Here is a 72,089-nt window from a genome sequence, read left to right as displayed (position 1 = left end):
CTCCACACAAATGGCACACAGCCGCGGTGGAACAGAGCAAGGTACCCACACCAGCAGGTAAGGGCGTCAAAGTGCAAATAGAGCACAGCACAAGTAAAAACACATGTTAAAACACGACAGAAGTCAGCAAAATGCAGTAAGATAAAATGACAAAGTGAGGGTAAAAGTTCGTAGCCTCACCAACAACTGGATTTTGTTGGCGTGAAGGCTTTACTTTGGAAGGCGAGGGGAGCCCATTTCGGGCTCCGTCTTCTGGGTCAGGAGCGCACCAAGCCCAACAGACTGGCATCTACTAAAAGTTCCGTCATCCGTGTGGTGTCAAAGTATGCCATGGTGGCTTTCCCCAATAGCGCTTCTTTAATTCTCTGGAATGCATCTTCCTCCTCCTGGCCCCATTTCCAGGTTGCATCTTTCTTCAGCAGAGTGCGCAGTGGTTCTGCTAGCGTGGCCAAGTTTGGTATGAACCTCCCACAGTAGGTGGTCCTCCAGAGGATACTCCTTACTTCTGATGCTGTTGTCTGTGCCGGACCTTTCTTTATGACCTGCAATTTCCTTGGGTCTACTCTAACCCCGTCTTGGCTGAACACATAGCCAAAGAACCCGATGGACCTCTGGAAGAAAGAACACTTGTCTTGGTGAAGGGTGACTCTGTGCTCGTCGAGCCGTTGGTGCGTGACCCGGAGATGGCAATGGTGTTCTTCTATGGTCGCGGAGTGTATCAGGATGTCATCGCTGAAATTTAGCACTCCTTGGAGCCCGGACAGTAGGGTTGCCAAAAGAAAAATGCAAGCCATGTGTTTAAAGAGCCTGCAAAGACCTCTTGACATAAAATTGGGTTATAAACAAAATATTACGTATTAACTTGTAATGAGACTTTTCTGTCTTTGTTCCTTTTAATTTGTCCGTCATGGATCATTCAGGCTGCCCTGGAACACAATTAAAGTGCTTTCTGTTTATATTTGGTGTTCGAAGTATGCACAGATAAGTGCGGAAAATACAGCTTTAGGTGACGGCTTTTTTTTGTACCTTCTGAAACATCAAAATAATCAGCTGGCAGCCCCAATCATAAGACTGGAAGTTTGTTGCAGGATCAGCACATTATTTATTTCTTCCACCCTTGATCCCTGATTAGTGCCATAATAGTAATAGTTTAACTTATATCTGAAACCCTATGCTGCCGTCAGTAATATGCTGAGTTACTTCAAGTGTCTGGGAATGCACCCTGCATTCAAACAACTCACTCCTCATTCTTGCCCTTCACTTCCACGCTCATCCTGCCCTCACAGCAATCACAATATACTCACACTGATCACCATGCACTCGCATCATTCACCCGCTCACCCTGCACTCACAATGATCACTGCACTCACAATGTACTTGCACTGTTCACCCTGTACCTCACCCTGAAGTCACACGAGCACACTACTAACCCTGCAATCATGTGACACTTCACTCACCTGTCCCCCTCACTGCTCAATCTGCAATCTCACTCAAACAAGTCCATCACTAACCATGCATTCATTCTTTCATCCCACTCTGCGCTTACATCCACACCCAAATTCATATGGTCACCTCACCCACCCTGCAGTCACTCCTCTTACCCTGCTTTCACATCGCTCACCGTGCACTCACATGGGCACTCCTGCCACCCACACAGCGCAGATGGTTAATGTGCCTGCTACAAAGAACTTGTACCATGCAGATCACAGAACTGAGTGTGAGTAAACTATGAGTAGCGCTATCAAAAAATTACATTTTTGTTAGAAAGTTGCTATTGAGGGATGTATGACATTACAACGCATGCTTTTACCACGCATGCTGTTACAATGCAGTTTTTACAACCATACCATTATAACGCATAGCGCTTTGGGGTGCTGGATAATGATAATAGTTTAATTTACTATTCCAACTCCAGTCCCTGTGGACACTAGGAAAGGTGTTGGATAGTAAATTAAATCTATTCCCTATCCTAGAGCGTCCCCCAGCGCAATGCGTTGTAATGGTTTTCGTTGTAAAACCTGCGTTGTAATAGCACTGCCTGGTAAAAGTTGCGTTGTAAAGGATGTTTCCCGCTATTGAGAGATGAAGGGCATTGTTGATTAGTGGTAGTGAGGGAATACATGGAGAAGGAGGAAATGGGGTAAGGGTGCCAAAAAAGACTGTTGCACTGTGTGCAACAAGTGCTAGGGCCAGTCCTAGCTGGGAGTGTTAACCCTGTTTCCCCCCCGCCGAATGTTCGGGTCTAGTTGCGCCCCTGGCTGCAGCCATTCTCCATTTCATGCTAGCTGTTTTATTCTGACAGTTTTCTGATGACGTAGCCCTCAACACGTGGCATTCCCGTGTTTTTTATATTCTTCTTCACTGTTACTCAGCTTTTTACTAGGCGACACGTACTAAGAAATTCATGTTTTATTTGATGTGTGGTGACACCACATTAAATTTGATTGAGGAGTGTCTCGTAGGTTGGATCATGTTTGGGAGATAATTTGCTGACCAGCCTTCTGGATTGTTCCCCTCCTTGGTTACATATTTGAGTACGAGATTATGTTTTGGAACATTCTAGGACAGCAGTAACATAAATATAAAAAAAACACATTAAAACAAATCCACATAAAAGTAGAAATACAGACAACAGATGAAATAAAGATTTAAAGTATTATTTTTAATAACTGCCAAAACGTCCATAAGTGGGAGAGGAAATGCAAATCTTTAAGGCAGCAAAGCCTTTTAATATCTACCCTGCTGTCATGCCAAAACAAAGCTACAACTAGTTACCCGCGCAAATTAGTCCCTCCCTGCTACCTGGAAGAAGTGAAAGGGAAAACCCTTCGTTTTATATTAAGAGTTCTGATGCAAATGGAAACGACTCCAGGGAAATGTGTACCGCCCCAGGCATATACAGTATCCCCCCAAGTGAAATACCTCATTGATTTCTCCCCGCATCTGTAAACAAAGCAGCAGTGCAGCTTTCTCTCAAGGTCGGCGCAGTGCTGCAGATCAGCAGGTTTGATTGACTCAGCAGAATTCAGTAGGATCTGTTTGCATTTCTGGATTCAGTGAGAGATGTCACTAGATAAAACCACGTACTCAATTGAATCTACACTAGAGATGGATGGATACATGGGTGGATGGATGGATGAATGGATGTATGGGTGGATGAATGGATGGATGGGTGGATGAATGGATGGATCACAACCTAAGAACAAATATGCAACTAGCGAACTAAGGATTGCGGAGATTCATGTCAAACCAATAGCCTGCAGATGAATGTATGATGTTATGCTAAGAAAAACCATGCGTAGTAAAAGCACCTGCTAAGTAAAAAATGCGCACTAATGGTAAGTCGTAGTAATGACTGCTAAGTAATGGTAGATTACCCTGAAGACAATTAGCATTTGTCTACAGGCTTTTGATCTTGTCTGCCTTTAACCCTGAATCCAACCCAGTGCTACCTGCTGTTGTTACAAAGCTTACTACTGTTACCTGTATCCTCATTGCCACGTTCTACTATTCTAATGTTTAATGTATGTTATAGGCATGCCTTGCTTCTGTGTTTTTCAGTAAAGTACACAAATGCCTTGGGGACAGTGACTTAGATTTCCCGATTAGTCTTTGAATGAAATCAAAAAAGGGAGAAAGAAGGAAAAAGAAAAATATAATATCAACAAAGGAAGAAATAGGGATAAAAAAGAACCCGCAGGGTTAGGTTAAAGGGACAGGAAGTGTTGGCTGGTGGAAGAAAGAGGCATACGGTTGAATCAAAACTAGCCAACCTTATAATTCAGCAACTGTTACATTCGGCATCACATGCAGCGGCTCCTGAGAAAAAACTTTAGCCCACCACTTTTACAAATTAAGGGGTCGATTAGGATGGCGGACTGATTGCCCCCGCCGGGCTGGCGGTAGCCACCGCCGGCCCGGCGGGGGCAATCCGTCCGCCATCCTCACAGAAATGACCCCCGCCACATTAGGATGGCTGGGGGGTCCGCGGCGGACGGGAAGACCGCCCGCCGCTTTTCCGCCGCGGTCGCTTTGCGACCGTGGCAGAAAATGTCTAATATGGTGGCGGTGTCTATCAGACACCGGCAGCCATATTAGGATGTGACTTGTGGAATGCCTTTCCGTGGTGGCAATGCCGCCACAGAAAGGCATACGTCTTTGCTTTGGGGGCCCGTTGCGGGCCCCCATGGTGGAGGGGGGGTGCACTCCTGCGTTTCAAAGTACAACATGGCAGGCACCGCGCGGTGCCTGTCATGTTGTGTTTTGAAACGCACAACATGCATTTTTGGCATTGTGGTGGATGGTGCTTTCAGCAACGCCCGCCGCAATGTTAAAAATGCGGGATGCACCCGCCACTGTGGCGGGTGCATCCTAATTTGAGGCACAGGACCTCCGCCCTTATGGCGGACGGTCCCTGCCCATGACAGGATGGCATCCTAATGACCCCCTAAGTCCTGCTTAGGTATATCTTTGTCCCACAGTCTGTGGATCAGGATGACGGCATACTACTCTGGCTCGTGTTAGTATTGCGAAGGAATAGGACATGAAAGGGAGAGAGGAGGTGATGAACAAATTACTTATCCGTAACCGTGAATTAAAGGGAATACGTTTATTTGATAAGTACGTTCCCAAGCTAGCAACGTGGCACACAGTCCTGCCCGTGGCCACCTCCCCATTAGGTGGTCGTGGAGGCAGGGCATTTAGCATGTGATAGCTGTGCCCATGCCCAGGGTGTGTTCTGAAGACTGCTCGACATCTCTGTCTGTTGTTTTTTTAGTTTGCTTTTCTTGTCAAGGTTCACCTCAATCATGTCCCTTCAGCCTACTCCTTCTCCTCCCAAATTTTCAATACATAGATAATTAAAAGGACAAGTGGGCGCCAAATGTGGTTTCTCCCAGGGCGACCTCTGAGCAAAAGCCAACTCTGCATGGAAGGACAATCTTCGTAAACAGTAGGTCATCATGACTCGACTTCCAAAGGGGTAGTAGATTAAGCCATATGATGTTGTACCTAAAGCCTTTTAATGTTGAAACAATTCTGAGCATAACATGGGCATTAGCGTTGCATTTGTTTTCTGTGAGAAACGTGCCTAACATTGCCCCCGCGCTGTTCACATAGTACAGGGGGCGCAGAATAACCCGGACAATGCGTGGAATGCACAAAGGGCCTCTTGTGACATGAAAGCCGATACTTCATACACAGACTGCAGTTCTGGCGATTAGACATTTATTATGAATACGCAACAGCTGGCGCTCTAAATAACACCCAGTCACAGGCTCTCGCGAGACCTGATTTGCAGATTGCAAGGGAGGAGCAGCAGCTGCTTGGGTCAAGTTCATTATCAACGATTAGTGACGTTTGTTTCGAGAGATCCCCTAGCTTCGGTGGAGTATGCCTCCCCGTGACCATACGCCACGGCAGCTGAGCAGCTACGCCACTCTTTGCCCTGTCCTTAGTGCAAGCAGCACTTTTACTTAGATAAGACATCTCTTTGGTCCATGTCAGAATTTCTATATTAATACAACAAATTGCTCTGAAATGTGAGACATTAATCATAGCAAATGGGCCAGAACGACAATCCTTGAATGATTTCCATCTTTTGACAAAGTACAACGTGTTCATGCACATTAGCTGTAGACCATTCATATAATAAAAACTTTTGACCTTAATTATGGGAGAGTATTTACAGCAGGACGTGCCTCTTGCAGTGAAGAAGCTGGTGGACTCTTCACTCAGATTCCTTTAATCCCACCAGGACTGGAATTGGAAAGAATCTACTGACAGAACAAATTGGGGGCACATTGCTGGCATAAGAAAGTGAACGAAGTCAGGATAATTGAAATCTGACTGTCAACTTCTGCATTTGTTTTTTAAAAGTAGCATATGGGGTTAAAGCATCTGCTGCAGAGCTCTTTGTGTGCCCAAAAAGGTAAGTGGTATAAGAGGGGTGAGATATCTCTGGAATTCAATGCAATTGCTGAAAAATGTGGTTGGGTGGCTGTTGTTTTTCTTTTGAGCACATTTAGGAATTGTTTTCATGTCATGCTTGATAATCGCCCAGGTGCAGTTATCATGTTAAGGGAAGCAGAGCCGGGCGATGTGATGGCATGTGAGTTATCAACGCCAAATTATAATTGTAATAAAGACTAGCTAGCTTAGCCACTGGGATAGTGGGATACTGTGTGCCTGTACAACAACAAAAGGGGGTAATCAGAGAGGACCAGTAATCCATATGGCATCAGGCAGATATGCTGTTGAATGAGTAGAAGGAAATGAAAATGGGTACTGGTGACATAAGCAGAAGTCATTCTATTTCATTTAATTGTATTATGTTTTCAAGGCAGGGATGCTGTCTACTGCTAAACAAATACACCCCATGAAAGAGGAAGGAAGTGGAGTGCCATCAAGGTGGGCCACCTGAGCAGAAACTACTAAGGGCCTGATTTAGATATCGGCAGACAGGTTACTCCATATCCTATCCTCCGAAATGTAAATCCCATTATATCCTTTGGAATTTATATTTTAGTGGATGGGATATCTGTCACCGTTGTGATGGAGTAACCCATCCACCAAGATCTAAATCAAGCCCAAAAACGTTAAAAGCCCTGGATTCTATATTGTGGCTCAGACCACAGACAGACTGGTACCGGGCACATCTGAGGGTGAGAGACAATGAGCTTGATAGGTTGGTGCTCTGAACGTGCAAGAGCGAAATGGCCTGCCTGATGTTACTCTGCGGTCCTCACCCCTCCATGCGTTTTGAATACTTTTCCCAGCGACCCTTGTTCTTTCTAGTTTACACAAGGAGGCATTTTCCTCTTCTAGAAAAACTTTCACTTTCATTATTAGTAGTGAATGACACTTTAGGGTATAAAAGAAACAATGTGGCGAAAGGAGACTTACCCTGCTAGGAGGCTAGGAGAGCAGCATGGCACTAGTTTGGTTGTTCTCAATTTGTTTAATTTTAGCTTGTTTTACATCCCTATCCATTGGTTCCCCCCATCCAAGGGCATGGCCTTGCCTTAACCATGCCTCATCTGCTCTACCCAGTTCTTCCAACCCTGCGCTGTCATCAGAGTCTATGTAGCTGCCCCACCACTGACCCTGTGCTGCTCCACGACCCCCAGTGATCCTACATTATTACTCCACCACCATGCATCCACAGCTACTCCTCACCCTTTACTCACTGCACTATTACACACTTGCCTCCCATCCAAACATTGCTTTTCTCCCATACCACCCCAGACACTACGCTCCTCCATTTGACCTAGCCTTGCTTCATTCCATGGACCCTGTGTTGCTCCAGTCACCTGCCTCCTTATGGCTACCCCCAGAATTTGTGCCATACACTTGACCATGCTCTGCTCTCCCCAATATTGGACCCCACACTCCTCCCACATGCCTTCAGACGACAGGCTTACAGCCATGCTTTCTGCACTCACCTGCCCCCTGTATCGCTGAAGGCAGATCTCTCCTACTCTGATTGTTCATTAAAGATTTGAAAAGGCAACTTTTTTTTTAATATATTAAACCAATATACATATAACTTTGTTTTTTCAAATACAACAACCCTTGATCTCCTCATTAGTTACCTTGTGGGATTCCATATTCTATACCAGGAACAGTTGATTAAAATGTCACATGGAATGCTACTAATCAGTAAGACAATCAAAATAGTCCATCGCATTTTTTGGCTGTTCATCTCCACATATTTTGGAAAACAGGGGACCCCTACAGTATTAGGCTTGCTATATGTAGGGAAACAACACTTTTGAAAAAGTAAGTATATAGCAAACATTCAACTAATGAATGCCATCTCTCTCAAAGAAAAAAGTTATTAAATAGGATAATCACAAACACCTGCGACCTTAAATGTACTATTCTCAATATAATGACACATTTTTGTATTGATATACAAAATATATTTTTTATTTATTAATTTGTTTAGTTAAATAGTTACACCAAACATTCTTATTTCATTAGGTACATTCATTTACAGCTTTAATAACGATTTCAGTGGAAATAAATTCATAATGAACATTTCACAAAAAATAACATAAAGACCATAAACATAATTACAACAAGTCACACTGGACCGGTCAATATTCTATAGTAGTAGGCAAAGCGGTTGGTTTTGACTACGCGCGTTTCGGCATGTTGCCTTCATCAGGTGACCGTCATTCGCACAAAAAACTGGACAGGACAAAAAATAGGAAAAAGGGATACAAGAATATATATACATGTACATGTTATTAAAAAAGGGGGAAGAGAAGGGTCGCATATTGATACGTTACATTTCTATATACAGCTATCAATAAGAGAGATCAGGTCATTGTTTATAAACAATATATACAAAATGTTACACTATTTACACAAATGCAGCTCATTTATAATATCTCTTGTTATACATCAACAAGTGGTTTAAACAGATATCCAAATCTAATACATATCAAGTCGTATATCTACTCATATTCTAACAAACAATTAAAAAAAACGTGAGGTCTATTGGATTTTCTCTCTTGACACCGTGGACAAGGGGCTTAACTCTGATATTCCATGGGAGCAGGCGATCATATAAGCAATAAGATGCTGCTTATATTATAATGACCATTCTGAAATAATATATTATAACTACAATTCGGAAATACTAAGGTTATCTGTATAACGGTACCTTGGTTTAATATAATTATGACACATTGTGAAGGGATCAGCATTATTGAAAAATTGCGCCTCTAAAAGTGGGAGTTATGTATCTCTTTGAATACATTTTAAACAACAGACATATGGTTTGTATTAAAAACATTTTTTGTGTCCAAAATATACTAATATGCATTGAAGATGGACTGATATGTAACTATAAACTATTCAATCTCCCTATCGTTGCGGATTTCCATCGGGGAGTCTGCTTTCTATCTCTATGCAAACATATCGTAGAGCCTGCTTTCTATCTCCACACTAACATATCGCAGAGTGATGACATCATCGAAAAGACGCCCGGAGTTAGCCAGGTGTATGTCGTTAGATGCTGATTAGGCGGGAACTACTCTAATATATATAGTTGTATGAAGTCTCTCCCTCCTCGCTATCGTCGTGTGCATGCCACACGTTGTTTTCCTTGCGAGATTTGACTTCTGTCCGTTTGGGATTTTACGATGGTAAGGCACTTCTCTAACCAGCATGGCGTGCCATTCATTACTGCCCTTAGAACATAGTGGCCGTCACTAGTTCAATCTTTCTTTTTCATGTCTTGTATTCTAGGACTACCATATAACGCGTATCGTCGTGTGCATGCCACACGTTATTTCCTTACGAGATTTGACTTCTGTCCGTTCAGGAGTGTACGAAGGTAAGGGACTTCCCTAACCAGCATGGCGTGCCATTTATTACAGTCCTTTGAACATAATGGCCGTCATTAGTTCAATCTTTCTTTTTCATGTCTCGTATTCTAGGACTACCATATAACGCGTATCATTAAGGTCCTAGAACGCGACCCTGCTGTGTCCATCATAAGCAATCCTCTGGTTTTTAAGGTAGCGTAAACTCTATCTATTGCTTGGGTGCCTTTATTACATGGTAGTTGATACCCTACTGCAATATGACTGTATCATTTTTATACTCTGACAGGAGGTTCGTCGTTTATGAAATATATACATTTGCCAGTATCGTTCCTGTCTCTGATTAAAGAATCAACACGACCCAGTCTCATTTGCTTTAAGGTAAATCACCACGATAGAGAGTTTGATACATTTATCTTAATAACTAGTTAATTCAGTGCCAATATTTAGACTCGCGTCTGTGTTCTCTTATGTAGGCTAATGAAAACTATTCACCATTCAGGACCTTTGATGATGTCGATCGATTGAGTACCGCTATCTGTGATCTTAACCTGTATGATCTGGTCTCTCTATTGAATATGGTAAATATTCATGCTCGTGGGATAAAAACAATATAGTATAATAACAGATTCGTTGATAGGAAACCCCAATCTGAATCTAGCATCAACTTAATGTATCCTATGATAACTCCCCTTTATATAAAAGAAGTGACCTCTTTATAGGTGACCCCATAGATACAGTAGCTGGTAGACTTCAAATAGGTCAAAAATAAATACTAAATGAGCTTTGCTTTTGTCTATTTTGATTACATCCAGGGTCGTTTTAATGGTTTATCAATATAAATAGAAGCCAAACGTCTATACCACAGAAGACACATGAATAACAATTGATTCCTATCAACCTGACATTTCATTTATGTAAGTATACTTAGTCTGTGATTACCCTTCTTATCGAGGCAATAAGATATAGCTGACATAAATTAGATCCAACACTAGACAATATCAAAAATGTTGGTAGACTGTCCCTCTATTCCATCTAAAAATACAGGGTAGAACAGTTCTGACGACATAATCTGAGATGTCCCACCTTATGTCGTTTTGGTTTTATAAAACTTACTAAAACAATCCAGGTTCCTATGTCCATATGAGATACATAGGTCAGGTAGCAGATTATTAGAATATGAGTAGATATACGACTTGATATGTATTAGATTTGGATATCTGTTTAAGCCACTTGTTGATGTATAACAAGAGATATTATAAATGAGCTGCATTTGTGTAAATAGTGTAAAATTTTGTATATATTGTTTATAAACAATGACCTGATCTCTCTTATTGATAGCTGTATATAGAAATGTAACGTATCAATATGCGACCCTTCTCTTCCCCCTTTTTTAATAACATGTACATATATATATATTCTTGTATCCCTTTTTCCTAGTTTTTGTCCTGTCCAGTTTTTTGTGCGAATGACGGTCACCTGATGAAGGCAACATGCCGAAACGCGCGTAGTCAAAACCAACCGCTTTGCCTACTACTATAGAATATTGACCGGTCCAGTGTGACTTGTTGTAATTATGTTTATGGTCTTTATGTTATTTTTTTTGTGAATTGTTCATTATGAATTTATTTCCACTGAAATCGTTATTAAAGCTGTAAATGAATGTACCTAATGAAATAAGAATGTTTGGTGTAACTATTTAACTAAACAAATTCATAAATAAAAAGTATCTTTTGTATATCAATACAAAAATGTGTCATTATATTGAGAATAGTACATTTAAGGTCGCAGGTGTTTGTGATTATCCTATTTAATAACTTTTTTCTTTGAGAGAGATGGCATTCATTAATTGAATGTTTGCTATATACTTACTTTTTCAAAAGTGTTCATCTCCACATTCAATATTTCCTCCATACTCCATGACATCAAGTGATATCTGGTGCTGCCTATTTTGTTCATTTCTCAGCTGGCCCCTTACAGCGAGAATTCAGAACACCCCGTGGTCCAAATGGCCTATTACAGTGGTTGAGCACACTAATAGGGTCCTCATCCTCTGCAACATCCATCACCAGTTTAGGTTTCTTAGAAATCCTACCAAAGGCTGCACTCGTGGCAGGCCCTGCTGGTGCCATGTCTCTCCTTGACTTCCTACTGCTTTGCATGCTAAGCAGGTGATGAGATGCACTTCTGTGGTCTGTGGACTAGTTTGTAACCCTACCACTACTGACTGTCACCAACACTGCATCCCCCTCCTTCTACACTAAAACTTCAGAGCCTGGCTCGGCCACGTTCTACTGATTCCTCCATCCTGACCCGCCTGCGTCACTTTCATATCCTGGCTCCTTTTGTGGCCTTGACTGTGGCTTTAGTTCACTTCCCATCACTGCTCGCCCTTGAATGTAAGCATCACTGGCCACATGATTCATAGCCTGAATAAACACTGCACCGCTGTATACTACAGCACTGGTCACACCCATGGCACAATTGCTGGACTTACCAATTCTGGCAGAAACAACTGTTCCTTGTCACCTCCCACAGGACACTGCTCTTAGTGTGTTCTATTCTTTGCCTGTGCTAGAGGTTACAAAGCCCATCCACTAACAGAAAAGCGCCAAAAAATCAATACAATTACTATCGTTACCCAAGATTGTGATCTTTAGAGGAGGGTAATTGATAAATACTACAAGACCAACATCTGAGTCCAAAGTGTACAATTTAGAATTACTGCTAGCATACTGCATACGTAGGCTTATTATCTGACAATAAACAAAGTAGAAAGATGGCACAATAGTTAGACACAAAAAGGGCAGACATTAAGGATATAACTAGCTCAATGTTGTACATGCATGAAATCCATAACCAATTCAGTTAGTCATCCATATACATCCTTGACCAACTACACAGAAGAATGAAAGGACTTTTTCTGAGGGATAAGACCTCACTACTAATTCATAAAGGGCATTCTATCCCAATACATTCTTGTACCACTTCTATGCAAATAAACAAGTCAGCACTCATAGGCTCTCCTCTCATTAACAAGGCCTTCTTGATATGACTCATCACAAGGACCCAGTCTCACAAGGACCCAGTTCCCATCCTCCACATGCTCTATTTAAAAAAAGAAAGCATCCCACCGTCAACACCAACCTTTAGCACCAAAAAAGGACTACAAATATGGCACACCAACACATTTTCTGACCTCTCATGAAACCACCAACCCCCATGCACTAACCATGGCCAATTACCACCGGCAGCTTCCTCTCAAATTCAGACACAGCTAGCTATAACATGATGTACACATCAAAGGGATCCAGAAAATAGCTTCATGTTAACAATGATTACATACTGAAAATGTAGTCAAAGAAAAATGGTCCAACAAAAGCACATCTGACACTACTTTCCTCTTGCACAAAGCCCTTAGAGGACCTTTCTCTCATTAAACTTTCAGTGGGAATATCTGAAGTGCACTGGTTAGCCATCACCCTAGCACTTTCAGTTTCATGTTGACTGGCTTTGGACCAGACCGTCTCTGCAGGGTCACCCCCAAACCTTTTGAATTCGTTTTTGTGGGCCATATGTCTCTGTGAACTTTAACCACTGCTAACAGGTGCTAAAGTGCTTGTGCTTTTTCCCCTAAAACATTGCTAAATTGGCTTATACCTAGTTAGCATATATAATTTACTTTTAAGTTCCTTATAGAGTGGTATACCATATACCTAGGGCCTGTAAATTAAATGCTACCAGTGGGGATGAAGCACTTATTGTGCTACCCACTTAAGTAGCACTTTAAAACACAGGGGGGCGTAGCCAAGATGGCACCATAGCAGCCCGATCGCGGAGCACTGCCGGGTGAGGCTCTTAAATTGCCATATAGCTGGCTTCACGGGACGGCCTCAAATCTACCAGCAAACCGCGACAAGGGCAGGCTCATGGAGGTATCCTTTGTTGGATGGTCAAGCTACAGCAGAAGCTCCTAATAGATTGTCCTGGCACCAGTGATGTGAGGGAAAATGGCAGCCTGCAGACCAGCCAAGAGCGGAGGGTGGGTCCCGGAGAGGCGGCAGTGCCCATCCAGGGACTGAAGCTGTGATCCCTCCGAGATGCAGGGGGAACGCTAATGAAGAGCGAGAATCCAGGGCCAGTGAGCAATGGTGAGTGAGGGAGGATATTGCTTACAGGGGCTGAAGGACCGTGTGCACCCAAACACGAGGCCCCAGGCTGGTGGCTACAGTAAGCTTCTGCTGTGGTGCTCCAATGGCCTTAGGGGAGACGAGGCCTGGGACGAAGTGTGGTGTGGGCAGGGATCCCTTGTGGCATTGCTGGCCTGTGCGGCTGTAGGTTGCGGCCAATCAGGAGCAAGACCCCTAGGGCAGTGAGAGACAGTGAGCGGAGTAGGGTAGTGCTCTCAGCGTCTTGAAGAGCTGTCTTTGCCCGACCTCGAGGACCTAGGCCTGGGGCTGCAGGAAGCTCACGCCTGAGGTGCTCCAATGGCCCCGGGGTAGAGAAGGCCTGTGCTGCTGAGTGGTGGGGGCAGGGTGCCCCAGTGGCATTACCAACTGATGCAGCTGGAGGTTGCGGCCACCCCAGTGGCCTGTTCAGCATGGCTGCTGTGCTTTTTCTCCTGCCTTAGTGGACAGTGCAAACTGGTGCATAGGGTTGATAGAGTGCCCCAGTGAGAATACTGGCAGGTGTGCCTGGAGGCGGTAGCCGCCATAAAGGAATGGATTGTGTGAGGGTGGTGCTCTATCCGTTGGCTCGACTGGAACTGCGGGCCTCTGGTGCGAGTGGTCTGGGATAGCGGGCGATGCCTCCTTCCGTGCTGAAAGCAGACATAGAGCATTCAGTAATTGTGACCCTGGGTCCTCCTGGTGGTCTGGGATTTTCTAGGATGACCGCCGTCCATTCAAAGAAGGAGGCCTCTATAAAGGACCTCCTACACAATCTAGTACCGAAATGAGTGAGGTGTTGTTGAAAATGGCAATGTATATGCACATAAGCGGCGTTCATTTGTGTTCACTGTACCCCTTGTTGTAAGCAGAATGGATATAGCGAAGCACTGACTGTGTTATCCCGCCAGCATAGACCCATGCACACACGTACACGACAGCCATTTTAGGCACCATGGCCTCTCTGCCCGTTTGTTAAACCCCCGGCACCCCTCCCCGCGCGCACTGCTCATGCATCGGCCATAAAACCCTCTCCCTCTGCGTGACCCTGCTCTAGAAGTAACCCTCCTGCTCGACCCACACCCCCCATTTCCTCCCAAGAACACCCTTCCCCTCAGCTGACGAGCCCCCCCCCCAGCTGCACTCGGCCTTTCGACCCGGTCCCAAGTCCTAAGACCAAGCCTCGTGGATGTACACCCCCCCCCCCTTTTCCTGCCCAGCATAACAAAACCGTGATACACCAACCGAAGTGCCCGATCTTATCGCCTGCCCAACCTTTGATCTGATCATCCCCTCCTGCCCTCGTGTCCTGTAGGAATGTCCGGCTGAGAGATCACAATCTCTTGTTACATTCAGGAGGGAAGGATGACATCTGAGCGACTGGTATGGGAATAGGCCTGATGCTGGAATTCCAAGCATGTTTTCTCCTACTTCAAAGCGTCTTTATTGCAATAAGGAATGTTTGTGCATCTGTAAACATGTGTATAAAAGACGAAGCCTCAGAGAAACTTTTTAGAGCACCTCCTGAAGACACTATGCGAGTGTCCGAAATGACAGGCTCTCCTCATGAGAAATAAAACTCTGTTCTTGTTTTCCTGCTTCCAGCGCCCGTCTCTTTATTTGGTAATTGTTCAAGATGGGAACTAGGAGGCGTCCTGCGCCAGCAGCCTGGGCATCAGGTGCGTTATGGGCTGACTTTTCCACAATTGGCGTCCCAATGCGGGGTCCATCAGCGACATAGGGTCCGGTAAGAGAGGTCCAGACGATGGGGTGAACATCTAAACGATTGGAGTATACCTGCCTTGAGAGGGCCCTCGTCCGGCTGCCGATTGAATGAACTTCACCGATTCCGAACGGACCTCTCTCAAGTGACCTACTGTCCTGACTGGAATCCCACAGGAATGCTGCGGTAAAAACATGGAGAAAGAGAACGATTGGGCGCTGGAAAAGGGAAGGCGAAGAATTGCCCACACGGTCCGGTCCGGGTAAGGTTAAGTAGGACGTCTTTACGTCCGATTGGTAGGATGGCTTTATCCATCTGATTGATTGATTGATTGTACTTGAAGTATTGGTTCTCTTTGAGACATTTTCTATTTGCAAACAGCGATGAATAGGAACGTTCCTCTCTCTTTGCAAATAGTAAAGGATAGGTAATGCAGACGTTTGTCCCCCAGTGTAATCCGTCATGCCTATCTTTCTCCCCACTGATTGTTTGTTATCGATTTTTATCGATTATTGCTCTTTGAGATATTCCCTGTCTACAAACAAGGAAGAATAGAAATATTCTGCCCCCCTTTGCAGATAGTGAAGGATAGGTAATGCAGATTTTTGTCCCCTATTGTAATCCGTCATGCCTATTTTTTTCTCCCCACTGATTGATTGATTACTTGGACATTTTATTGTTCAAGGAATAGTTCGTTCGAGGCATTCCCTGTTTGCAAATAACGTAGAAAATAAATATTCTGTCTAATCTTTGCAAGTAGTGAAGGGTAGGTAATGTGGACCTTTGTCCCCCGTTGTAATCTCTCGTGCCTATCTACTCCCCACTGATTGGTAAACTCGTTCCACCCGGACCATTTATTAGAGGTAGGTCATCTGGCTCGACGGGAGGCCACCCATAATAAAAAGGACATATGCAACAATAACGAAGTAATCACCGTATCCTGTTAACAGAAACTTTAGCATGAAACACGCTAGAAAGGAAAGAAAAGAAAAAAAAAAGAGAAAGAAATAAGAAAGCAAAATCAGTAGGCCACTGATGAGTTTTTGATTTCGTTACAAATAAGAAAACGTTAGAAATAGCTCACGATAAAACACATGATTTCGCTAGAAATAAGAAACGTTAGAAATAAGCCCGTAATAAGAAACATGAAAATGGTGAGAGAAGCCAAGCTTGACATCGCGACGGCCACGAGGCAACTAGGCTTCGCCACCCCTCACTGCTCCAAACATGTCTGTCCCACCGCCTGCCACGCCCCAATAACGGTAACATGAGAAAGATACAAGTCAGCAGATACCTACCCCCATTCTGGAAACTTCCGAAGTGCAACAGGTCCGCGGCTACGCCCATCCGGAAGACGAGATCTTCGGCACGTGTATGGCGGGTCCTGCTGCCAGCCATCGGCCGGGGAGGTCGTCGCATAAGGTGGGCCAGAAGAGAAGCCGAGGCCGACGGGATCCGGGTGTCCCCTCCTCTTCTTTCTTCAATAATGGCTGCGACAACACGGGGGGATGTCCTGCTCATGCCATCGACCCTCACCCCCCCCCTCGTATCTCCTGGTCCAGCCCCGGCTTGGTATGAGCTCCCCGTTCGGCCCTGAAGCGTCGCCTTGCAGACCACCGGGGGGGGATGTCTTGCCTATGCCTCCGACTAAGCATGGGCGTAAAATCCGCTCCGCTCGCGGATTTTTCGGATTTTCGGCAAATCCGCAATCCGCGAACGCTCGCGAATTTGTCGAAAATCCGTGAATCCGCTCGCGGCGGATTTTTTGCTTGGTTGCGGCGCGTGGCGTGGTGCACGGCGTTCACTTTCCGTCATTTTAGCGTTTGCCGAGTTGTTTTTCTTTGCGAGTGACGCGCCATTTTAGATCTTGCTGCGTGTTCCCGCGGGAGTTTGTCGCCCGCGAATACGTACTCGCGGCTTGCCACCTTGCACAGCACACCTCGCGAGAGTTCGCAATTGCGAACACGTAGTTGCGGCGGAAAGGAACAATCTCGCACTTGCGAAATAGAGATTTTGCAATTTCGCACAAGAAAATCACCAGCAAACAGGATAAACCTTCAGAAAATTATGATTTTTATCAGAATCACTCCTCAGGTTGACATTTGCATGGCCTTTTTTTTTTGCAAGGAGTCCATTTTGGGGGGGGGAGGAAGGAAGTGCCCCACAGTCTCCAACTTCCTGTTCCTGTCCAGCAGGCTCCTCCCAGTGCTTTGTCCATCTCCTGGTCACTTTCATTTGGATCTGGAGCTGGAAGGATTACTTTTTGTGGGTGCTGCTGGATATTTGGATTTGATGCCTTTTTGACTGTCTTTGGATCACTTTTGGATTAGAAATCAACTTTCACAAGTAAGTTTGTTTGGGGCATTACAGTTGCTGCAAGTAAAATTTTGGAACTTTTTCAGAACATTAAATAAATTATATTGTGGGTAGCCACAGTATCCAGTAGGACCAGGGTTGGTTAGGGGTGCATGATACAACTGTTTTGTTGAATTTAAACACCATTTAGGCCATGGATGGGCTGGGATTGTGCTGATTTTTGTCCTTTTTTGGGACTGCTGGTGGGGCCCTTTGCCCAGGGGTGGTGAGTGTTGCATGGGCCTAGTCTTTCTGTGGGGTGTCTTCTTGAATTTAAACATAATTCATGTCATGGATTGGCTGGGATTGTGCTTATTTTATTGTTTTTTGTCGTTTTTGGGGGGCTGCTGGTGTGGCCTTTTGCCCAGGGGTGGTGGGTGGTGCATGGACTGAGTGTGCCTGTGGTGTGGTCTCACTCTCTTTAATGTAAACATCATGGATGGCATTGGATTGTGGTGATTTCTGGCTGTTTTTCTGTTTTTTGGGGGTGTACTGTTGATGTGGACTGGCCATGTGGGTGGTGGTGGTGGGTGGCCATCTTGAGTGCTGGCTGCTACAGGCAACATGTGCTTGGGGTGTAAGGGGCCATTTTGAGGAGAGGCAGTGTCTGAGGCCTGCACTTATTTTGCCTACTTTTCATCCATTATGCCCAGGGGTAGTGAGTGTTGCATGGGCCTAGTGTGTTTTTGAGGGGTGTCTTCTTGAATTTAAACACCATTGAGGCCATGGATGGGCTGGGATTGTGCTGATTTTATTGTTTTTTGTCGTTTTTTTGGGCCTGCTGGTGGGGCCCTTTGCCCAGGGGTGGTGAGTGTTGCATGGGCCTAGTCTTTCTGTGGGGTGTCTTCTTGAATTTAAACATAATAGAGGCCATGGATGGGCTGGGATTGTGCTTATTTTATTGTTTTTTGTCGTTTTTGGGGGGCTGCTGGTGTGGCCTTTTGCCCAGGGGTGGTGGGTGGTGCATGGACTGAGTGTGCCTGTGGTGTGGTCTCACTCTCTTTAATGTAAACATCATGGATGGCATTGGATTGTGGTGATTTCTGGCTGTTTTTCTGTTTTTTGGGGGTGTACTGTTGATGTGGACTGGTCATGTGGGTGGTGGTGGTGGCCATCTTGAGTGCTGGCTGCTACAGGCAACATGTGCTTGGGTGTAAGAAGGGGCCATTTTGAGGAGAGGCAGTGTCTGAGGCCTGCACTTATTTTGCCTACTTTTCATCCATTATGCCCAGGGGTAGTGAGTGTTGCATGGGCCTAGTGTTTCTGAGGGGTGTCTTCTTGAATTTAAACACCATTGAGGCCATGGATGGGCTGGGATTGTGCTGATTTTATTGTTTTTTGTCGTTTTTTTGGGCCTGCTGGTGGGGCCCTTTGCCCAGGGGTGGTGAGTGTTGCATGGGCCTAGTCTTTCTGTGGGGTGTCTTCTTGAATTTAAACATAATAGAGGCCATGGATGGGCTGGGATTGTGCTTATTTTATTGTTTTTTGTCGTTTTTGGGGGGCTGCTGGTGTGGCCTTTTGCCCAGGGGTGGTGGGTGGTGCATGGACTGAGTGTGCCTGTGGTGTGGTCTCACTCTCTTTAATGTAAACATCATGGATGGCATTGGATTGTGGTGATTTCTGGCTGTTTTTCTGTTTTTTGGGGGTGTACTGTTGATGTGGACTGGTCATGTGGGTGGTGGTGGTGGCCATCTTGAGTGCTGGCTGCTACAGGCAACATGTGTTTGGGGTGTAAGAAGGGGCCATTTTGAGGAGAGGCAGTGTCTGAGGCCTGCACTTATTTTGCCTACTTTTCATCCATTATGCCCAGGGGTAGTGAGTGTTGCATGGGCCTAGTGTTTCTGAGGGGTGTCTTCTTGAATTTAAACACCATTGAGGCCATGGATGGGCTGGGATTGTGCTGATTTTATTGTTTTTTTGTCGTTTTTTTGGGCCTGCTGGTGGGGCCCTTTGCCCAGGGGTGGTGAGTGTTGCATGGGCCTAGTCTTTCTGTGGGGTGTCTTCTTGAATTTAAACATAATTGAGGCCATGGATGGGCTGGGATTGGGCTTATTTTATTGTTTTTTGTCGTTTTTGGGGGGCTGCTGGTGTGGCCTTTTGCCCAGGGGTGGTGGGTGGTGCATGGACTGAGTGTGCCTGTGGTGTGGTCTCACTCTCTTTAATGTAAACATCATGGATGGCGTTGGATTGTGGTGATTTCTGGCTGTTTTTCTGTTTTTTGGGGGTGTACTGTTGATGTGGACTGGCCATGTGGGTGGTGGTGGTGGCCATCTTGAGTGCTGGCTGGTACAGGCAACATGTGCCTGGGGTGTAAGGGGCCATTTTGAGGAGAGGCAGTGTCTGAGGCCTGCACTTATTTTGCCTACTTTTCATCCATTATGCCCAGGGGTAGTGAGTGTTGCATGGGCCTAGTGTTTCTGAGGGGTGTCTTCTTGAATTTAAACACCATTGAGGCCATGGATGGGCTGGGATTGTGCTGATTTTATTGTTTTTTGTCGTTTTTTTGGGCCTGCTGGTGGGGCCCTTTGCCCAGGGGTGGTGAGTGTTGCATGGGCCTAGTCTTTCTGTGGGGTGTCTTCTTGAATTTAAACATAATTGAGGCCATGGATGGGCTGGGATTGGGCTTATTTTATTGTTTTTTGTCGTTTTTGGGGGGCTGCTGGTGTGGCCTTTTGCCCAGGGGTGGTGGGTGGTGCATGGACTGAGTGTGCCTGTGGTGTGGTCTCACTCTCTTTAATGTAAACATCATGGATGGCGTTGGATTGTGGTGATTTCTGGCTGTTTTTCTGTTTTTTGGGGGTGTACTGTTGATGTGGACTGGCCATGTGGGTGGTGGTGGTGGCCATCTTGAGTGCTGGCTGGTACAGGCAACATGTGCCTGGGGTGTAAGGGGCCATTTTGAGGAGAGGCAGTGTTTGAGGCCTGCACTTATTTTGCCTACTTTTCATCCATTATGCCCAGGGGTAGTGAGTGTTGCATACTTGCATGTCCGTAGTCTTTCTGTGGGGTGTCTTCAATGTAAACATCAAGGATGGCATGGGATTGTGCTCATTTTTCTGTGTTTTGTCGAATTTTTGGGGTGTATAACTGAACTGATGTTCCTCTGTCTTCCATTGCTTTTAGGTGCACAAGAAGACTCAAGAGAACCACCAGTGCCAGGAAGAAGTCCTGCAGCGGTGTGTGCAGCATAACGTCACGCGACGTCACGTCTGGACACAGAACCCTCTGCAACTCGTGCAACTGCTGCCTGCTGACCTGCTCTGAAGAGGATGGCCCCAAAAAAAGTAACCCGTAGCTCCTCTAGAAAGAAAGGTGCCAGTAAGGAGCAGAAGAAGCAAGTTACCAAGGAGACTGGTGTGCCGCCCGCCCCTTTTTTTGGGAGTAAAAAAAAAAGTATGCCTGCAGCAGCAGCAGCGGGATCTGCTGGGGACCAAGCTGGCAGCACCCCCCCCCGCTCCATTGGGCTCAGTGCCACCACCACCACCACGCCAACTTAAGTCCAAGCCCTTGAGTGCTGCAGAGGCAGCCAGTATAGTTGTTCAATCACCATCGACCAGTGATGTTGGCTCATCGCAAGAAAGCAGCAGCAATGTCCCTCAATCAACACAGGTTGTTGTAGCTCATCTGACGAGTGTTGAACAACCACAGCCGCAACAACAATCACATGTGCAAGTACAAGCCCAAGTACATGTGGAAGGAGAGGCAGCGCAAGGAGATGCGCAAGCAGAGGTGCATGGAGGGTCACAAGTGCCCACAATAGTTGTTCCTCCCGAAGTAGGGGCACATCAGGAAATCGACAATCAAGGCGAGGTATCATTTGAGGAAGCCACTCCTCCTGCTGATCCTTCATTGTCTTCCACAACCCTAGCAAGGAAGAGATCAAGGGTGGTGTCTACATCCTCTTCAAGCACACCTCCTTCTGATGATACGGATCAAACTTGGGAACCAGCACCACAGCCGTCTGAGAGTGAGGCACACCATGATCCAACAAAGGTACTTAAGCGTAAAAGGAAGCTCGTCCAAAGTCTCAGACTTATGGAGTGTGATGAGGCTCAACAAGAAGTGGCGGATACTGCTGCTGATGAAGACTCTGCCAACGATGACCCAGTCATCATAAAGGTCACTGCAGCCCCAGCGGGCATGCAGCAAACAGACATTTTGACCCTAGCCCGAAGAGCTGCTGCGCGTGATGATGATGATGATGATGTTGTCGATGAGGAGGCAGTGGAAACACCACAATCATTGGAGTTAAGTAGTACACCAACTCGTCCCGCTTCCATATTTCTTTCTGGCAAGAAGAGACCTCCGTCAACCTCGACCTTAATTAGTGGCGGTGAAAGTGGAAAACCTACAAAAGTTGGGCAATCCAGATCCTCCACTTCATCTGGCATTAGCTTCATGACCACCACCACCAGTATCGCCGCCTCCTCCAGGTCCCACAGACACTTCAAGTCCCCAGTTTGGGACTTCTTTACTGTTTGTCCCAAAAATCCAAAGTTTGCCATTTGTACCCTTTGTAAGCTTGCAGTTAGTCGTGGTAAGTCAGGTACCAACTATGGTACCGGCGGCCAGAGTGGTCATCTTGAGAGAAAGCACGCTGTCAAATGGTTTGCGCACCTAGCTGCGATCAAGAAAGGCCAAAATCAAGGAAACGTTGATGTTTCATCTGATGTTGACGAGCAGGAAGAAGACGTGTCAAACACTTCCCTTACACCCAGTACCCCTGTCAGCAGCACACCCAATGTGAGGCACACTAAGAGTGTTGGAGCGAGTGAGACACCAACGCACAAAAGTTCACCAGCGAGCAAAATTGGGTCAACGAAGTCATTATCAGCCCGTAAATGCTTGGTCCAGGGCAACATTAGAACAATGCTTACTTCAGACGTGCCATATGAACGCAACCACCCACTGACGCGTCTGTATAACACTAAGCTGGCTAAAATGCTAGCTGTGGACCTTCTACCTTTTTCTTTTGTAGAAGCGGTAGGTTTTCTTGAATTAGTTGCAACGCTCTGCCCTAAATGGAAGGTTCCGAGCCGGTTCTATTTTGCCAGAGTTGCGGTTCCAGCACTACATGAAGATGTGCTGCAGGCGATTGGGGCAGCTTTGCAGAAGAGTGCTGTTCACACAATACATCTGACAACAGACATGTGGACCAGTGGCCCAGGCGATGATTACATGTGCATCACTGCACACTGGGTCTCTTTTTCAGGTGTTAAAGCAAAGCTAAACGCAGGTGTTGACCCGGACCAAGTTTTCAAAGCTGCTCGGAAACATGCAACACTAGCCATGTTTGGCTTGGAGAAAAGTCACACAGCAGAAAACCTTTTGGAAGAGTTTGACAAAAAGGTCTTGACAATGCTATCCCCCCTAAAACGCAAGATTGGTTATGTTTCCACGGATAATGGCGCCAATGTAGTTAAGGCCATGTTCCTTGGTGACCATGTTAGAGTGCCGTGTTTGGCGCACTGTATCAACCTGGTAGTTCAAAAATTCTTGAGTGATAAAGAGAGTCCAGCGTTCGAGGTAATGGCCACCTGCCGCAAAATGTGCAACCATTTCAGCCATTCTTTTAAGGCCCGGAAGCATCTGCGGAGACTGCTACTTCAACGTGGAATGCCAGTGAAAGCACTCATCCAGGAGGTGGCAACACGTTGGAACTCAACCTTCTACATGCTTGAGCGTCTGCATGAGCAGTATACGGTACTCGATCACTATTTCTTGACAGAGGCTACATCTCAGAAGGAGGACCTGCGGATGAGTAAGGCGCAATGGGACATAGTTAAAAGCCTGACAGACATGCTTCGTCCTTTTGAGTTCTTCACGCGTGCAGTCAGCCAGGAGGACTGTAATTTGGGAAAAGCTATCCCATTGTTGTGCATACTGGAGCACCAACTGATGGCGGTTTCTTCTGAGTTTGAAAAAGATGAAAAAAAAAAAAAACATTTCATTTTGTCTGAGAAATTATTACATCGCCTACGTGGTGATGAACGTCTTCAAAACATCAACTCAGATCAGCATTACATTTGTGCTACTATTCTGGATCCACGCTACAAAAAGGCGCTGGCAGACAACGCATTCTTTCCTTTCGCTGATGCAGATGTTCAAAAGTACAAACATTGGTTAGCCTGGTCAGCCAAGAGGTTTGAAAAAGAACGGCAGGTTATTGAAGGAGAAGCCAGTACATCAGCATCAGCATCAGCAGGCCATCCGCAGTCACAAGAATCCACTTCTGCACCTGTGGCTGGGGCACAAGTGACCTCTCAGCCGTTAAAGACACCGGCAACTGGATCATCTGCACCACACACAATGACAACACTAACAGTGGCTGGGGAGGAGGATTGGCTAAGTTTGATGGGGTATGGTTCTCGAAAAAATGTCACAGGCACAGCAAAAAGTAAGCAAAGTGGAGGAACAGTTGATGACCTTGAGTCGATGGTGCAGGACTATCTGAATGACTCAACAGAGGTCTTCCTTAATGATGAGCCATTGCAGTATTGGCATGGCAAAAAACAATTGTGGCCACAGCTCTTCAACCTGGCTATAAACTATTTGTCTTGCCCACTCGCAAGTGTGTCTTCTGAACGTGTTTTCAGTGCTGCTGGTGGCATTGTAACTCCCAAACGGAGCCGCCTCTCGCCCAAAAATGTGGAGCGGCTGACAATGATCAAGATGAATCAGCACCTCATACCACCAGATTACAAAGTACGAGAAAGCACGCCGCATGAAGACGAGGAGGACAGCAACGTAGATGAGGGGATTTTTTCTCTGTTCGGTGCCACTGACCTCATCCAGCCTGAATTCGCAGAGTATGATGACGAAATCTTGTTCTTATTCCCTGACACCGAGCCCTGAAAATGAGACAATCAATCAAGAACTTTCTTTTTCGTCCTTATTCACTTTTATTCCTGTGTGCTTTGTGTCTCTCTTTCTTTGTTTTGCACAGTTAATTTAATTCAAACTTTAATCACCTAATCCCAAAAACAAGACCATCATCAGAACTGTCTTCACTTGTTTGCTTATTGATTTGAAGGTGCCGCAGTCTACATTCCTCAGGTTCACAAGTTCTGAAGAACATGCTCCTCTATCCTCCTCCTCCAGACTGCGATTTCCCTCCAAGCAGAGTGCTGGATTACGCACAATGAAGAAAGACTCAGCACTTGTGGGGGTGTTGTACTTCTTTGCGGGTGAGTTGACGGTTTTGGGCCCATTGCTGTGAAGCTCTAATAATGGACAAAAGTGTTTTGGACCAAATATGAGGTGGAAATTTCTTGCCGTTTTTGCTGACTTGCTTGCCTTTGAGGTGCTCTTTGGCGGGGTTCCGGGGGTTTGTGTGTAATTTTTGGTGTCTGTCGAAGCACTGCTGCGACAGTCTAATCTTGATTGCATTTGCTTTTCAGGAAATCCGTGGTGGAAAACAGGAGTTATGATGATTGATGATGATGACCTAGCTGAACAGCGCCGCATTTGGAACGAAGGCCGAGAGATATTGTAAGTATGAGATTTAGCTTTTTCGCTGTTTGGGGGTGTTGTCGGGTGTTTTTTTGCGGGTGGGTTGGCGCCGGCGGGTCTTGCCTGGGGCATTCCTGGGAAGGTCTAATACCGGATAGAAGTGTTTTGGACAAAATCCATAAGGAACAGCCTTTTTTTTGCCATTTCTTCAGACATCTTGCTCAATGTAGCGTTTTGGGGGGCTTCCTGCTGTTCGTGGGTGGGTTGCGGCCGGGGTCTCTGTCGAAGCACTGCTGCGACAGTCTAATCTTGATTGCATTTGCTTTTCAGGAAATCCGTGGTGGAAAACAGGAGTTATGATGATTGATGATGATGACGACCTAGCTGCACAGCGCCGCGTTTGGACCGAAGGCCGAGAGACATTGTAAGTATGAGATTTAGCTTTTTCGCTGTTTGGGGGTGTTTTGTCGGGTGTTTTTTTGCGGGTGGGTTGGCGGGTCTTGCCTGGGGCATTCCTGGGAAGGTCTAATACCGGATACAAGTGTTTTGGACAAAATCCATAAGGAACAGCCTTTTTTTTGCCATTTCTTCAGACATCTTGCTCAATGTAGCGTTTTGGGGGGCTTCCTGCTGTTCGTGGGTGGGTTGCGGCCGGGGTCTCTGTCGAAGCACTGCTGCGACAGTCTAATCTTGATTGCATTTGCTTTTCAGGAAATCCGTGGTGGAAAACAGGAGTTATGATGATTGATGATGATGACGACCTAGCTGCACAGCGCCGCGTTTGGACCGAAGGCCGAGAGACATTGTAAGTATGAGATTTAGCTTTTTCGCTGTTTGGGGGTGTTGTGTCGGGTGTTTTTTTGCGGGTGGGTTGGCGGGTCTTGCCTGGGGCATTCCTGGGAAGGTCTAATACCGGATACAAGTGTTTTGGACAAAATCCATAAGGAACAGCCTTTTTTTTGCCATTTCTTCAGACATCTTGCTCAATGTAGCGTTTTGGGGGGCTTCCTGCTGTTCGTGGGTGGGTTGCGGCCGGGGTCTCTGTCGAAGCACTGCTGCGACAGTCTAATCTTGATTGCATTTGCTTTTCAGGAAATCCGTGGTGGAAAACAGGAGTTATGATGATTGATGATGATGACGACCTAGCTGCACAGCGCCGCATTTGGACCGAAGGCCGAGAGACATTGTAAGTATGAGATTTAGCTTTTTCGCTGTTTGGTGGTGTTGTGTCGGGTGTTTTTTTGCGGGTGGGTTGGCGGGTCTTGCCTGGGGCATTCCTGGGAAGGTCTAATACCGGCTAGAAGTTTGTTGGACAAAATCCATAAGGAAACACCAGTTTTGGCACTTTTTGTAAGTTAGGGTTCGTTAGGGTTAGCCCTAGCAGCAGGATTGCATGTGTTTAGGGGGGTTCTATTGCAACGCGGTTCTGTTGTTGTAGAGCACTGTTGGATCGATGCTGGCTATGGATACTTTTGCTTGCAGGCAAGTGGTTTGAATACAATCCACGGTCTGTATTTGGGCCTACTGTTACTTTCAAAGTACGTTTTGTAACCATTTTTCTGCTAGGCATCGTTTTTGGAGATATGATTGGGTTCTTCTACATTTTTGCGACTGGCTTTAGTAAGGGTCTTGGTGGGAGCATTGCTGGGAAGGTCAAATTTTGTTCTAAAACACAGTAGTACACCCACCTTGAGGGGAAAGATCCGCTATAATATTTTGGCCATACTTATTGATCCTTAAAAAGGTGACTCAGACAGAGCACGCAATTTCAAAAATATTGTACTGTCTATTAGGGAAATCAAAGTGTCACTTTTTGAACCACACAGCGTACATACCTTTTATTTATTTATCAGTGGTATTGTAATAGCACTTCCTGTTTTCCGTTCAATAATTACAGGCCGGGTTTCAGTCAACATCCGCCAGGCAGGCAGTGGACAGGGTGTCTCTTCTGTCAGTGGTCACCACCACATTGATGGACGAAGCGTCAGCTGGAATGGAGGAGTGCCGCCAATAAGAGGAATTGTTTGCTGCATGCAACTTACTTACCAATTTCAAGAGGACAACTCCAACAACATACGCAATACAGATACAGTATCCATTGTTGTCTTTTATTCTATGAGTGTGACTGCATGTGCTTACCTTTAGTTTGTAACCAAAGATTGTCTGTAAACTCTGTATCTTCAATTATTGTTTGTCCATGCTCTGCTTTTTTTTTCTTCTCTCAACAAAACCTACCCAAAAAGAAACCCCCATTCCCATCCATTTTACAAACCCTAACCCTCTTCCCCCGGGCTGTGTTGTTTTGCTTGATGTCTGACTAAAATGACATCAATAATTCCACACACTTGCTGGGGAGGATAAGGTGATAGCAGCAACAGGCTGGTGAAGGAATACGAGGATATCTTCTAGACTTACTCAGCTTCAGTACTATATCTTCTAGTAGTAGTAGCCAATGTCAAATAAATTCAACGCAAGTACTAGTTATACTTGCAAGCAAATACTTTACCATTTGTTAGGCTACATTATGGCACTGTTCTAGTGTACTGTCACCTGCTATTTTCTCGATCGTACCGTAACCGTTGTAATGCTACAGTAAGGAGGACAAACAAGGTTTCGTTTTCTTTTTTTCCATAGGCATGCAACTGCCACTGTGTCACACCACTAGTACCACCGCAATGAGGAAATGTCACCCGCCCAGGATTGACAACGTTAATCCCCATTTCACCTGGAGCCAGCCCTGGGCCTAGCCCTAATTTCTAACACAAATTACAGGTAAGATAAGCGTTTGGTGGGAGGTAGTATAATGGAGTATTATTTCGGAGTAGACAAGAGATTGACGGTTGTACTACTAAAGTCCTACGACTGTTCAGGAAAACAAAGTTACTGTTACACCCCCGCCCCCCACCCACCAGACTGAAAAGCAGTAAAAAACAGGTATGGTCAGATAAAGTTGAAAAATATATTTATTTAGCCCTAACAAAATAATCTCCCTCACCCACCCTAACCCCAACGATTGTCTCTGAAACGTCCCAAAACGATCCCAACTCCCAAATCCCACCCCCCAAAAGTCTATAAAAAAAGGGCAAGGGACACTCCACTACTGGAGGGTGCTGGTGCTGGTGCATGATGCGGCATGGGCATCATACTCCTTGCGGAGGGTGGCAAGCTCGGAGCGGAGGCCCTTAACCAAGTTCTTATACCTCAGGACCTCCTGCTCCAGGTTGGACATGCGGACTCGTAGGCGGCGTTGGCGTTCCTTGCAGCTCCTGTGGGGGGCAGCTGGTATTTCGGTTGCTTGGCGGTGGCGGTCGGCTTTCTTAGCCCGGCTCGGTCCCGCTGGCTTAGTCACGGAGGAGGATGCAGTGGTCACAGTCGAGGATGTTGCCCCGCTCGACTGCGTGTCCTCCTCCTCCTCCAGGGCCACCAGCCGCCGATACTCGGCGACTGTGGCCTCCAGCCTCCGTTGCCGGGCCAATCTAGCCTGCTCCCTCCTTGTTGTTGATTTGGAAGGAGCAACTATATGAAGAAAGAAAGACATAGTCTGTAACCAATGCTCCTTATTAATAACACAAAGTGATTGAGCCGATAGTTGGGTCACAGAGTACAAGTAGCAAATTGAAAGCACAGTACATAACTATTGAGGACAGTATCTATGTAACCTCCCACTTCTGCATCCTTGCTCTAACAGTAGTGGTAGTTTAATGAACTAATTCTACGACCACTATGGACTTCCATTACAGTCGACTATGACAGTACACCAGTCTTATTCTTCTTCTTCTCTCTTGTTTAGGGAAATGGGTACGTTATCTTATGCAAGCCGGCAGAATGACATGGACACAGCACAGTGAAGTTGCACCCGAGAAAAAAAGTTGCACACCATGATGATTGAGACAGACTTGCGTTACTGTACCGGTCCAGTACATGCAGGTGGTGAAGCTATTACTTTTCTATTACGGGTGGCACTGAGAATACTCTGTTACAAGGGCTACTGCTTAATTAATTTACCTTTCACCCTACAGTGCAAATGAGTACTAGAAAAGGAAACTGAAGAAGCTAACTAATTTGATTATCTATCACTTCACATGGGACGTATTTAATGACAGATGAGATGACTTTAGGTGCTTTGCTTAATATTGAGTGAACAGTGATACACCCACACATGAATGACGTACTACAAGTAAACTAAAGTTATTAAGAGAGGTACGGAGTGTCCACCGTAATAACCAGATATATGCTGTGAATGCAAACGCAATACAAAGTACTGCTACTATTCATGGTAGTATTGGACACATTTACAATTTCTTTTCCTTGCCTTCCCTGCACTGGGACGGACGTGCGGGTGCGGTGGTACATGCTCTTCAAGGTAACACTTACTTCACCTGGCGACCATCTACTCTCTCTAGATACACATGTGCTATGTAAGAGTCAGAGAATACCATGCTCCAGGCATCCATTCAGTCAAAGTATACGCACACATACAGTTTCTGTTTCACCCACCCAGGCTGCTGTCCTTCCACCCATCCTTGCTTCATCATTGACCCAGCCATGCACCATACCATATTCTTTCCTTCCCAGCCACCTCGGGGGCCAAGCAAACACATATCGTTCTTCTTTGCCAGCCATCATACAAGTTCGCGTCCCACTTACTTACACCCTTCTTTCGCTTTTCGTTCATCCCATCCATCACGTTCGTCTAAGAACTTATTGGGATTCTTCTCACCAAAAACTTCACAGCTAAGTCGAAGTACATTTCGAGGAGGCTACTACCTGGTTGATTTGTAATTGTAATACACCCGTGCAGAAAGCACACTATGCAGTCTTCAATCTCAATAAGTAAGGAATATATAGCTTACCTGTTTCCGCCACCACCGTTTGATCCCCCACAGGAACGGCCACCAGCTCTTCTACCGCCGCCTCCTCCCCAGAGGCCTCCGAGTCCAAGTCCAACACAGCCACCTCCGCGCTGGCCCCGTCACCAGATGTTACACCTACAAAGTACATTTAAGAATGTTAATACACCACTCACTACTATATAATATTTGGTCTAGGAGAAATGTTAAAAAAACAGAATACAATGTAATAATTTGTGACTGTCTACTCCATAGTAAAAATGTCCCATTTTCCAGGGAAGGCTGTTGTCTTGCTGCACTTTTATGCACAACTGATGAATGCTTGCTTTTGATTTTTAACACGCACCACTTTTTCTCCTAACAGACAGAAGCTTGACTCCTGAGTCCTAAGAACACGACCAGGATCAAGTTCAAACTAGGTGAGAGTTCGGCTCGACCACAAGAAATGTGTCCAATTAATCGTCAGCACTAACCACTTTTCCGTTTACAGTTAAATAGTTTTATGACAAAGTAGATTTTAATAAATGTGTTTACTTTTAATAAAGCTTTTACACTTAAATAGACTCTGTGGTTTTTGTTCCTCTAGACTAGAGTGGATGAGCTAAAGGTTTTGGAATTTTTGCAAGCATGAGTGCCTCTGACACTTCTTGACTGTGCTGTGACTCCGTACTACTCTCTTGTCCTGCGTACGATAATCTAGAGATCATTGGGGATCTATAATCGGTGACTTCGGGAGCTGAATGACTCTGCCACACTATCTAGTCAGTAAGGAGCCAGTGCATAGAGGTATTGCTGAATATAATGGGAGTCCAATGGAATTGCCAAATGTCCAATCTTAGTTAGCTACACAGACAGACTAATAAGAATAGTCTAGTAATACCACAGGGAGTCATATTCGAGGCAGGATAAGAATTTATATCCAGTCTACAAGAAGATCAAAGACGATTTAGAAAAAATCGAATGAGGAACGCTAGGAAAAAATAGGTACTGTTTATTAAAATGTAAACTTACTGGGGCCAGCAAAGGAGCCCTCGCCTGCCCGATCCTGGCCTGCATCCTCAGCACCCTCCTCCTGTGTCCTCTTGCCCTTGGGGGGAGCTGATGTACAACATGAAAGAAAGAAAAACCAGAAAACATGGATGAGATTTTTCAACCAAATCAAACATTTCAAAAGAACAATAACAACATATTTTGGAAAAATAGCAAATAGATAGACAACTATTCCACGGGATCTATCTCATGTGGTATACTACGTTATTCGTATTGCCTGATTTGCGGAACGTTGACTTAGAAAGTTCCTATGTAACTCAATAAACAGACTACTAAAGAGGTTTGCCTAGGCCTGGCACTGCAGGCAGCAGTGCGCAACACGTGACAGACAAAGTCCATCCTGCTTGCAGATCAGTGAATACTCAAACTATCAATCCACCCGCCACCACCGCCACTATTTCTTCTGATAGCCATGTGACTGTCTAAAGGAAGGACTGGACTTCAGTCTGTTGGGGCTGATTTATAAGTCCCTTGCGGAAGTTGCGGCTGATTTTCCTCCATTGTTGCGTGCCTTTTCTGACGCAGCGGCAGAACAAAAGACTCGCCATGGTGTTGGTGCGGCGTATATATTAAAAAAAAAAACACATATGGGCATATGGGCGATGCATCACGTTGTAAAGCCCTGCGCCATCAGGGGGCGTTCCGGCGCAAGGGAGGGCGTACCTGCGCAGGAACGAATCCTAAAAGTGGCTGAGGGAAATCTACAAGATGTCAATCAGTCACTTTTAGGACAATGATGCATGACTCAAACCCTGCGCGCTTGAAGCCGACGTACGGCTTGATGCAGCATTGGGGAGATAGGGTACCCCAGAGCATTGCTGGAGCTGCGCCATCGTTGGCACGCAACTCCAGCAATGCGCTGCCTTTACGGCACAGATGCGTAAGGCTTCTGTGACGTTTTGGGCCAATGGGTGGTGGTGGCATGGCACACAATTACTGCCGCATCCCTGCTACTTTGCAGGGATGCGCCGGTAATTGAAAATATGACCCTTACTGTCTAGCATTACGCAGTTCTTTTCTTTACAGTACACTCATACATAATTTCTCAGGCCAATGAAATGCTTCTGAACACAACATACAAAACAAAGAAGCATAGTAGCAAGCAAGGCTACTGAGAAGGAGAGCAGTGCACCTGAAATGCATAGAAGATTTTGAAATATAATTTACCTCAATGTAATCGGCAGCATTATTGCTCTTGGTAAAGAACAAAGATTTGCAAATAACAGAGCAGGATAAAACAGAGTAGTAAATGTACTACTACTACTACTCACCAAGCCCGGGGACCTCTACGCCGAGCGCGTCCAGCAAGTCCCGCTCCCGGTCCATGACATCGGTCCAGCGGTGGGTGGCCTGGTTATATGTGCGCCGGACCCCAGAGATCTTGTACATGGCCCGGCACACCTTCTCCCACCGCTTGCGACGCTCCCGGATGCCAAAGCCGGTCGCGATCTTGCCGCCTCCCAGGATCGTCTTGGGGAGGCGGCGCTGGACGTGGAAGATCAGTGCCGCCACTTCCTCCGCGCTGAAGATCTCCCTCGGGACCACTTGCTCCCCCCTTAAACGCCCGCACGGGAGCCGGGCACGTGGTGCGGGACCCTTCCCCTTCTCAGGGTGCTTCCCGGCTCCCTTTACCATGGTCTGGGCAGAAATAAACTTAAATGATAAAGAAGAAATAGAATAGTGAAGAAGAAAAGAAAAGAGTTTAAAAAAGTAGTTTAAAAGTAACTAAAAGCTGCAGAAAACACAAAAATATAGAGCTAGAAAAATAGAGGGTTAGATAATAAGTAAAATTAGATCAAAAAAACTTCAAACAAGCAAAGGATGGCAGAGATTGAGAGAGGATAGAGAAAGCATGCCCAGAACCATAGCAATGAATGAGAAACAAGATGGCCGCGCCCGTTCACGACCGCGTGGGTAAGTTCGCGCGAGATTTTCCTTGCGAGTACGCGCGAAATTGTACTAGCGAGCAGCACACTTTGCGAGATTACACATAGCGGGCGGAAACGGAATTACGTCACGCCAACAAGATGGCCGCGCCCGTGTACGACCGATAGGGTAACTTGGCAAACGTATAGCTAGAAGCGCCTCGCGAACACGCGCAAGATCACGCGAACATACACGTCGCAACAAAAACAATTTTGTATTCGCACGTATTCGCGGCTTCCGAAATCGATCTCGCACGGATTCGCGCCCCAAAAAACGCGCGAAATTGCATAAAAAACGATTTTAGCTAAACTGAAAGCAATGAGCAGGTGCAAAAGTTCAAACTTAACATTAGTAACATTCAAGGTAGTGCTTCCTGATGGGCCCCTCCAGAGTTTGCAACTATTCTATGACCCTGCTATGACCCAAACAGCAGGCTCATAGAATAGCACCATAAAGGTCCTGTGAAAAAAAAATTTCACTGCAACAAAAAGCAAATTACAGATAAGGAAGGAAGCAGGTGCCAGCCAGACTGGAACTTTCAAAATTACTGACACATTAATGAAACACAAATTAATTGATGGCAGTTGAAGAAGGGCAGGTGTGCTTGCTTTTTTCAACCACCATAATCTACAGTGATAAATAAACCTAATAGGTGCCAGTGAGGATGTACTAGAGGGTGGCATGGGTGTCCCAGAGGGTGGCAGTGGTGAAACAGAGGGTGCTGTGAACCTGTGATGATAAACCAGACGTAGAAACAACATAGTCGCGGCCGTTGCAAGCCGAAAAGTAAGTTCGCAATTGCGAACTTGTCCCAAAATCGGCGCGAACACGCGCCAACACAAAAAACGGAAAAATCCGCAAATCCGCTAGAGTTCGCGGATCTTCGCGGATTGCGAATCCGTAAATACGCAAGTTCGCGGATTGCCAATCCGCAAAATCCGCCCATGCTTACCTCCGACCCCCCCCCCTCTCATCGCCTGGTCCGGCCATCATGAATGTTAACGCCGAGAAAAACAGCGTGGGGTGCGCTGGGAGGGAGAGGCGGCGCGAACAAGCCTCTCCCACCTCCCCAGGTGGAGGCCCCCAGTGGCACCCCCAACGCTCCACTCACCCGACAAGGGTTTGTCCACTCTTGTGATGCAGTGACTGCTGGAACTTGTAAAATGGCGGTCGACCCTGCAGGAGCGGGCCCGGCGTGAAGGGATGGCCCGGTTGCTTGTTAATTAAGAAATGAGTCCCACAATCAGAAGTGTTCTCCTCGACTTTGAAGATTCTATAAGAGCCACGGGGGCCCCCGACCCCCGCAGACACCCCCGATGGGGAATGACTGCCATGATTGCCCGCGGAACGATGAAAATGTAGCCGCGAGACGTCGGCGCTCCCATGCTGGCGCCAGCCTCAGTTTGAATGACTAAAATCCTGCAGACTACAGTTCGGATAAGTTCCGGTGAAAAACCAGTATGACCCGGTAGAAAAAAAATTGTTGCCTCCCTTCCCCTTTGACTGATGGTTCAAACCGCCGATCCTTTCTTTTGCCCTTTAACGGAACCTTTGGACTGCCGAAAGAGGCTCTGGGCCAACCACGAGTTGGTGGAGATTTTGACTATGCCTGGATCTGCCCGGCCGCACCCAAAATGGCGCTGGTACAAATGAAACTTTCAACTCCTTGTTGTACCCCGATTGCTCAGCCTTGGTGTCATGAGATATGTATGCAATTTTTAAACACAATGAATTGATATGGGATGGGTACCGATTATGTGTTCGGACAATGAATTGACATGAGATGGGTACTGATTGAACATTCGGACAATGAATTGTTGTTAAGTTTTGGCGCATCATGATTATTGAAAGTTCGAATTTCAACACTTATGATACTCGCTCACACTGAAGTTTCGATATGACTTTATTGCACTTGTCGCACTTTTTATTATGAAATCAACGACCACCGACTCCATTAGGTTTTCCACTAATAAGTATCCCCACATGTACAGTTCCAGCCTGCTCCGTGGCCGGCCCACGGGGTTGTAGGCCCGTATTTGTGCATCAACATTCTTATTAAAGATTTTTGGAAAAAGCAAACGTAGTTGTCACGCGTAGATTGGTAAGTTTCGAATAAATGACCACTATTTCCGATATAACTAAAATACAGGTGAAAATGGCTCAGCTCGATTAGTCAAGGGTTAAAAAGTATAGTACGCAGAAATATGGCAAATATGAACGGTCCAGGTTTTTGTTGTATGTGTTTTTCATTTTTGTACAGCCTAGAGCAACCGCTAAAGATCCTGGTATTCAGCCTATACTTTATATGCTACCTGTATCAGGAAAGTTGTTTTAAAATGCCCCTAAGTCACCCCGAAGGAGTGCCACCTGACCCCCCCCTAGTACGAACAACAACGACCCCGTACCACTGTAGGTTATCCCTTTTCCTCAAAGGAGAGCACGAGCTCACCCCCCCACTTTGCACCGACTGCCCTTTGTTCTGACCCCCCCCCTGCACACGATCCGTAATACCACACTTGGGCGACCTATGCTATCCACAGGCTTCCGATAATCATCTCTCCCACACTAAACGGTCCACCTGGGCTTAAACGCCAAGTTGGCAGGGACTGCATCCCGTGGAGATAGGCCGAGTATGTAGTAAGTAAAAGCCTTTTCGGATAAAAGAGAAGAAAAAGGTAAAAAGAGCTTAGGATGCTAAGGGTGTGCAGCATACAGGAAGAGATCATTTTTGGCCAATAACTGTTCTATGTTTTGTCTTGGATTTTTGTATATAATACCAATAATTGTTCTATGTTCTGTCTTGGATTTTTGTATATAATACATGTACTGTCTCCCCCGCCTGAGTTTGTGTGTACGTAATGTATGGATCTACGTCGTCCCTCTGCCTGTGTTTCCGTATTACTTGACCCCTACTGTTCTGTGTTGTGTGCGCACTAAATGGCCTATTATTGTACACGTTTCTCTCTCTCTCTCTCTCTCTCTCTCTCTCTCTCCATGTCATGCGTGTACCGAATGGTTCGTTTAGAGTGCGGACGACTCTCTCTCTCTCTCTGAGGGTCCCCCTGTTCCCTCCTCCCTTGTGTGGTAACGTTGTGCCTCACCGGCACAAACCTAATTGGGTCTCTTCGAACACAAAGGTGTTCGGCAAAATTGACAGGAACTAAAACGATTGTAACTTGCCATATTACTACCTCTCCTTTCTGCAAAACGATAGAACCCGAGTTGGTAATGAAAGAAAGGACAGGTAAGACGACTGATGTCCCCTAATCTGGCCTTTTTTTTATAGGGGGACTATAACGTCAATGGTCTTCTGTTTTTCAGTTCGTTAGAAATGCCATCCCCAATGCCCAGATTGCCTCACCCCTCTGCACTTAAGTGTGGATGTCCAAAGCATCCTCCTGCTCGCCCGATTGACCCCAGCTCCCTGTCCAAAGCGTCCTCGCTTCTCCCGATTGACCCCAGCTCCCTGTCCAAAGCGTCCTCGCTTCCCCCGATTGACCCCAGCCCCATATCAGCTATCCCCTAAGCGTAATTGATGACCTTGATTAACCGTCGCTCCCCAAGAAAAGCATGTTTAACCTCTGCCCCCCCTCTCATGATGATAACCCCCCCTGCTTGCAAGAGTTAGCCGACCCCGAAGGGAAATGTAAGATTGTCAGTTCTTGGGTTAAGGACTCGATTTCGAGTTTGATAGAATACACTGTCGATGGGAGTCCGATTTCTCTCCCCGTACGTCACGAATGAACGCCAAATAGGCTTACGAATTCAGTGGAAATGCCCTCCTACATACTCCATAAGTGATGACTTCTGACTGTGACCGATGAACCTATCCCCCACCTACTTAGGATTGGGGACGGAATTGAGATGTATAAATGTCTTCTCCTGCCAGTTTTTCTAAAACTTGTTTTGTACCCATTCAAAGATACAATCACCGGAGGAGAGGAGCTGGATGTGACGCACAGCCTGGCCACAGATCATGAAGCACGTGTGACCTCAACCAAAGGTGGAGTCGCAGAGCAACGAGACGCGGGACGAGGCACCACTCTCAAACTCGGCAGAAGAAGGAATGAAGGGCTGCCTTGAAGCCCTCGATTTGCTGACCCACTCGTGCCTGAAGTCCCCGTCCTTTTTGAGCCCGACTGATGGGCCTGCCTGCTCGTCGTCCTTTGCTCCTTTGGTCCCTTGGTTTGTTCAAAGATCTGATCCCACTCCGCCCTCTCTTCCCTCGATTATTCAACAACATCACCCTTTTCGCATAACTTTTGACTCAGAAAAGAAGAGCAGCATTTAGATAGAATAAGGTTTTGCCACGGAAGAAGAAAGACACGCAGGTGCCCAGCATGAGGCACCCCTAAGAAGATCAGTTAGGAAACAGGACTGTGATCTAACGGCAGAGGACTGATCGCACCCTGCAACGCGTAAGGATGAATCCGAGCTGGACCTATAGCTCCACCGCCGGTGCTCAACAGCGCCAACGAAAGAACACGGACTACCAAAGCCTACCAGTGATGGCTCGCTGTTAAAAAGACATTGTGACGAAGACCCCCCTTCCTGAACTTTCTACCCACCCCTTGACTAATTGCTTGTATCGAACTGAATTCCTCCCTCAACCATTCTTGTATTGCTTTCAAAAATGTTTCATCGGTCATTCATGTATTTAGTTTGCCAAAAGTCTCTTATAGCACTGACAAGACCCGAAGGTATCAGAGCACTTTTTACTGTATGTTGATGTCACCGGAGAGAAAGTCAGAACCTGATTCTATAATGTGTCGGAACCTTTTTCTTGATTGACCCCGACTAAGTATTATGCCGATCTCTAGACTTGTATGAATAACCCAACAAATGTAAATTCATATGTACCGCGTTCCGCCAATCGTATCGACTGTATATGGTTACACGCAATCTGCTAGTATTGACAAACGCTATTTCATTGGCCACACATGGCTATATGTACAAATGAACTAGCTTATGTAAAAAAAGCGGCGACTGTTGAAAATGGCAATGTATATGCACATAAGCGGCGTTCATTTGTGTTCACTGTACCCCTTGTTGTAAGCAGAACGGATATCGCGAAGCACTGACTGTGTTATCCCGCCAGCATAGACCCATGCACACACGTACACGACAGCCATTTTAGGCACCATGGCCTCTCTGCCCGTTTGTTAAACCCCCGGCACCCCTCCCCGCGCGCACTGCTCATGCATCGGCCATAAAACCCTCTCCCTCTGCGTGACCCTGCTCTAGAAGTAACCCTCCTGCTCGACCCACACCCCCCCATTTCCTCCCAAGAACACCCTTCCCCTCAGCTGACGAGCCCCCCCCCCCCAGCTGCACTCGGCCTTTCGACCCGGTCCCAAGTCCTAAGACCAAGCCTCGTGGATGTACACCCCCCCCCTTTTCCTGCCCAGCATAACAAAACCGTGATACACCAACCAAAGTGCCCGATCTTATCGCCTGCCCAACCTTTGATCTGATCATCCCCTCCTGCCCTCGTGTCCTGTAGGAATGTCCGGCTGAGAGATCACAATCTCTTGTTACATTCAATAGGGGAGGATGACATCTGAGCGACTGGTATGGAAATAGGCCTGAAGCTGGAATTCCAAGCATGTTTTCTCCTACTTCAAAGTGTCTTTATCGCAATAAGGAATGTTTGTGCATCTGTAAACATGTGTATAAAAGACGAAGCCTCAGAGAAACTTTTTAGAGCACCTCCTGAAGACACTATGCGAGTGTCCGAAATGACAGGCTCTCCTCATGAGAAATAAAACTCTGTTCTTGTTTTCCTGCTTCCAGCGCCCGTCTCTTTATTTGGTAATTGTTCAAGATGGGAACTAAGAGGCGTCCTGCGCCAGCAGCCTGGGCATCAGGTGCGTTATGGGCTGACTTTTCCACAATTGGCGTCCCAATGCGGGGTCCATCAGCGACATAGGGTCCGGTAAGAGAGGTCCAGACGATGGGGTGAACATCTAAACGATTGGAGTATACCTGCCTTGAGAGGGCCCTCGTCCGGCTGCCGATTGAATGAAATTCACCGATTCCGAACGGACCTCTCTCAAGTGACCTACTGTCCTGACTGGAATCCCACAGGAATGCTGCGGTAAAAACATGGAGAAAGAGAACGATTGGGCGCTGGAAAAGGGAAGGCGAAGAATTGCCCACACGGTCCGGTCCGGGTAAGGTTAAGTAGGACGTCTTTACGTCCGATTGGTAGGATGGCTTTATCCATCTGATTGATTGATTGATTGTACTTGAAGTATTGGTTCTCTTTGAGACATTTTCTATTTGCAAACAGCGATGAATAGGAACGTTCCTCTCTCTTTGCAAATAGTAAAGGATAGGTAATGCAGACGTTTGTCCCCCAGTGTAATCCGTCATGCCTATCTTTCTCCCCACTGATTGTTTGTTATCGATTTTTATCGATTATTGCTCTTTGAGATATTCCCTGTCTACAAACAAGGAAGAATAGAAATATTCTGCCCCCCTTTGCAGATAGTGAAGGATAGGTAATGCAGATTTTTGTCCCCTATTGTAATCCGTCATGCCTATTTTTTTCTCCCCACTGATTGATTGATTACTTGGACATTTTATTGTTCAAGGAATAGTTCGTTCGAGGCATTCCCTGTTTGCAAATAACGTAGAAAATAAATATTCTGTCTAATCTTTGCAAGTAGTGAAGGGTAGGTAATGTGGACCTTTGTCCCCCGTTGTAATCTCTCGTGCCTATCTACTCCCCACTGATTGGTAAACTCGTTCCACCCGGACCATTTATTAGAGGTAGGTCATCTGGCTCGACCGGAGGGCACCCCTAATAAAAAGGACATATGCAACAATAACGAAGTAATCACCGTATCCTGTTAACAGAAACTTTAGCATGAAACACGCTAGAAAGGAAAGAAAAGAAAAAAAAAAGAGAAAGAAATAAGAAAGCAAAATCAGTAGGCCACTGATGAGTTTTTGATTTCGTTACAAATAAGAAAACGTTAGAAATAGCTCACAATAAAACACATGATTTCGCTAGAAATAAGAAACGTTAGAAATAAGCCCGTAATAAGAAACATGAAAATGGTGAGAGAAGCCAAGCTTGACATCGCGATGGCCACGAGGCAACTAGGCTTCGCCACCCCTCACTGCTCCAAACATGTCTGTCCCACCGCCTGCCACGCCCCAATAACGGTAACATGAGAAAGATACAAGTCAGCAGATACCTACCCCCATTCTGGAAACTTCCGAAGTGCAACAGGTCCGCGGCTACGCCCATCCGGAAGACGAGATCTTCGGCACGTGTAGGGCGGGTCCTGCTGCCAGCCATCGGCCGGGGAGGTCGTCGCATAAGGTGGGCCAGAAGAGAAGCCGAGGCCGACGGGATCCGGGCATCCCCTCCTCTTCTTTCTTCAATAAAGGCTGCGACAACACGGGGGGGATGTCCTGCTCATGCCATCGACCCTCACCCCCCCCTCGTATCTCCTGGTCCAGCCCCAGCTTGGTATGAGCTCCCCGTTCGGCCCTGAAGCGTCGCCTTGCAGACCACCGGGGGGGGAATGTCTTGCCTATGCCTCCGACCCCCCCCCTCTCATTGCCTGGTCCGGCCATCATGAATGTTAACGCCGAGAAAAACAGCGTGGGGTGCGCTGGGAGGGAGAGGCGGCGCGAACGAGCCTCTCCCACCTCCCCAGGTGGAGGCCCCCAGTGGCACCCCCAACGCTCCACTCACCCGACAAGGGTTCGTCCACTCTTGTGATGCAGTGACTGCTGGAACTTGTAAAATGGCGGTCGACCCTGCAGGAGCGGGCCCGGCGTGAAGGGATGGCCCGGTTGCTTGTTAATTAAGAAATGAGTCCCACAATCAGAAGTGTTCTCCTCGACTTTGAAGATTCTATAAGAGCCACGGGGGCCCCCGACCCCCGCAGACACCCCCGATGGGGAATGACTGCCATGATTGCCCGCGGAACGATGAAAATGTAGCCGCGAGACGTCGGCGCTCCCATGCTGGCGCCAGCCTTAGTTTGAATGACTAAAATCCTGCAGACTACAGTTCGGATAAGTTCCGGTGAAAAACCAGTATGACCCGGTAGAAAAAAAATTGTTGCCTCCCTTCCCCTTTGACTGATGGTTCAAACCGCCGATCCTTTCTGTTGCCCTTTAACGGAACCTTTGGACTGCCGAAAGAGGCTCTGGGCCAACCACGAGTTGGTGGAGATTTTGACTATGCCTGGATCTGCCCGGCCGCACCCAAAATGGCGCTGGTACAAATGAAACTTTCAACTCCTTGTTGTACCCCGATTGCTCAGCCTTGGTGTCATGAGATATGTATGCAATTTTTAAACACAATGAATTGATATGGGATGGATACCGATTATGTGTTCGGACAATGAATTGACATGAGATGGGTACTGATTGAACATTCGGACAATGAATTGTTGTTAAGTTTTGGCGCATCATGATTATTGAAAGTTCGAATTTCAACACTTATGATACTCGCTCACACTGAAGTTTCGATATGACTTTATTGCACTTGTCGCACTTTTTATTATGAAATCAACGACCACCGACTCCATTAGGTTTTCCACTAATAAGTATCCCCACATGTACAGTTCCAGCCTGCTCCGTGGCCGGCCCACGGGGTTGTAGGCCCGTATTTGTGCATCAACATTCTTATTAAAGATTTTTGGAAAAAGCAAACGTAGTTGTCACGCGTAGATTGGTAAGTTTCGAATAAATGACCACTATTTCCGATATAACTAAAATACAGGTGAAAATGGCTCAGCTCGATTAGTCAAGGGTCAAAAAGTATAGTACGCAGAAATATGGCAAATATGAACGGTCCAGGTTTTTGTTGTATGTGTTTTTCATTTTTGTACAGCCTAGAGCAACCGCTAAAGATCCTGGTATTCAGCCTATACTTTATATGCTACCTGTATCAGGAAAGTTGTTTTAAAATGCCCCTAAGTCGCCCCGAAGGAGTGCCACCTGACCCCCCCTAGTACGAACGACAACGACCCCGTACCACTGTAGGTTATCCCTTTTCCTCAAAGGAGAGCACGAGCTCACCCCCCCACTTTGCACCGACTGCCCTTTGTTCCGACCCCCCCCCCCCTGCACACGATCCGTAATACCACACTTGGGCGACCTATGCTATCCACAGGCTTCCGATAATCATCTCTCCCACACTAAACGGTCCACCTGGGCTTAAACGCCAAGTTGGTAGGGACTGCATCCCGTGGAGATAGGCCGAGTACATAGTAAGTAAAAGCCTTTTCGGATTTATGCGCGCTAATGTGTTTTTAAATGCTGCCCCCGCCCCCCCCCCCCTTCTTTTTCCCTCTTTCTGCAGGTCACATCGGAACGTCGATTAAAGTACGAAAAAAAAATGGTGATCTAGCGGATGAAGAGATGGGAAAAAGGGGTTCGATTATGGTGCCTACACACGACGGGCAAACAATGACTATTTCTCTCCCTGAACTTAGCGCTTGGGAGGACAGCCTGAAGCGGAAACTACAAAATATGACTTCGTTCGGCACCCCGAATAATACAACCAAAGATGACCTGCACTAATGAATAAATTCCTACGTTTAACTAAATAGGGAAAGTTTAAGGAATATTCCGAGGTGAGGTTTACCCAAGTACCCTCCGCTTGGAGGACTAGAAATGTTGCCAGTGTTTAAAATCTACTACCTCCTTTTCACACCCTCATAGACATGAAACTCAAAGCTGCCCCATTGTTCTCCCAACTGACACCCTCTGTTGCCTCAGCCTGAAAAATGATTCGAAAATCCCACCGTGAGCATTAGCCCGACCAGGTTAGTTCTTGACCAATTGCCAAAGGCGTAAGTGTGTGCAACCAAAGCCACCAGTGAAGGCAGCCGACGATAAAAGAGAAGAAAAAGGTAAAAAGAGCTTAGGATGCTAAGGGTGCGCAGCATACAGGAAGAGATCATTTTTGGCCAATAACTGTTCTATGTTTTGTCTTGGATTTTTGTATATAATACCAATAATTGTTCTATGTTCTGTCTTGGATTTTTGTATATAATACATGTACTGTCTCCCCCGCCTGAGTTTGTGTGTACGTAATGTATGGATCTACGTCGTCCCTCTGCCTGTGTTTCCGTATTACTTGACCCCTACTGTTCTGTGTTGTGTGCGCACTAAATGGCCTATTATTGTACACGTTTCTCTCTCTCTCTCTCTCTCTCTCTCTCTCTCTCTCTCTCTCTCTCCATGTCATGCGTGTACCGAATGGTTCGTTTAGAGTGCGGACGACTCTCTCTCTCTCTCTGAGGGTCCCCCTGTTCCCTCCTCCCTTGTGTGGTAACGTTGTGCCTCACCGGCACAAACCTAATTGGGTCTCTTCGAACACAAAGGTGTTCGGCAAAATTGACAGGAACTAAAACGATTGTAACTTGCCATATTACTACCTCTCCTTTCTGCAAAACGATAGAACCCGAGTTGGTAATGAAAGAAAGGACAGGTAAGACGACTGATGTCCCCTAATCTGGCCTTTTTTTTATAGGGGGACTATAACGTCAATGGTCTTCTGTTTTTCAGTTCGTTAGAAATGCCATCCCCAATGCCCAGATTGCCTCACCCCTCTGCACTTAAGTGTGGATGTCCAAAGCATCCTCCTGCTCGCCCGATTGACCCCAGCTCCCTGTCCAAAGCGTCCTCGCTTCTCCCGATTGACCCCAGCTCCCTGTCCAAAGCGTCCTCGCTTCCCCCGATTGACCCCAGCCCCATATCAGCTATCCCCTAAGCGTAATTGATGACCTTGATTAACCGTCGCTCCCCAAGAAAAGCATGTTTAACCTCTGCCCCCCCTCTCATGATGATAACCCCCCCTGCTTGCAAGAGTTAGCCGACCCCGAAGGGAAATGTAAGATTGTCAGTTCTTGGGTTAAGGACTCGATTTCGAGTTTGATAGAATACACTGTCGATGGGAGTCCGATTTCTCTCCCCGTACGTCACGAATGAACGCCAAATAGGCTTACGAATTCAGTGGAAATGCCCTCCTACATACTCCATAAGTGATGACTTCTGACTGTGACCGATGAACCTATCCCCCACCTACTTAGGATTGGGGACGGAATTGAGATGTATAAATGTCTTCTCCTGCCAGTTTTTCTAAAACTTGTTTTGTACCCATTCAAAGATACAATCACCGGAGGAGAGGAGCTGGACGTGACGCACAGCCTGGCCACAGATCATGAAGCACGTGTGACCTCAACCAAAGGTGGAGTCGCAGAGCAACGAGACGCGGGACGAGGCACCACTCTCAAACTCGGCAGAAGAAAGAATGAAGGGCTGCCTTGAAGCCCTCGATTTGCTGACCCACTCGTGCCTGAAGTCCCCGTCCTTTTTGAGCCCGACTGATGGGCCTGCCTGCTCGTCGTCCTTTGCTCCTTTGGTCCCTTGGTTTGTTCAAAGATCTGATCCCACCCCGCCCTCTCTTCCCTCGATTATTCAACAACATCACCCTTTTCGCATAACTTTTGACTCAGAAAAGAAGAGCAGCATTTAGATAGAATAAGGTTTTGCCACGGAAGAAGAAAGACACGCAGGTGCCCAGCATGAGGCACCCCTAAGAAGATCAGTTAGGAAACAGGACTGTGATCTAACGGCAGAGGACTGATCGCACCCTGCAACGCGTAAGGATGAATCCGAGCTGGACCTATAGCTCCACCGCCGGTGCTCAACAGCGCCAACGAAAGAACATGGACTACCAAAGCCTACCAGTGATGGCTCGCTGTTAAAAAGACATTGTGACGAAGACCCCCCTTCCTGAACTTTCTACCCACCCCTTGACTAATTGCTTGTATCGAACTGAATTCCTCCCTCAACCATTCTTGTATTGCTTTCAAAAATGTTTCATCGGTCACTCATGTATTTAGTTTGCCAAAAGTCTCTTATAGCACTGACAAGACCCGAAGGTATCAGAGCACTTTTTACTGTATGTTGATGTCACCGGAGAGAAAGTCAGAACCTGATTCTATAATGTGTCGGAACCTTTTTCTTGATTGACCCCGACTAAGTATTATGCCGATCTCTAGACTTGTATGAATAACCCAACAAATGTAAATTCATATATACCGCGTTCCGCCAATCGTATCGACTGTATATGGTTACACGCAATCTGCTAGTATTGACAAACGCTATTTCATTGGCCACACATGGCTATATGTACAAATGAACTAGCTTATGTAAAAAAAGCGGCGACTGTTGAAAATGGCAATGTATATGCACATAAGCGGCGTTCATTTGTGTTCACTGTACCCCTTGTTGTAAGCAGAACGGATATCGCGAAGCACTGACTGTGTTATCCCGCCAGCATAGACCCATGCACACACGTACACGACAGCCATTTTAGGCACCATGGCCTCTCTGCCCGTTTGTTAAACCCCCGGCACCCCTCCCCGCGCTCACTGCTCATGCATCGGCCATAAAACCCTCTCCCTCTGCGTGACCCTGCTCTAGAAGTAACCCTCCTGCTCGACCCACACCCCCCATTTCCTCCCAAGAACACCCTTCCCCTCAGCTGACGAGCCCCCCCCCCCCCCAGCTGCACTCGGCCTTTCGACCCGGTCCCAAGTCCTAAGACCAAGCCTCGTGGATGTACACCCCCCCTTTTCCTGCCCAGCATAACAAAACCGTGATACACCAACCGAAGTGCCCGATCTAATCGCCTGCCCAACCTTTGATCTGATCATCCCCTCCTGCCCTCGTGTCCTGTAGGAATGTCCGGCTGAGAGATCACAATCTCTTGTTACATTCAGGAGGGGAGGATGACATCTGAGCGACTGGTATGGGAATAGGCCTGAAGCTGGAATTCCAAGCATGTTTTCTCCTACTTCAAAGCGCCTTTATTGCAATAAGGAATGTTTGTGCATCTGTAAACATGTGTATAAAAGACGAAGCCTCAGAGAAACTTTTTAGAGCACCTCCTGAAGACATTATGCGAGTGTCCAAAATGACAGGCTCTCCTCATGAGAAATAAAACTCTGTTCTTGTTTTCCTGCTGCCAGCGCCCGTCTCTTTATTTGGTAATTGTTCAAGATGGGAACTAAGAGGCGTCCTGCGCCAGCAGCCTGGGCATCAGGTGCGTTATGGGCTGACTTTTCCACAGTGTGCTCTGTCTCCCTGCCGCAGGCCTCTGCTAGCGATGCAGCCCCGGCTGAAGAGAATGCCAGCCTGGAGGAACCAGTCACCGCAACTTCTTGGAGTAGCTGTTTGGCACTTTGCAGGATGACTTCGCAACTCTGCGGCAGGATGTCGCTACAGATATCAGGACCATCAAAACTGACCTTTCAGAGGTGGGGGACTAGGTTGACTACCTGGAAAGAGCCGGGGACCATAGAAGGAGGAGCTCCATGACCATGCGCGTGAGTGGTTGGAGCTGAAGAACAAGAACGAGAAGCTGTGTTACCACCTGTAAGATTTGAAAAACAGGTCAAGATGCTCCAACATTCGTATCAATGGGTTCCTCTTCAGGCAGACACGGGGAAATTGGAGGACTTTGTGGTGCGGCTCTTTCGGTATGTGGAATCAGCGTTAGGAGATAAGGACATACCTCTAGACCATACTCACAGGGCCAGACGCCTATCCACGGGGCTGGGACGGCCCCAGGACATTCTTAGCTGTGTCCAGTCCTACAATCAAATCAAATCAAAAAATCACTTTATTCGGTTTTGCAGAGAAGACCATAAAAGTTCATAAAAATACATTTCATACATTAATTCAGTTTAAAAAGACTATTAAAAAGTCATGAGTTTAAAATGCATTTTGTAAAATCGTTAAAAGAAGGGGATAGACTCTTAGTACCAACCCTTATAGTCTCTTCATACATTTGATTTTTCAGAGGTTAGACCTATGACGTATGCAAAATTTCAAAAAACGTACAGTTGCTTTTGCTATCAATTCATTTTCTAGGTATTGTAACGCCAGATAGGCTGGGCGACATTGGCGTAGGCCCCAATATATAAATATGGGCAATAGCCATTGTCTGCGGGGTGCCTCAAAGAATTTACAAAATAAGACTGTATGTATTGTCGACTGCTTTGATTGGGAGTCACAAGGGCACAATGACATTTTTGATGTCCAATCATTTTGTATGGGAAAGCAGACCATTAAGTGGAACATGTTGAACCTAAAGCGTGTCAGAAGTAGTTTTTCAAATGGGGTCATGTTATACAGCAAATAAGGTTCAATAGATGATACTGTTTGAACTAGTAAACTTTGTTGTACAGAGGATTTATGGATTTCTTTTAGCAGACGTGTTTGGTGCAAATGTGATAAGCATGCTTTCCTCAGATCTTTTTTGGAAATGCTGTATAAAGATAATGGATCTGTAAAATAATGTCTGTGTCCCATATCTGTAAGAAAGGCATTAACGTAGGCTGTCCATTTCATCCGCCCATAATGCTCCAGCGTTTGAATATCTTGAATAATCAGTCTAGTTAAATTGCATTGTTCAGTGACCCAAATTCTTCTCCAGAGCATTATAGGTTGTATTCTTATAATGTCCTCTAGATGGTCTATGCCCAGCTCTTCATGACAGGCGTATGTAGAAGAATTTTTCGGCAGCCCCAATAGGTATCTTAAGAAGGCATTTTCTATTTTTTGTAAGTCAGTCACGTTTGCGTGTCCCCATATCCCTGCCCCATAGATAGCAGTACTAACACATTTTGCCTTATAAATTTTTAAGGTTTCTAGAGGTGGCTTGTGACCCAGTTTTTGGACAAATGTTCTCAAGGCCGCTGTTGTTTTTAGAAATGATAGTTTTCTCGCCGAGATTGCCGCTTTCCACTTAAATTTGTCGTCAATGACAATTCCCAGGTATTGGTAAGTGGGTGTTCTTTCCAGAGCTTCCCCTTTCACAAATAATGTTTTAGGTTTCATGTTTTTCCTCCCCGCATGCATAGTAAAAGTTTTTTTAACATTTAAAAACAAATTCAAGCTCAACATAAATTCACAGTATCTATCCAATTCTCGCTGCAGTTCCACAGATGTTCTCGCTAGAATGACTGCGTCGTCGGCATATAGCAGCGCGGGTATATGCCGACGACCGACAGAGGGGAGGTCTCTACTTCCCTCAAGCAGTGCTGTCTCAAGGCCATTTGTATAGAGGGTGAATAGAAAGGGGGCCAGTACGCATCCTTGTCTGACCCCCTTTTCTACCCGGAAGCTATCTGACAATTGACCCTTTGTCCCAAATCGCACTCTGCCTGTTGTTCCAGTATAGAGTTCTCGTAGGAAATCTACAATAGGGGGATCTACTCCCATATTCAACAGGATCGTCCACAGCCTTGAATGTATGACACAGTCGAAGGCTGCGGATAAGTCCACATACACCATGTGAAAGGCACTCCCCTTGGCCTCTAAGTATTTTCCTGCCAATAGGGTCAGGTTTAGTGCTTGGTCCACAGTGCCTAGACCTTCGCGGAAGCCATATTGTATGTCCGATATGACATTGTTTGTGACTGCCCACTCCTGGAGTCTCTCGAGAACTATCCGACCAGCGACCTTCCCGAGAGAGTCCAGGAGGGAGATAGGCCTATAACAAGTTGGCGAGTTTCGGTCTCCCTTTTTGAAGATTGGGACTAATATAGAGGTCTTCCATGATTTTATCAGCCCTTCTTCTAGGGATGCATTTAAAACATTTGTCAGGAGCGGGGACCAGAGTTCTTCCTCGTATTTATAAATGTCAACGGGAACCCCGTCGGGCCCCGGGGCTTTGCCTAATTTAGTGGATTTTAAGGCTTTCTGTACCTCGTCGTGCGTAAACTGCAGGTTTAGTGGATAGATAACTTGCTTCAGCAAGTCCGTTGTTTCCATATTATCTGGTGGACTTAAACAAAAGACATTTGAGTAGTGTTTTACCCATTCAGTGTTGGTAATCGCGACATCAATAGAGGGTATATCCTCCTTCCCTGTGAGGTATGGTGACCTTACTATTTTCCAGAACTCAACACTGTCTTTGAGTTCTGTGCTTTTTTTTAGACACTCCCAGAGGTCAGTTTTTATCTCGTGTTTTCTGTTTTTAATTGCTAGGGCATATTCTCTCCTTAGAGCGGTAATTTCCACCCTGTCTCTATCCTTACTGGCCAATGCTTTTTTTAGTTTTACATGTGCTTTCGTACAAGCTGAGTTGAACCAGCCTTTTTTATCACGGATAATCTGTTTGCAAGATCTAGTTAAAGCCTTTTTTATTTTTTCTGTGATAATATTAAAGCTAGCTATTGTCTTAGAGCTTTCTGCCTCACGGTCTAAACAAAGTGAAATCTCATTTTTACAAGCTGTAACAATTGTTGAAGTGGTCGCTTTTTTATCAACGTTTCCCCATTTTAGGGTGTAGCCATTAAGAGACCCCATCTCTAAGTTTTGTTGATGCAATAAGGAAAAAGTATCAAAATCTTTTTGTTTTCTTTGTTCTCTTAGACTGATTACTATCGGAAAGTGGTCACTTAAAGGATTTTTGGGTACTTCGAATAATTCTATATTTGGACCTTTATGTGCTGAGATCATAACGTAGTCTATCAGACTCGTCAGTCCCCTGCCATTAAAGGTTGGGGTGAAAGGTACTTGAGAGATTTTTTGTTCGTTTGCAAAACCCAGTTCTAATTCGGTTACAGCCTCATTCATTTCTTCACCTTCATGTGAATGGGTAAAGTGAGTGATCATATTTCCATCATCATCTACTATCCCACATTTATCTGTATTATTATTATCGCATAGGTGGATGTTAAAGTCTCCGCCCCATAATATGGTGCATGTTTTATTAATAAATTTCTCTTTTAGGTTTTGTAAAGTACCAGAGATTTCTTGAAGAAGATTAGTTAGATCATCTAGTTTTTTGTTATTGTAAAAGTTTACAATGATGTATACTATCTGTTTAGTTGTCTTGATGATAACTATTTGGTAATTCTCCTGTAATTTTACTGGAACAATCTCTTCATATTGTAGGGTGTTGGCTATATAGATAATTAGACCGCCACTGTTTCTTCCAGATGAAGATTTTTTTGCTGAAGAAAGGAAAGTCTTATATCCCATTATGTGTAGCGGGTCGATAGCCCAAGTTTCCTGAAGACAGATAATACTGCTTACAGTTACTTGGTTTAAAAAGTTAGGATTTGTTACTTTAGCCAGCAAACCTGCTATATTCCAGAAAGTTAAATGTATTAAGGAAGTGCTTTTATTATTGTTGTTTGAAATTGTCTTAATTAATGAGTTTCCATGGTGTTGGTGGCTAATTTTTAATTGAGCTGGGTTGATTTCGTCATTAGGTCCTATATGTTTTTGAGTATTTACAGTATTCTCTGGTGTTATGTTCTGCGTGTCTAAACCATATGTACTAGAGGGGCTATCTGACATCTGGCCTACTGGATATAATGTAAGGTTCACTGAGTCTGCAGAATTGAAATTTTCTTGTCAGTCATTAAAATCAAGAGTAGAAAGTGCAGCAAACCTATTTTGAGTTGGAATACTATAAAGATTACCAGGAGCTGCGGCAACATGTTGCCAACGAGGGTCCCTGTATTCTTTGGTTGGCATTGTAGATAGATAAGGGTGAGAGGTAAAATGAGGATGGACCTGTGGATGATACCTTTGCATGTGGACGTTTGGGTATGTAAATTTGGGATACTGTTGTAAAAAGGGGGAGTTGTTTGCAAATATTGAATGTTGATCGAAGAAAGGAGTGGCTAGGTTAGATTCTGTTGTTGGTACATCAGTGATCAGATGCCTATAGAAGTACCCCAGTGGGAGTAAAGTAGTATTAAATTCCCATATGGATGGTGAGGGGGCTCTGGCCAGAGTTTTCTCGGCCCACTGTGGATTCTTAAAACTGATAGATACACAATCACCTTCAAATTTCTTTTTTAGAGGACCTATCCATCCTACTCTCTGTACATTGTTTATTTCTCCTGTACATTCTATCGGATAGTTACAGTTTGCTATCAACCAGTGCAGAATCTTATTTTTCAAAGATGAATGAGTTTCCTCTTGATCGTTCCTAAGCCTAGGGACATTCACTAAGATCAATACATAAGCACCACATTCAGGAGGAAGATTGATTCTTGACGGGATCTGCCTTGAGTTATATGGTGGATCGTGTGTTAACCGGGGTTTTTGAGAGTTTATGGTAGTGGATGTTGAATTATTTCGTCTCTTTTTTTGTTCTATGGATGATGTAGTCGTCTTTCCTGAAGTAGTGTTTACCGCCTGAATACTAGTGGCTGTGCTTGAAGTTGGGCCACTTCCTGCGGTAGAGTTGTTTGTGGGCTTATTTTTGTTCACTAGAATAGATGAGTTTGGTTGCGGTTTTGTTGCACTAGTTACAGTTGATGTACTTTTTTCTGTCTGTTTTGTAGTAATAGTTATCCCGGTGTTTGGTTTCCCTGCTACATTAGTAGGTACAATATCTCTCGCGAGAGTCTTTTTGTTAACAGCGACAAGTTCCTCAAGTTTCTTTTCAATTCTGGTCAATCTAGATTCGATTGGTGAGAAATAAATTGCCAGGAGATTGCCGACACTTTCTATCAGTTGCTCATCTTTTATTAACTTTACTGATGCGTCAAGGTTATTTATGTACTCCTGGACCTTTTCCTGCGCGACTTCAGTTGAAGGGCCCGGTTGTTTAGATGTTCCATTGGCTATGGGGTACTTGGTTGTAGTTTTTCTAGATTGAACTTTGGAGTTTTCGCGTAATTTACCCACAGGAGGGATACTTATTGTTGGTTGTTGAGTCTGTTTACGAATGGCACCCTCTTCGGTAGATCTTACTAGTATGGGACTGTTCGGTTCTGTGTTATCCGGAGTAAGGTTTATGTTTAGATCTGGTGTTTTTTCAAGATCATTGCTCATGTCAGAGTCGCACTCTATCAGTGGGTCTGTGGCCGATAAATTAATTTCATTAGGAATGGTATGAATATCAGGCCGTGTTTCTAGCAGGCAGCCTAGTTGTTGGTCATGATGTTTGACAGGAGTTTTTGCCAACAAAATGTCGCCAAGGGAGGAACGTTTAGTTGTTAGTAGTTCATATGAGGCCCTACGCTTGGCAGCTTCTAAGTCTTGTGAGACTCTTCTTTCAAGGAGAGAAATGCTTAAATCAATCGCGTCATGAGTTCTCGTGATAAAATTGTCAAGGGGGCCAATGATAGATGAGCTGTTTGCAGCAGCAGCAGTTTTGCTCCTACTTCCCCTGGTAGTCATTATGATGTAATTATGGGCCGGATGTGATGGCAGGCAGTGGTAGATAGAACCAGGGATTTCTCAGTCAATCTAATGCAGGGGAGGTCAATGTCATGGAGGCAGTTCTGGTTTCATGTAATAAAGAGCGAGGGAGGGTTTTAAACACGTGTAGATAATAAACAGAATAGTACCTGGAATGACGTGGAGCAGGGATAATAGAGGGGTGTACCCAACCCAGCCTCCTCGGGCCTCAGAGGGCCCGCCCTTTGCCCGGGCTTCGCCCGGCGTCCCGCTCGCGTCCCGCGAGACGGGGATGATGGTTAATTTATGCGCCTCCTGGCGCCGAAATCTCGCGGTATGTCCCGCTAGGTCTGCTGGGTGTTGTGGTCCTGTGCCTGCACCACGCCCACACTCCACTCGTCAGCCGGACTCCCGAGATGGCAGAAGGGGTCCCACGGCGAGAGACAGGAGGCGGGCGGGCTGGCAGGGTCCCGGAGAGTATCCCAAGCGATGTCCCAGGGCAGATTACAGGCAGCGCCTGTCCAGCGGCAAAAAGGATTCAGGTATTTTAATTCAGTCACCCCCTCGACCGGGATGATGGTTAATTTATGCGCCTCCTGGCGCCGAAATCTCGCGGTATGTCCCGCTAGGTCTGCTGGGTGTTGTGGTCCTGTGCCTGCACCACGCCCACACTCCACTCGTCAGCCGGACTCCCGAGATGGCAGAAGGGGTCCCACGGCGAGAGACAGGAGGCGGGCGGGCTGGCAGGGTCCCGGAGAGTATCCCAAGCGATGTCCCAGGGCAGATTACAGGCAGCGCCGCAATGATGTGTTCCTCAAAATCAAAGCCTGCCGCAACACCGTCCGCATACCTACAATCAGAAAGAGATGATTATGACGGTGACTTAAGACCTATTGGTCATATCCTTCGAGGGAATGCAGGTTGCAATTTACCAGGATTCTCTTTACTTACCTTCTAGAGACGGAAACTTTGCGGCCAGCCACAACCTTGCTGAAGGAGAAAGGCTGGGAGACTCCATTTGCTGTGGCCTTGCCAAGCATGGCCCCTTCTTCTTCGCACCTGAGATGTGGCGATGGATAGAAGTTTGGCAGATGGACCTTCCTTGACTGGTGAAAATCTTTCATTTTTCTGGGTTTTCAATTCTTTCTGCCCACCACCTATCATTGGGGTTTGAATATGTGTCACTCTTCCGGCTCATCTTTGCCCGCTGCTGAGGTTATAATGGTGCACCCTGTTGTATTCTCTTATTTTAATTCTGCATGCATTTCACTTTAATAGAGAACATTCTATCTTTGCTGATGTCATGATGCTCCCTGTGGTCTGTGCATTCTCTGCTTGCCAGTTGCTCCTAAGCCTTGACTGGGAACACCAGCTTATACTCTGTATCTACATTAAATCTCTAAATCAACTATATTGCTTCCATGACTATATATCTTCGATTATATCAGATGGCGACGATTGGCTTCTGGAGCAAATAGAGTACAGAGTGAGTTTATTCAGTAAAACTCAACTGGTGCAAAAGAACCCATGCGGTGAAATTGAACGGTGATTGAACTTCCAAGAATCGACAACTGAAGGAGAAATAGCTTGATGAGTTCTCACCCCAAAAGAAAAGAGAAAAGAAGAACACAGACCATTGAACAGCTAAGCAGTCAAAGCGACGCTACATTCCTGATTTAAAAAAAAACTGAATAATTTAGCAAGAACGAAACGGCAAGTAACACGAACATCCAATTAACACAACGGTGAGCACGTAATTCTTAAAATAAGGAAATTGACTTTTTAAAATCACCAAGATTTAATACGATCGTGCATGTTTAAACTGCCGTTCTCAAACTTAGCGACATTCAAAATATTACTCACACGCGACTCTGCCATACTTCGATGCCTCGTTCCCTTCATTCTTTCTGACGTCAGAATCCTGACTGATGGAGCACGTCCACGTAAGCCGCACGTCCACGTAAACAATACGACACGCATGCGTAGTGCGTGAAATAACGTGGCGGCCATTTTGACTCTTCTGATTTGTATCCTAGCAACGGAACGAAGAGTATTTCCGTCCTTAAACGAGTGCTTAAACCCGCGTTTTATGAGAGTTTGAACTAATGTTCAGTTAGCGAAATAACGCTACCCTTAACATTTGGAAGAATTGATTCAAAAAGGGAACAGTGAGTAATATTTCATATTGTGTTCATTTGTAACCTGAGAGAAAGAGGAGAATAGGAGGAGGAAGTACTTAAGATATCTTTTGTTAGAGAAGAAGAATATCACAATTTTAATTTAAAAGAATATGGAGAGCCCAAGTGTCATTGCACCTCCCATGTTTTTACAGTCAAGTGGAGAACCTCCCATTGAGTGGGATAAGTGGATAGACATTTTTGAAAACTATATAGAGGCACTAGACGGTAAAGACTTCAGCGCAACAAGAAAAAAAGCTTTGTTATTAAGTGTTCTTGGAAAAGAGGGCCAACATTCCTTCAAATACTTACCTTTGGGATTAAACCAAGATGGTAGGCCAATTAACAATGTTTACACTGAAGCTAAAGCGAGAATGAAAAAGCAATATTCGAAGGAAGTGAACATTGTCATGGCTAGACACAAATTTTATACGCAACCGCAGAAGGCTGAAGAATCTGTTGACCAATTTGTGACTAGACTACGTGAACTTTCCTTAAAATGTAATTTTGGTGAGATGAGGGATGAAATGATCAGAGATCAGATGATCGTCCAATGCAAAAAAAAAAAAATGCAGGAAAAACTTTGGGCGACAAAAAATCCCACTCTGTAAGCTGCTATAGATATTGCAAAGGTTGTCGAAGAATCTACTGCTTGTATGAAAGAAATGGAGAGAAAGGAGACTGTGAGAGAGAGTAGTAGTGGGTTAAGTGTGTCATCTGTTGCTCAAAGTGAAGTCGCAGTAATGAACAAGAAAGTATCAGAAGCTAATGAAAAACGGAAAAGAAGAGTTCAGGGGGATACAACAGTGGAGAGAGGGGAAGATATCAAGTTAGAATGTGTAGCAGGTGTGGCAACACCTATCATGGTGCAGATTACAAACGTTGTTTGCCATTGATAAAGAATGTAGGAAGTGTGGGAAACGAGGTCACTTCTCAAGGATGTGCAAAACGTCAAATAATGACAAAGTCGCGATTGTTGATGTAAAGCAGGAAGCCAATATGCAAAACAATGTGGAAGGTGCTAATAAAATTTTATGTTTAGGTGAAGTGAATGCGTTGCGAATGGAACTTGGAAGGAAGAATAGACCTAAAGCAACCTTCAACATAAATAATAAAGTAGTTGAATTGATGGTGGACCCAGGTTTGTTTTGGACAATAGTTCCAGAATCCATATTTAGGGAGAATTGGGAGGGTACCGTCTTACTCCCCAAGGATATCAATCCCTGTGGTTACCAAGGAGAGTGTATCGATTTGTTGGGGTACATGGAAGCTGTGATAAGGTTTCAGGGACGATCTATTCATGGGAAAGTCTACGTTGCAAGTTCTGGACCTGCAATATTAGGTTGGGGTCACCAGTATGACCTTCATATTGTCATTGATCCCAGAGCGAGCCAACAGGTGATGGTTGTGGATACGATGACTGCTGAAGTGATAGTTGAAGGTATGCCAGACTTATTTGCCGAACGCATTGGGGAATTGAAAGGGTATGTCCATAAAATTATGCTCAAAGAAGGTGCAGTTCCGATGCAGCACAAAGTGAGGAAAGTACCATTCATCGCTAGACAGGAGATGAGAAAGTTGTTGGATGATATGCTTAGTAATGGCGTGATTGAGCAGATAGAAATTTCTCCGTGGGTTTCGCCAGTGGTGATCACGACCAAATCTAATGGCAAATTTAGATTCTGCGCGGATCTTCGCACACTCACTCAGAATATCGTTGTAGACAACTTTCCACTACCAAATATCAATGAATTAATTTTGTCATTAAAGGGCGGAAAGTTTTTTTCGAAACTTGATTTGAGGAGTGCGTACCACCAAATAAAGCTACACAAAGATTTTAAGGCCTTGACCGCTTTTATCACTACTGAAGGAGTTTACCAGTTTACTCGTATGCCCTTTGGTCTCGTGTCGGCGGCAGGAGTTTTTCAGAGAATGATGGGCTCAGTCTTGAAGGGGATAAGTAACGTTGTGTATTTTCAGGACGACGTTTTGTTGTTTGGAGAGACAATGGAGAGGCACAATCAGATTCTGAAGGAAGTTTTAAGCAGAATGGAGCAGTCAGGGCTAACTTTAAGAAAAGAGAAGTGTAAATTTGCAGTAGAGGAGGTAGAATATTTAGGTTACACGCTTTCTGCAAGTGGTGTGAGACCTAAGAGAGATCTTTTGGAATCAATAGGGAAAGCACCGACACCCTGTGACAAAGATCAATTAAGATCTTTTCTTGGTCTTATCGAAAACTATGCAAAATTCGTGGAGAATTTTGCAGCAAGGACTGAAATGATTAAACAGTTATTGAGGAAGGGTTGTAAGTTTGAATGGGGTACTGAGCAAGAGGAGTGTTTTGTTAACATTAAAAAAGCAATATGTGAAGCCAATATCCAAACCCCATTCGACACCAAACGCAAGTCAGTGTTGACGGTTGATGCCAGCGCAGTTGGTATAGGTGCTGTGTTAGCGCAAGAACATAGCTCTGGGTTGAAGACAGTCGCTTTTGCATCGCGGACACTTACCAGTTCTGAAAGGAATTATTCTATCATTGAGCGTGAAGCTTTGGCGGCCGCTTGGGGCTGTGAGTACTTTAGAATGTACTTATGGGGATTTGAATTTAGGATGCTGACAGATCATAAACCATTAATCAAATTATTGTCTCCGGGTGGTGCAGGAAAAGGGTCAGCAAGGTTGGCGACGTTAGCTGCTAGACTTCAAGAGTTTTTGTATAGGGTGGAATACATTCCTGGGTGGCAGAATAGTCAAGCGAAATGGCTTATCTAGACTTCCATTGCCTTGGGAAGTTGTTGTCAATTGGGCGTTGAAGCTATGCAATCGGAAGGATCTGTAGCGGCTATTGATGAATTAGTAGATAGCTGCTCTGGTGCTATTAACAAGAATAGATGGAACTCCTGTATGGCTAATGATGAAGTGTTAAGGTGTGTGAAGGATTTAATTGTGAAGGGTTCTAGGAGAGAGAGTACCCTGCCTTTGGCTGCACGTCCCTATCTGAGAATCCTAGAAGATTTGTCAATCTTAGATGGTGAGGGGAATGTGGTTATGAAGAACGATAAGTTCATTCCACCTCAGGAATTAAGGTTTGTCCTGTTTAAGTTGGCACACGAGGGACATCTAGGGCAATCCTTAACGAAAAGGAGAATCAGGGAGTTCTTCTGGTGGCCAGGAATGGACCAACAGGTCTCTGAGTGGGTTGAGAAGTGTATGGAGTGTTTCGAGAGTGAAAGAGATTGAAAGTTGGATGTCAGAATGATTTTGGGAAAATAGATAACCCTAATTTACCCTGGCACACTGTGTGTTGTGACTTTATTGTTCCTTTTTACTCTTTAAGTGAGGACATGAGATTTGATTTTGTTATGGTTGATGTAACTTCAAAGTGGCTGATAGTGAAATTTACGAAAGAGATAACAACTAAATCAACGATCAACTTGCTGTCTGAAATTTTCAGAGAAGAGAGTTACCCTGTTAGACTAGTGACTGACAATGGGACACAGCTTGTTTCAGAGGACATGGTGAAATTTTTGGATGCTTGTGGTATTGTTCACACCAGGACCTCGTTATACAACCCACAAGGTAATGGTATCGTCAAGAGGGCTAATAGAATGGTGAAAGGGGCTATTCAGATGGCTCTTACTTCTGGTGGATCAGTGAGAAATATGGTTAACGATTTAGTTTGGGCATATAGGACTACAGTGAATGGCGTCACCAGTAAAGTTCCGTTCGACTTGATGAGGGGTCGTTTGGCTGGTACCAAACTTGTCCCAGCTTGGATGAAAGAGTGCTTTGCACTAGCAGATTTGGGTAGTAACACATCTAAGACGGATTTGTGTGGTAATGGATCTAAAGTTCGTGATAAGTTGTGTGCAGAAAGATTGGCAGTGAATGATTTGGTAAAGGTTAAACCTGGTCGTGTTTGTTCTGGTTTAACCAAATTTAGAGGCCCATTCAAAGTAAAGTCAGTCCATGACAAATTTGTCACACTTTACAATGGTGAACACTGGAATTTCAGGAGGGTTGCCCTCTACAAGAAAACGAATGGTGACAATGGTGGTGATCTCCACCCTCATTCTTTTCATAATCAAAAAGATGGGAATGATACTACCATTTGTGGTGATACCAGCATTCTTCCACAAAGGATCAGAAGGCAACCTAGTTATCTCCAAGATTTTGTGTGCCATTAAGTTTGTATATGGAAAGCATGTGCATATGTTTGTATACCTATAAGTTTGTGTATGGGAAGCATATGTATATGTTCTAGTTGTTTTTTTTTGTTTCTTTTCAACTCCTTTTTTTATTTGTTCACTTTTGATTAGAAGGACCCAAGATATGTTGTATTCTCTTATTTTAATTCTGCATGCATTTCACTTTAATAGAGAACATTCTATCTTTGCTGATGTCATGATGCTCCCTGTGGTCTGTGCATTCTCTGCTTGCCAGTTGCTCCTAAGCCTTGACGGGGAACACCAGCTTATACTCTGTATCTACATTAAATCTCTAAATCAACTATATTGCTTCCATGACTATATATCTTCGATTATATCACACCCCATTGGGGTTAAACCGATTGAACCTGGGTGCACGACCTCCCCTCCCCAAGGTCGCCCCCCCATTATTGCTACCATGTGCCTCTATGGGGTGGGGGTTCTCTTTGGGTCTATTTAGGTTTGCCTGGCCTAGTCCAGATGGAGTCGGCGAAGGGTCTCCAACGCTTCCTTTATGAAGCACCCTTGGGACTGCACTTGTGAGCTGAGCTCGGCAGGTCTTGTTCTTGTTTCCCTTTCCCAGTCGACAGCCCTTCTCTTTCAGCTTCAATATGCCTCTATTGTCATTCACCTCTGCCCTCCGCTCTGGGGAAGGCTGGCGTCCTACCTCCTGGCCCGCTACATGTATTGTACCCATGCACAATTAGCCCATTAAGATATTGAGCTTCAATGTTCGGTGCCTTAATGCCTCAGCAAAGCGCCTGGCACTACTCAAGTTTCTCAGGTAGACCGGTTGTGATATCTGTCTTTTGCAAGAAACGCACTTGCTCCGCACCAACTGGAAACATCTTAGGTCCCGGTGGTTTGAACGCCAATATTTTTCTTCCCTGACAGGGAAACGGATGGGGGGTGACCAGCCTGCTAGCGACACATTTTCTGGTGAAGATCCCTTTGACCCAAGCTGATATTATGGGCAAGCTGCAGTCCCTGCGGGTGGGGGTGGGGATCCACACCAACACAATTTCTTCTGTATACACTCCCAATGACCTGCAGGAGGCCTCTATTAGAAATTCAATGAGCAGGGTCTTGGTGTCCCTGACGAGGATTTATTGGTGGGGGGGACTTTAACATAGTGAATAACCCCCAACTGGACAGATCGGCACTGAGGGTCAGGAGGACCGGGGCATTCTCGGATGCTACACGGCAAAGGCTGGCAGAGGTGGGGTTGGTGGGCATATGGCGGCAGTGCAATCCCTCCTCTAGGGAATACTCTGTTTTCTCTGCAGTATACCAGACATATTGCTGCATAGACCTCTTTTTGGATTCTCCACACATGTCCCTGACCAAGGTGGCGGTTGAGATAGGAGTGCTGGCATTGTCAGATCACCCCCCCCAACCCTCTCCTTGAGACGGCCTGGGAGTCCAACCATCAAAGTGTGTGGTGGCCAATCCACAGACTGCTCACGTACGACTCTAATGTGGTGGAAGTTCGGAAGTCCATACTGGATTTCCTGAACTCTAACAATGACGATACTACGCCGGTAGTGCTGATGTGGGATGCATTTAAGGTGGTGCTCTGCGGCCAATTTATCACTATTGCAGCTAGGCTTAATAAGGAAAGGAAGGTTAAGAGGGAGAAACTCAAGGACAGAGTTAGGGAACTGGAAGGGGTCCACCTACACACGGGTTGCCTTCAAGCTAAGCGCCAGCTCACTACGGCTAGGAACATCTGAATGCACTGGAGGTGGACAGGGCAGAATATGCCCTCCTGCGTACCAGATAGAGGTATTATGATGAAAGCAACAAGGATGGTAAGACTGGTAGCACATAGATTCTAGGCACGGGTTGCCCAATGCCGGGTTGTGGAAATGTAGAGTCCAGAAGGGGAGGGATTGTGGACCGATGACCTTATAACGTGTACGTTTGAGTGTTTTTAATTCAGTACTTTACACCGCAGAGATGCTTGATGAAGCGGCAGCAGTGAGCTATGTCACAGGGGGTCCAGTGACCGAGCTCCCAGACTCAGAGGCAGTCAAGCTAGATACTGATATTAGTCATGAGGAGGTACTCAGAGCTATTCAGAAACTCCCCACCGGCAGTAGCGGCCGGTGGTGGGAGTGCGGCCGGGCACTGACATGGTGAGCAGGATGGGCAGGGTGGGGGGGTAAGAAACTGCGGAATACAGCCAAATACAGGTAAGTAAACATAAAAATAAATAAAACTAATTTCTTTGCGTGCCTTGCATCGCCAAATGCAATGCAGTGCACGCAACGAAATTCATTTTATTTATTTTTATGTTTACTTACCTGTATTTGGCCGTATTCCGTAGTTTACTACCCCCCACCCTGCCCCTCCCCCTCCCCACATCACTGCCAGGCAGCACTCCCACCACCGACTGCTATTGCCCACTGGCAAAGAACCCACTGAAGACGGCTTCACCTCAGATTTTTAAAAAGTGTTTGTGCTCTCTCTCTCACCCCTTTGCTTTCCCATCCGTACAACTCGTTTAGTCATACGGGGTGCCTTACTCCCTACATGCAGAGGGCTGCTATTGTGGTTCTTCCGAAGCTGGGCAAGGACCCAATGAGATGTGCATCGTACTTGCCTATCTCTTTGCTAAATGGTGATCTAATCTTTTTTACCACTGTGCCAGCCTCCCACCTGGTGCCATATATGCAGGGCCTCTTTGACCTGGACCACTCCAAGTTTATCCCTGAGAGGGGCTGTAGCCAACTCTTCCATCTGAGTTGTGTGAGCACCAAGATACTCCTTGGAGTGAAAGTTGCGCGATAGAAATGTCTCTTACATTACATTACATAGCGATGGACCTAAGCAACTTTGCCACCTTCTCAACAAATCACAACATTCCCAGAGGCCCGCCTTGCTCCTGTCCATAGTTGCTGAAAAAGCCTTTGACAGGGTGCATTGGCCCTACCTCCATGCGGTGTTTGTCACATTTGGGCTGGGGTTGAGATTCCGACACCGGGTAAGCTGTAACTACACCACACCGGTGGCAAGGGTCCATGCAAATGGAACATTATCCTGTCCCTTTAAGATTTAGCGGGGAACCCGACAAGTGTGTCCCCTGTCTCCTTTATTATTTGCGCTCTTCATGGAGCCCGTTGCAGAGCGGATTTATCAGCACACCAACATTTTTGGGATACCCATGGGAGACAGGGACACAAAATATCGCCCTACGCTGATGATGTGCTACTAATTCTGATGCAGCTGTTCACATCTTTGCCCCTTTTTACAGGAAATGACGGACTTTGGATCGGTGTCCAGATTTAAGGCCAATGTACAGACAACACAGGCCCTCAGCCTGACGATCCCTAGCGACGACCAAGAGTGACTGACGGACATGTTTCCTTTTGCATGGGCTACCAACCGGGTGATATAACTGGGTCTTCAGATTTTTCCCACACTTGATTGCATGTCTTGAGAAAATTAAACTGCCCTGCTTGCTATGACGAGGTCTGAACTCTCAACCTGGAAAAAGCACACATTGTCCTGGCTAGGCAGACTAGCTGTGGTTAAAATTACTTTACTCTCCCGGATTTTATACCTCATGGAGACGTTACCGCTGCAGCCCCACCCCCGTCAGTGCAGTCCAAACTACAACATCTCTGGGCTGGCAAGAGGGCCAGTATGGCCGTAACCAGGCATATATTAAACAAAATGATGGGGGGTCGGGTGTTCCTCATATGGTGAGGTATTACCAGGCCGCCAAAATGCATTATATGATAGAAGGGTACAGAACGGCTTCGGAAAAGCATTTGTGCTTTATTGACTGCGCAGTTGCCAAGATAGCAGTGCCTTGTCTGCCGTAGAAACATCGACCTTCTGGAGTGTATTTTTCACCTTTCACCAGAGTGACAGTGGGGGTATGGGACAGCGTACAGGTGATGAGATGCCTTTACACACAGACATCACCTTTGACCCCATTTATTGGCTCCCTAGAATTCCTCTGGCAATGAAAGGAGAACGGCTACATTAAGTTGCAGGAAGCCAACTGTAAGAGACTGAGGTTTCTTTTTGATGCAGAGGGAGTAATAGATTTTGCCCAGCTACGCTCTGGGTATGGTTTGCCTCCTGACGCTTACTGGCACTATATCGCCCTGAGACATTGGGTCACGTTGCCTCATGTACGCCCACATGCTAGCCGCCCACTGATGGACTTCAAAAAATGGTTTTTCACCCGCCACTCCAACAAACACTTGCCCTCAGACATATACTCCTTACTCACTGCACCCTCACGCCACACTAAATCACAAGCGCAGCATAGGCGGGAGTCTAAATGTGAGCTTAAAGTCTCCATTAAGGAATGGCAATATATTATCCACAAAGCCAGGGCTTCTTCATGCAGTACTGCGGGCAAAGAAATGTTTCACAAAATTGCCCACTACTGGTACTACACTCCAGCACGGGTGGCCCGCGGGAAGACCAGTGAAGCTACATTTTGCTAGGTCTGTCTAATGCCCTGGCCTACCCTCTCAAATCCTGTTGCGGTGTCGTGTAGTTCCTATATATTCTTATTCAGAATCTGCCCATTCGGGGAACATAAACTGTGGGTTTGGTGGGCGACTAACTCTGAGCTTCCCCACCGAGAATGTTAGCCTGTTTGCATTAGCTGGCTCACAGTGCCACTAGAATCTCCTCTTATCGGGGAGAGAATAGTTTCTGGTAACCGCAGAACATGACAACCCTGATCCCCCAGGATTGTGGAAACAATGTACTACCTTTCGCTCAGTCACTCGTGCTCACTTGTTTGGTCTCAGAGAGTTACACAGAAGAAACACTTGGGCGTGTTACAATAAGAATTTATTGCGCCGTTGTTCTTCTAGTGTATAATATATATGTGCTGCAACAACTGTTAGACAGTAGCAGAGATATATGATCAGCAGTACAGTGAATATAAAAGCATAGTACAGATCCACCATTTTGCAATAGTCATGAACACTTACATGGTTATAATATGCATGATAAAAGAAAGCGCGTACTCCTACAATGCCTGTCTAGATGTACCTAAGTGTACCTAGCATGTGAGTAGGTGTGAAGCCAAGATCCCTCTAGGTTTAGTCTAACCCCATTACCTGAAGTGAGAGAGTGTGGGACCCCGTCCTGGTCTCAAGTGTTGCAGGGTTTCTGTACTCACACAGAACTGTGCACAGAGGAGTGGAACCTCGGCAAATTAGGATGTCCCAAAACTTACCTTAGCAACCAACTCACCCCTTACCGAGCTAGCTACAGTGTCTCATTGGACATATCAAACTCCCAATGTTTAGACAAACCAGAACATGAACTTACAGTACCTCAGGGTACGTGGGACTCATGAACACTCTTTCGTTATATTATCATTACAAACCAGAACATGGAGTAAAGAAGACACATGTGCATTTGAAATGTTTATTTACTAATGCCGTCTTCTCAGGCGCAGTATCTTAGATAATACAAGTATACTTATTATCAGTAGCAAAATTATCAGCATAGTTACTAAGACATAAAAAGCGAATGGTGACAGCATGTTAACATGCTGTAATGAATAAGAGTTAACAACACTTATATCTCACCCTCCCTAACACATATATTATATTATTAGCTAAGAAGGTCTCTTTGGGTTGTTTTAGGGCGGGCCCATACCTTAGTGTCCTAGCATGAAGGAATCACATCAGCATACACCAGCTCTCTCTGCATGTGCACCGCATCAAGTGTGTTAACAATTCTCGTGCAAAGCAATATCAATCCCGCCTCAAGCCCAAGTTGGCAAAGGCTGCACTTGTGTTATGACTATGAAGGCGTGGAGATCAGACCTCATAACAATTCCATATCGTGTTGCTCCTGAAACTTCAGCACTCTCCGTGCAGACATGGTTTATTAAACAAAACTGATATCAGAGCAATAACATATTATTCTCACATACACCACGGCAAACCACTAGGTTGAAAGCTAAGTCAACAATTAAGGGTCGTGTGCAGAAGTTGCAAGAAAGGAAAAATGGCGTTTAAATCTCAAATGTACCTATGCTAACTTAACACGATATAAGGATATATAGGAGCTATACAACACAAGTTGGACACCCTGCAAGGGATATGTTAGACCACTGTCAGCTGGAGCGTCTGCATGCAGAAGCCTCAGCGTCTCTGGTCAGTGTGCCGACCTGGAAGTCTCGGTTCCCTCTAACTAATACTAACAAGAGGTGCTGTATTTATACAGAAAAGTATCTAGGGTTCCTTTGTCCCTTGTCTCTTGTATTAGCCATTGTTGGGTTTGAGGATGACGTATGGGATGAACCTTATACGTAGATATAATGCAGGTGGATATAGCCCCAGCTGGTTTCCCACAACCCTTATGTATATTTATTCATACTGTGTCAGTCTAGTGATGAAGTCATAGAAAGCTATTATTCAGGGAAAACCCTCCTTCTGCGCCCAGGACTAGAACTAGGTAAAGGTTCAATCCTAAAAGATTTGTTACTGTGTAGTGTAGGGGAGGTAATGTAGGTGACGGGGTATGATGTAACTCATTTCCCCACAGCAAATCCTTCCAAGCGTCAATGCCCACGATCTGCTGACAACAAAATATACCATTCTAAGGTAAAACTGTTTAAGTATGTTGTAAACAGTATACTTAATTTGCCTATGATTTATATTGCTTCCATGTTCTTCCCTCCCTGCAATTCTAGAATGGTGTTACGACTCTAGACTCTGAATTCTGTCAGAGCAGTTAGTAGATCGCTCAGCAGGCGCTGGGTCCTTAACTGCTGCGCTCTTAATAAATTCACTTATATACCTTTAATGGTCTGCAAGTTTAATCTACAACATTTTGGCGACTTGTGCCTGCTGATCCCATCATACCCTACTATCCGACACCCGAAGACGAGGTGGAGAAATTCCCAGTCGGAGCAGAGCGCATAAGGACCCAGCAACAACAAACCCGGTAATACAACAATAATCTCCTACCGTGAGATTCCAGATATCGGACACCTCATCGCTGGATTTCAGAACGGTTTCGGGACATTTAACCAATTTATCTTGGTCAACCGTGAGTAATACCGTATCCTAGCAACAGTTTAAATCCTCTCCTCCCGTGTACTCGAGCCCAGCACGTAACCACCTGACGTATCTAAGCGTCTCTTCAAGACTTCCGGCCATTGTCTAATGACGTCAGCACGCTAGGAAGTGAGACGTGCGTTTCAAGCCTCGATTGAGAAATGCGGCCATTTTGAAAGTCCAAATTGAACGCACTGAGTTTACCGATCTCCTCAATATCAAACAAGAGTCAGACACGTCGGTATTTCACTCGGCAGAAAAACAAAACAAAGGTATTTATCCTTACTCTATTCATCATTTAACACATTTCACATTATGGCAACAGCACAAAACATAAATATCACGTCTCCTCCACCCTTTCTAAACGAACCAGGGAATCCTCCTGTACCATGGGAGGATTGGTTCATTATATTTGATAATTATTTAGAAGCTATTGATGGGCAGGAATTCTCTTCAAAAAGGAAAAAAGCAATTTTATTGAGTACACTTGGAAAGGAGGGGCAGAGGATTTTCAGATTTTTACCAATCGCATTACAGGCGAATGGAGAAGCAATTCCTGATATGTATAAAGAGGCAATTTCCAGATTAGAAGTTAAGTTTGCCAAAGAAGAAAACCTCGTGATGCATCGGTATAAATTTTATACCCAAAAACAGAGGTCGGAGGAGGGTATAGATGACTTTGTCACACGCCTCAGAGAGTTATCGATAAAGTGCAAGTTTGGGAATATGGCAGAAGAACTCATTCGTGACCAGCTAATAGTGCAGTGTAGAAGTCGGAAAATACAAGAAAGACTTTGGGCAGCCAAAAATCCGACTCTCAAAGTAGCCATCGAACTAGCACAAGTCATCGAAGAATCAGAGAAATGCATCAGGGTCATTGAGAACTCCAAGAAAAAACAAATGGATCAAGAAGTGTCTATAGTTTCAGACAAAGATGGGGAATACGATTCCCAATCTGGTGTAGAAGACTCTGTTGCTGTTGTCAGGAATAAATGGAAAACCTTTCCTAAGAAAACCACTCCTCAAAACAAGTTTTGCAGTAGATGTGGCAGTTATTCGCATTCCTCAGAGGCCAGATTTTGCTATGCTGCAAACAAAGAGTGCTTAAAGTGTGGTAAAGTAGGACATTTCTCGAAAATGTGCAAAACTAAGAGTAAGCAGAAAGTTGCTGTCGTAGAAGATTCCTCATGTGAATATAGACAAACTATTAATAATTAGTGACTCAGATGTTGCTAATGTCAATGACCAAAGAATGAACAGACCCAAGGCTATGTTCACAATTGACAAACGAGAAGTATCGCTAATGGTTGACACTGGATCCCGCCACACTATCATTCCTCAGTCAACATTTAAAGAACTTTGGTCCGACAAACCTTTACTCGAGAGTGACATATCTCCCAAAGGATTTCAGGGAGAAACCATAGATATTATTGGTTACTTTGAATCTAGCATTGTGTTCAAGAAAAGATCCATAATGGGGAAGGTCTATGTGTCATTTGATGGACCACCCATTTTAGGGTGGATTCATCAATATGACCTCTACATAATCATAAATCCGAGGGCCCCTGACCAAGTCATGGTTTTAGAGGATGACTCGACAGATATGATATTGAGTGAGTTTGCGTCTGTTTTCAGGAATGAATTGGGCGAATTGAAAGGTTATTCACACCTGATAAGAATGAAAGAAGGGTGCATACCTATCCAACATAAACTCAGGAGAGTTCCTCTCGCTATTAGGGATGATGTGAGAGCAATATTGGAAGAAATGTTACAGAGTGGGGTCATCGAACCTGTAGAAGCGTCACCGTGGGTTTCGCCAGTAGTGATTTCAAAAAAATCCGATGGCAAGCTACGCTTCTGCATTAACCTCAGGTCTGTGAATAAATGCGTAGTCGCAGACATTTTTCCCCTCCCAAACATCAATGAATTAGTGTCTACACTACAAGGTGCCAAATATTTTTCAAAACTTGATCTTAAAAGCGCTTACCACCAGGTTAAATTACATGACACGTGCAAACATATCACCTCATTCATCACCACAGAGGGTGTTTTTCAGTTCACTCGTTTACCATTTGGTTTAATTTCGGCAGCAAGTGTCTTCCAGCGCTTAGTACATGAGTTGTTTAAGGATCTTGTAAAAGTAATATATTTTCAAGACGACATCCTTGTGTTTGGCAGTTCTGTAGAGGAACACAACAAATTGATTAGACAAGTACTGCATAGAATAGGTGATGCGGGGCTTACATTACGTAAAGAGAAGTGTGTATTTCTTGTCCAACAGATTGAATATCTAGGACATGAGATCTCTGTAGATGGAATTAGACCCAAGAAAGATTTGCTACTAGCGATAAGGTCAGCCCCTCGCCCAAATGATAAAGATCAATTGAGATCCTTTGTAGGTCTTATAGAATATTATTCTAAATTTGTCAGCAATTTTTCAGAAAAAACCATTGAGTTGAGGAACTTACTCAAGAAAGGTTGCAAATTTGTTTGGGGTACAAACCAAGAATATGCTTTCGAAATGATCAAGGAACAAATTTGTAAAGCAGGTGTTTTAGCTCCCTTTGACACTAAGCTTCCAACAATCCTCATGGTTGATGCTAGTGCATTTGGATTGGGTGCCATACTAATCCAGAAACATGGTTCCTTAGAAAGGCCTGTTGCCTTTGCTTCTAAGACATTGTCAGATGCTGAGAAAAATTACAGTGTAATAGAGAAAGAGGCCTTGGCTGTAGTGTGGGGTGTACACTATTTTAGGACATACCTTTGGGGCATAAACTTTATTATCAAAACTGATCACAAACCTTTACTCAGGATTCTTGCTCCAGGTGGAGCTGTCAAAGGCTCTCCTAGATTGGCCAGGTTGGCTTCAAAATTACAAGATTTCCATTTTCAAGTAGAGCACATTCAAGGTTGGAGAAATCTCCAAGCAGATTGTTTTTCAAGATTACCTTTAGCTGCTACGGATACTGATCTCCAAATTGACCTGTTAGATGAGAGTGTTGCATGGGTGCAAGATGTCACCTCTTTTGGAGTAGGATCATTCTCACATCAGGATTGGGTAGAAGCTATGGAGAGTGATGAGATACTTAAGGAGGTGATCAAATTGCTTAAGGACGGCTCTAGGAGAGAGAGTTGTGTACAAATATCTGTACGTCCTTACATTAAAATATTAGACAAATTATCCACATGTGGAGAAAACATAATATTACGTAATGACAAATTTGTTCCACCATGTAGCCTCAGACACAAACTATTTGACATTGCACATGAAGGACATCTTGGGCAGACACTAACTCAACAGAGGCTCAAACGAAATTTTTGGTGGCCCGGAATGGATGCACAAATTACAGTATGGGTTGAACAGTGTGAATTGTGCAAAGAAGGAGAAAAACATCTGAAAGTAGCTGTAGGCTCTAGCATGGGCGAGATAGCTTGTCCTGAAGTACCCTGGCATACCATATGCATGGACTTCATTGGACCCATGTCTGAGCTTCCTCTACCTCAACGATTTGCCATTGTATGTGTTGATACATTTTCTAAATGGGTGGTCGTCAACTTTGTCAAAGACATCACAACAGAGACCACCATTTTGTTCCTCAAATCCTTGTTTCATTCTGAGGGTTTCCCAAATGTGATTGTCCCTGACAATGGGACCCAGTTGGTCTCACAGAAAATGCAGTCTTTTCTTTCCAATTCTGGAGTGTCCCATCATCGTACCTCACTCTACAATCCCCAAGGAAACGGTTTATGTGAGAGGATAAATAGACTGGTGAAGGGACCAATCCAACTGGCTGTCTCTGGTGGGTGCAATGTATCTGATATTGTTCAGCAGATGGTGTATGCTCATCGTACGACAGTTCATGGAAGTTCCATGAAATCTCCTTTTGAGATTTTGCGTGGAAGACCACCTAGTACAAAACTAGTTCCTTCTTGGTTCAAACAACTTTTGTCGAATCAAAGGTATGTTGATCCTAAACACGTTAGGTCTTCCCCAGCTGAGAATAGTACTGTTTCAAAAGGGGATATGGTCAAAGTTAAACCTGGAAGATGTGCTAAAGGCTTGTCAAAATTTCGAGGGCCATATACTGTGAAAAAAAGTTTTTCCCAATTATGTACTCTTAGAAAATGGAGAGAAATGGAATCTGAGACGTGTTGCTATATACCAGAAATGTAAGCAAAGTGCTTCTGTTTCTAATGTTCCTGTTTCTACTTTTTCTGCTAAGGAAGGGGGTAGTAGTGGTTATATGCTTTTATCCCAAGAATGTACTTCCTCCTCCCCTTCGGACAGGTTCTGCTCAGGAGGAGGTGATGCATCAGATTCTGGATCTTCTGCTACTTCATCCACTATCATTGATTCTTCTTCCTCTCTTCCTCCTCCCCTTACTACTTCCAGATTTCCAAGGTACCGCAAACCACCCAATTATTTAAATGATTACCTTTGTAATTAATATGTTTTCTTTTCAATTGTTTGATTTATAAGGAAAGGAGATGTGTTGTAAACAGTATACTTAATTTGCCTATGATTTATATTGCTTCCATGTTCTTCCCTCCCTGCAATTCTAGAATGGTGTTACGACTCTAGACTCTGAATTCTGTCAGAGCAGTTAGTAGATCGCTCAGCAGGCGCTGGGTCCTTAACTGCTGCGCTCTTAATAAATTCACTTATATACCTTTAATGGTCTGCGAGTTTAATCTACAACAAAGTACCTGAAGAACACTGACATGAGTAGCTTGGAGGATATTAACAGACAGAGTTAGGGTAAATAAAGAGACAGTTGAAGTGCTTAGGAAACCTAGATATGTATTTTGTGTGAAGTGCACAAAGACAGCATAGGAAAATCTTGGGGCTTATTGATTTGCAATGTGAGTAGCTTGTATCTTATTTTCAGGGTATGTGATTTGGTCCCCTTGCAAGGAGAGTGTTAGGATTTTGAACAGAAAAATGAGATGTGGAGAATAATGGGGAACAGGCATAGGGTGAAGACCGAGATGACTACTTGTCACCTATGACACAATGTTCCAGTCCTCCTGTGGCATCCTATGGTACAGCTCTAACTGAAGTTAGAATGTGTGTTAAAGTAATGTTTAAATCCAGTAAAGTCAATCCTTGAAATTGTGCTTTGGAGCTGGGTGGAGTTCTTTGTCATGGACTCAAACTGGATGAAAATCTACTTTAGTGATTGAAACCATTAATTAGTAGCAACGGTACTACAATTTGGCGACGAGCGCAAGTTCCCATCTTTCAGCTGGCATAGAACTCTGACATTTCCTCTACCATAGCACAATGTACTGTTTCTCTTGCTGCTTTTAGCATCATTTTCATATGGATTAATTTCTTTTATCCGTATACTGTGTACTGACAAGCGTGTTTTTTCTTCACTGCATTTGTTTTTGGCAATTTTTCCACTGAGTATATTTACAGTAAATAGCACCCTGTGCATATTGTACATCTTGTCGGCTGCTTGGCTTTTGGACAATTCACTAACTGCTTTCCCAGTCTGCCTACACTGCTCTGAGTGTGTGTGGACTTCCTTTGATTGAGCTATTTCTAGCAGTTTCCGTATCTTTGCATCCACAGTTCCTGTTTAAAAGATGCCAGCTTTCCATCTCGTGCATGGGTTTATTCTATAATTACACACATCTCCTTGAGGCTTCTAACGTCCTCGGGTGTCTACCTTGTGACATTCTTTGGGACATTCCTGTCATCTCTGTCACATGACGCTCTGTAATGAGCACAGAGCTCTTACAGTCACGCTCTACAGGGAAGAGAGCAGTGAGTTATGTATGGTCTGTCTCTTAGGCAATGTGACTGAAGCACATTTCTTCCAGAATGACTTCTTGATTTTCTCAGAAGCCTTAGATCAAAATTTGGATTGTGTGAAGGTAGTTTTGGAAATTCTAGGAGACAGTAGTTTGGCTTTTAAATCCAGTAAATTTGAATTGGCAAGGACTAAGATAAGCTATTTTGGTCATCTGATCACTAGTAAGGGCATTAGGACAACATTTGATTAAAGAACGTTTAGAAGAAGCAGTTTCGACCCAACTCTTCTTTGTACTCTAGTTTCTGATGTTGCCAGTCAACAGGGAATCAGCGTAGTGTTCAAACCGGTGTAGACAATAAGTTAATGCACCATTGCATTTGTCTCTAGAGGGTTACATTGAGCAGAAATGAATTACTCCACAATCAAGAAGGAACCCTTAGCTGTGTCCAGGGCAATCAGAAAATGTAAGACCTTCTGATTTTGTAGTGTATTCAGACCATAAACCTCTTCAAGAGGTTTTTGGAACTAATAGATTTATTCCATCTCATCCAAGATTTGTAGGTGGATTGTGGCACTACATTATTTTCAATTTACCATTAGATACCTACCTGGTTGCCTCTGTAAGGCAGCGGAATGTCTCTCCCGGTTCACTGGCAAGTGTAAGGAAAAAGATGCTTTAAATAATGAATGGTGGTCATATGATGTAGTTAACACCTTTGCTGTCACAGAGGAGTGCATCTCTCCCACTAAATGGTTAAATGCATTGTCTAAAGATAGTGTAACACTTGAGCACAAACCTGTTTTTTCCTTCCTTAGGTTGTGTGATCTACTAGGAG

The sequence above is a fragment of the Lissotriton helveticus genome, chromosome 5_1, assembly GCF_964261635.1.
Source record: "Lissotriton helveticus chromosome 5_1, aLisHel1.1, whole genome shotgun sequence".
NCBI lineage: Eukaryota > Metazoa > Chordata > Amphibia > Caudata > Salamandridae > Lissotriton > Lissotriton helveticus.
Note: the sequence above shows the minus strand (reverse complement) of the source record.